The following is a 71,826-nucleotide window of genomic DNA, read 5'->3' as shown; positions in this document are numbered from 1 at the left end:
AGCAGCCGCTTGTGCTGCGCTCGTGGGTGCCAGGTCAGCGCCTGCCCCTCCACCTGGAGCACACAGCCAGACCCTTCTCCTTGTGTCCCCCACTCTCTGGTCACTCCCTGTGTGCTCCAAGGAAGCTGTGGAGGAGGAAGCTCTGCAATTCCAGAGCATGATCTGGGCACACTCATGCTCCATCCTTTGAGGCACAGCTGCACAAAGACTGGGCAAAGCTTTTTTCTGCACCACTGCTGAAAACACTTGCTAGAGAAAGTGTTGGTGCTTTTTATCCAAGGCTCATGTGGCTCCACCCCAAGCAGGTGGTTGCTTCCTGAAGAGCAGTGTTTTCTCCAGTAGACTGGTACAGGTAAAAAAATCCATTTTAAATTTATTTTTCCTCACACCAAATGATCCTCCTCACATAGTCTCATGAGCATATTTTGATCTTTTCCCTCTACATCCCTTTGCCCTCTACAGTTCTTGACCTCACTCTAATAAATAATCATTTAGTGTAAAATATTGATGACTGAAGAGAGGTTCATTATCAACCCAAGGTCTGAGCTGTCTTCTGTCAGCATGTACCCTGGCAGAGAGCCCAGAGTCAATGTGAATTTTGTGCAATTACATCCAAAAGAGGCTAAATCTGAACACGTGGTGCCTTCTCAGCTTTTCTGGGGAGAGGAAGAGACAGCGAGAGGAGTTAAATTTCAAGTCCCAAAATTGGAGGATAAACAAAGCAGGAGTCCTCATCACTGTTCCATTTCTGGGGTCTTTCAGCAGCAGATGTAATTCAGTGTCCTCTGAAATCATCAGTGGAAAATGGCCTGCCCTGCCATCCACACTCCTGCTTCTGTAATTCCATTTCTTTTGAGATCAGTAACCACCACCAGGAATTTAGAATAAAACTATACCTAGAAGAAAGAAGAAAGAAAAATTACTTACCAAGTCTTGACTGTTCCTTGGAAACTTTTGCACATGTAACCAGAGAGAATATGAAATTATCGTGGGGAGTTTTACAGATTTCAAAAGTGAAGAAAGCACTTGAGTCACCACCAAGAAAAGGAAAACAGCCCAAGAGGAAAAGACCACCTAGAACTGATGAGGGGCCAGACACCTGCCTTTAATTGAGTGCCTAAAGAAAACAGTATCTGGCCACCCTTTAATGTGTAAAGAGTTCTGACTGGCTTTGACACGCGCTGTGTGAAGTGCCATGTGTGCTCTTGGTTGATGCTTGGAAGGAAATTCTTATGCTGGAGCATGGTGTGTATCTTGCAGACCTGAAGTAAGAAAATGTGAAAACATGAAAATTAATAAAATCCTGCCTAGCTGAACTTTAAAAAAAGTGAAAATGTGCAGTGCAGGATACACTGGACAGGTACAATAATCCTATTGATTCAAGGGCAACACCAAAAGTACTTTTGCCACAAAGCTGCTCATTCTGCCTTTCTCTCCCTTTCTGAGGTTAATGAGGGAGAACATGGTGATTTTGTGATCTAATATGGACAAACAGATTCCTGACAGTTACTCCTGAGGATCTTATCCTGGATATGTCATGGCCAAGGTTCTATCCCACTTTCATGTTCCTACCTCTTCATCACTGTTAGAAATATTACTGCCCTCCCATCATACTGGATTAGAAAAAAATCTGACTTGTTTCTCCATCACCCCATAGATCCAACTCTGCTTTCAGACTATTTCCAAGACCTTGTTCCACTGGCTAAACAGCTTTTCTCTCTCTTCCCTCATCTCTCCCCATCGCAGCTCTCCCTCCTCTTGAATGCCTGAGTGCACAAGCACTTTTTGCCAAAATCATCTCTCTGCCTGGCAAACCTGGCTGCTCAAGCCCTTCCCTTCCTCTCCCTTCACTCCCTGATCTGTTGAAGCTCTCACAGAATGCCAGGAAGCTCTCTCAGCTGTTCCTTCCTCTCCTGCTCCCACAGATTCTCCCCTTGCCAGCCATGGAGCAGCCCTTTCAGCTGCCTCTTGCCCTGGCTCTCCTGCTGCCATTGAATTCCTGTGCTCCTACATAAGGAATAATGATTTTGTACTGCTGTACACAAAAAACCCTCCATGTTCTTCTCCTCCTCTAAAGGGACTAAATAGCAGCTCAATGGTACTACCAGTATCTGCACTTTTAATCAAATAACTTGCTACTCTTTGAAGAACCAAAATTTAAGAACACACCAATTTTTTAAAGTCAGTCCCATCACAAAGTTCAGACAATTACCCTACTAATTCACATCAACATCACTCCTTTGCTCATGGACCTTCTCCTGTCCTCTTTTCTGCTGTTGCTGCACAGCACAGTTGACACCTCAATCTTCAGAATGTTTTCCTTTCACTCTGCTGCGATATTGTTGTGCAGTTTCCACGATACAGAAGAGACATGCAATACCTGAGGGAGAAAACCATGTCACTGTAGGGAAAATCAGTCAGAAAGCAAATTTTCCATAGAATCACAGAAAGATTTGGGTTGGAAGGGCCCTTAGACATCCATTTTGCAATCCCTCTGCCAAAGGACACCTTTCACTAGACCAGGATGCTCAGAGCCTCATTCAACCTGCCCTGGAACACTTCAGGAATTATTTCCTTTCTGGTTTATTTTGTAAATCCAAAATTCCTGAAAGACTCCAAGCTTTGACTTGCTACAAGGATTTTAAAATCAGCAATGTTACTTTATCATAATTTATGCTCAGAGCCTTGTGTTAAATTGCTTTGGACTTACTTCAAGGAGCAACGAATGTCAGCTGTTCATTGTGCATTGTGCCTTGGCTCAGAGCCACCATGACATTTCTGCTCTAAAAGTGCTCTTCCTTCAGATCAGAACCCATCAGATCACAGCAGGATGGGATCAGGATGAGAAGGAAAAGGAGCCTTAGTTGGGTGTAATTTTAGGGCTCTGACAGTGATGATTCATGTGCATGTTGAAGTTGAGGTAACAAATGAAGCCTTGAACCTTCCAATTATATTGTTTGGGAAGATCCCTAGGATTGAACAAAGCTGCACTGGAGCTGGAGTAGTTATTCCTGGTGTATATTTAGGTGTAAATCAAAGCAGAGTTCGTTTAAGGCTAAGGTTGGACTGCATTTTCATACAAATTGAGAAATATGAGCCCGGGTTTTTGGAGGGCTTTGTGTTTGCAAGCTGCTCTCATCAAGGTAATTAGTTTGCAAGAGATCTCCAGAGTGCCTGATATGGGAGACACAAACGGGCCTTTCATCCTGCTCATTATTCAGGAGCAATCTTTCTATCAAGTACCCACTGATAAATGTTAATACCTGTGATAAAACTCGGGATAATGAGAAGAGTCTTCCAACAAACTACAGCAGGGCATGCAAAGCAATTCACCTAAAACCTACTCCAAATCCTTTCCTTGCCCTTTTACAGAGCAACATCTCTGCAAGTTGGATTTTGCAGTAAATGTACAGTGCAGGAGGCCCTGAGGAGGAGGAAAATTGGGCTTTTCAGAACGTCCCAGCCATGGGCAGAGGGATCATTTTACAGTGACTGTCGTAGGAGAACAAATGCAGAGGCTCTCACATAGACCTCTGTGTAGCAGACACTATTTTCTTCTCATCTTACAGCATAAAAAGATGATGTAAAACAAGATGTCAATGATCTTGAATTTTCTGAGCTTGCTGGAAGGTAATTTTCTTTAAAGAGGAAGCATTACTTTACAAACAAAGGGTATATTCTTAAGAGATATGTGCAAGTTTACTCTAACTAAAAGAGAGGGAAAATATTTTCAGGCTATGTCTGGTTTGATTCTTTGTTTGACTCTTTTTTAATAAAACATCCTTTTCTTCTGCTGCTGCTTTAGCATCTGGAGAAGGGTCTTCAATAATTTCTTCTAAGAGTAAATTAGAATAGGAAAGTTTGTAGGTTTGGGAGGACGAATAGAATTATAAATGAGACACCTTGTAGGAAAAAATTTAAAATTGCAATGTTTTCCCAGTTTTGTTTCCATGAGAAAGTCATGAAAAAGGAAAGTACTCTTAAAAAACAGCACAATTTTCATACTCCAAAAAAATAGCAAAAGGAACTTGGGGCAGATGGGTTTCAATGATTCAAAGTCCAGTGAACTCACCTGAGACACTGCTGCTGCAATGTTATGTTATCATTTGCTATAGATTAATTTTACTTGTTAGTATTTAATTTATTTTTTCAACTGCAATGTACATTTTGACTCTAAATAGACACAGTAAATCCTCTTGCCTCATTCCCAGCTCCCTGGAAATTTCCAGCAGGGCAGGAGCAGAGCATTCCAGGGGCTCTGTGAGGGGACATAGCAGGTCAGGATTCCCACCCAAATCAAATCCCACAGACCCCCAAGAGGCAGGAGGATAAAGAATCTCAAAGGATCAGAATCATTAAGGTTGGAAAAGGCCTCTAACATCAAGTTCAATCAAAAATGTCACAGTGCCAAGTCCACCACTAAGGTTGTGTCCTTTAATGACTAATAAAATGTGTTTCCTTCCAATGCACCTGCCAGAAAGTCACGAAATATTTAAAAAAACAAACAAACACCAAAACTATATATTCTCATAATGAACAGTCATCATTTGCAGGTGCTCAGGGATGAATTAATTTGTCCCACAGGATTTTGCTTCCTCTGAAGATGCCAGCACTGTTCCTGACCAAGGAGCTGGGTATGAAAATTCTTTTTGTCCCATGAAAAGCTGGGAAGGAAGCAGGACCTTCCCCAGGAAAGTGATGCATTCCCCCTGGAGCTGTGCCCCAGATGTTCTGCACGCTGAGGAGCTGCCTCACTGGTCACCAGGGGCTCTGCTGGGCACCTGAACCTCAATTTGGCATGAAAGCAGCTATTAAAAAAAAAAAAAAAATTATACTTGCCAGGGAAAGAAGGAAATTGAGACAACTAAATCACGCTCCCAGGCTTTTCCAGGTTTTCCACTTTAACCAAGCTGCCATCCTCCCAGATTTCTGCTTTGAACACATGCCTGAGTCAGAGCTAGACAGTTTTTGTTACTTGTGGAAAGCCTAAGGCTTCAGCTTTTGAGAAACAGATGAATTTGGTACCTGATAGAAACAAAATACCTCTGCTGAGCACAGCTCAAGGAAAATCAGGGAAAAGCCATACATCAGTGCTGAGGCTGCTCCCAGCCAGCAGAAAATCCCTGTTTTCACAATTATGTGGGAACAGAGTTGAGCATGTCTGCTACTGCCAATTTGTGTATAATATTTTTCTTCTTAAAAGTGTTTTACATCAAGTGTGTGTCAAATAACTGAGGGAGGCAGTAGCAAGGTGGCAAAAATGTGAGTAAGAGAGCTTTAAAATAACTTGCTTTAATAATTTTTTTAGATGTTGCAGCCATACTCCTAAGGCTCTGCCTATGCTGAAGTCAAGTGAAAAACATATGAAGAATAAGGCCATATAGATATGATTTAACTATTTTGATGATTCAGTGGTTGCAAGAGCTACTCCTTTCCCAGCCCACCATGTTCCCCAGCAATTCATGGAAAGCAGCACAGTCCAAATTTAAAGTAATAATAGATTTTTTTTTTTGTGCCTACTTAATTTTCTTGCTGAAAGGGTGTTGGGTTTTTTTTAATAATTCTCATCTTCTCTGCAAATGAGAACACTCTCAGAGATTAGATTACCATCAAATGCCCCTCCTTTGTCAGGGCCACCTGTCTGATAAAAAGATTTCTTGATACAAGCCCTGGCAGCAAGGCAGGAGTTATAAAGTGAGGGGGTTTTCAGGGCCTCCTTGGCAGTTTCCACACAGCCTGTTTTTAATTTTGATTCATTGAAAAAAAAATTCTTTCAGCTTCTTAAAATGCTCTTAAAAGTTTATGTTGTTCTGACTTTCCAGTTTCATAAGTGTCCTCCATACATCTGCTACAGAGGTAGAAAATACAAATCAAAAGTGGATGCTACCAACCCAAAACTGTTCTGCTCCTTCTTGAAATAATCAGAAGTGATTATTTACTAGACCCACTTTCACTCCAACCAACAGTCATTTAATTGCATTTTACTTATATGTAATAAAACCTGGGATAAAGTTTTAACAAAACCTCTGTAAACAAATGCAAGTTTTCCTGAAAATCATGTTCTAACACATCCAGTTCTCCTAAGTCTTGAGCTGTACAAAGTCAGATTTAATCAGGACAGCTCCAGGGTTGCAAAGATTTGTGGGGTTTTTTTGAATGTTTCATATTGGAAATTTTGCAATTTTTATTTTTTATACTTGTATCTCCTAAAAGCATGCATGTCCTGGAACACCAACAGTAAACAAAGAAGAGTTTCCGAGCATTTAGAATTTTAGAAAAGCTGGAAAACACAGCAAAAAATGGAAAAACCCCAAGAAATTAGAACAATATTGTGAGTTGATTTTTATAAAGTATAATTATTTCAAAGAAGAAGTGAGGTTGCTTTATATGTTTAGAAATCTAGTGAGTTGGGTTTTTTTCACTTTTCAGAGTATTTCTTTGCAGCCTGAAGTTGAAAATCTGGTCCTTATCTCCTGAGCTCTATCAGCAGTGGCATCAGTGTCAGTGTAATCAGGAGCAGACCTGGAATGGGAGTGCTGCCCTTCAGGTGCCAAAACACAGGTGCTGAGGGACAGCTGAGGTGCCCTGGGGATCCCACCTGGCCTCTCTCTGCTGATCCAAAAGGACACAAAATTCCCAGGGGAGCTTTGCTGGTGCTGCCAACCCTGCAGAGGCGTCCCAGCTACCGCAAAGCTTTTGCAGTGGCACAGAGGTGCAGTCACTCATTCGTTCTGAATGTCATTAATTGGTGTTTGAATTAAACCAGTGATGGACTGTAGCTCCAGATGTTTTACTGTCCAGCATTATGTGGTTTTTTGGGGATCCACTGCTATGGGAGAAGGAGTGTGACCTTATTTCCCCGGGACAGTGGTCAATGTTGGGTCACTCTATCATTATATTGTTAATTCATTGGTAACCGCAAAGAAATCCAGAGGAGAAAAAGAAGGAATGCTCCTTTGGAGCTGGAAGGGGAGGTGAGAGGAAAGACTTGCAAAGGTAGGGAGGTAAAGGAAGAGAAATTACTCAAATCTCAGGCTCCTCTGGAGGGCACACAGCAGAGCAAAGGCTCCCCTCACTCATGGGGTACCTGGTGCAACACAACTGCCTTGAGAAAATGTGGAGGTGAAATGAAGGCAGTGGAAGGAAACATATAAAACTCAGGAAAATGTACCCCTTGACAAGGATTTTAGTTATGAAAGTGCTTTATAGGGTAATAAGTGCTCAGTAGCAAGCTTCAAATAAAAAATGGAAAGGCTTTAATAACAGTGATCGTGACATTGTTATTAAAAGGTTTAAACTGAAAGGTTGAACTCCCCAGCAGAGAAGAAATTCTTTGGCAAATTCTGCAAATACATTTTAATGGTTTTTAAAAAAACATTTTTAATGCTTTCTGGCTACTTTACATTAGTTTGGCTCTAAAGGAAGAGGGTTTCTCAGTCCCTACATGTATGTCATGGGTGATAGAGATTTTATTTGAATAAACTATGCTGGGTTTCTGGGGGGGAAAAAAAATAATAAAAAAAAATAAAAGGGAGATGGAGATGCTGGCAGTCATAAAGAAAACAGACAGTTTAAATCTGTGGAAACCATGCAAAACTGAGTTCTCAGCTGAAAGCATTTGGGGTTTTTAAGAACTTTTTTGTTGTTGGCATTTTTTTAGAAGGCAAGCACATGTTCACAGGGTTTGGGTGTTTTCTGTGAAAACTCACAACTTTTTGAGGGGATGGAGGTGTGGGAAAAAAACAAAGAGATGCACTGGTAAATCCTGAGACATTTCTCAGTGACCTATGTAAATGTTATCTTATACAGTGTGGTGTCTAAATCAGATGATCTTGAGACACATTTTTCTCCCCAAAAAAGCTTAGGGAGGTAATTTCCAAGTCAGATTAAATTTCAGGACTTGCTCTTTGGTCTTGAACAATCTCTTGTAAAGGCATCAGATTTGTTTTAAAGCCACTGCAGTGACTGGAAATTTGAAGGGTAAGGCCAAGCAAGATAAACACCATGTCTGCTTCTATTTATCTTTAAAGATTTATTTTTTCTGTGCTTTTATTACCTCTATTTAGTATTTCTAGGCTTGTTCCTGCCCAGTGCTGCGACGCTGAGAGGTTCTCCTGTCTGCAGATGTCAGGAGTTACTTGAAATATTGGGATATTTGTGATGTTCATCTGCAAGGGGCTGGATTCCAGTACCTCAAGCAGAGTCATGGCTTTGCAGGTAGTGCTGCTTCAGCAGATGTCAGGAAGTCATGTGCTTGGCAGGGGCCACATGGAGAATCCCAAAAGGAGCTGAGCACTCCACTTTATTGCCTGCTGGGAGTTTCGGGTCACTGAGGACCAGGCAAAACTGAACCCATTACCAGATTTAATAATGATTTTTTTTATTTTTCTTTTTAAATTATTGAGTCAAAAGAAGTAGCAACACATGTGCTGGCTCCAGCATTTCCATTCCAATCCAGCTGAGCTTCTGAGGATGTTGAGAGCGTGGCCTCTTTTGGACCTTGGAATTAAAGAGTATCCGAATAAAGCTTCCTTTTATTAGAGAAGAGAAGCATTCTTTTGAAACGGTCTCAAATATCATCCTTGGCTGCTAGCACATTTTGGGAAAGACAGGTGAGAAGTGAAACACATTCCTTCCATTATGCCTTTTGCCACAGTGTCCAGCTTTATCATCTGGGCAATTACAAGTCTTTGAAAAAAGAGCTCGAATGCCATTACACTTCTGAGTTAAACCAAGAGAGAGAAAAGAAAGGTATTTTAAGCTGCACTTTGGTAGGACCAGAATAGTATTAAAGGAAAGCAGCAGATATTTTATCACTATTCGTGGCCTGAGTTTTTCTTAGATGATTCCTAACACACCACAATTTCAGTACAAGAGGGTGAGAGAGGGGAGGAATTCCTGGGGGCTGTTTCAAGTATTAATAGTTACTTTCAACTGAGTTTTGCACATCCAGGATGTGCAGTTATTTCCTCTAATTATTAAAAGTATGAGATGGGTACAAGTGAAAAAACATGGAACATGCTTTGGGAGGAGTCCTAGGGACACATGAAATTCCATTACAGTGCTGAGGACAGAGGGAACCTGTCAGAGCATTAGGATCACTCCTACTATTCTAATCCACATTTTTCATTGGGTTTTTTTTCACATTTGCAAGGCTTCAGTGTCCCACTTGGGTATTTTCACAGCCCAGTGCATGTTTCAGTGATTTCTTTGTGGTTCTTGTGCTGTTCCTGGTGCTCAGTGCCCCTGCAGACATTAACAGGCTCTTCAGGAGGGAGTTCCTGTAAGGGGAGAAGACCTAGGACTGTTCCATGTAGAATGAACAATGCTTACACTGCATGCCAGCTGTTTCTCAGGCTTTGCAAGGAGCTTAGACCCATCTTAAACCCCACTTAAGCCCTACTTTGATTTTTTTGCCTGCATCTCCAGCTGATGAAAACCGTCTTTGTGCAGTAGCTGTGAGGAGCTGGCCACTTGATCTGAGAAGTGCTAATACCTGTGTAAGGAGCTGCTTTTTTAAAGGTTTGTGGTAGAAATGTAATAACCTCAGGACACTGAAAATGCTCTCCTTCACTCTTACTTCCACCAGTACTCCCTCCACTTAATTTTGCTGCTCTCCTGCTTATGTTACATAGATAATAAGTTCCCGTCTGCATTCTTCCTAATTACCACCTCACAGCACCACAAGTCTTGTCTCTTGTGGGGAGAGTTTCTTCTTAGATGAAAAATGAGTCTGTGCTCATGGAGTCTCTGCTGCTTTTATGGCCCTGCCCTTGAGAGTTGTCCCTGCATTCCTCACAAAACCAAAGCCTTGAACTGGAGAACCTCCTGACAGTGAAGCCAACAGAAGAAAAGCAGGATGGGTGATTACAGTTTTCCTAGCAAAATCCAGCTACTGAATGGCAGTAGCCTGTACTTTCCATTTTCAGGACAAGTATCAAGAGTTTTTAAAGCTGTGGCTGTGCCAAGCCCGTGCTGTCTCTTCACAATCTCTGCTCTCTCATCCCCAAGAGCTGTAGGTGAAACCAAAGGAGATAAGAGGCTTAGGGCAGGTTGGGGCTATTTGATTGTTTTCATTTTAGTAGATTGAAGTTTTATATACATTTACACTTATTCAGAATAGCAATTACATTTAAGGGTGTTTGTCAAATCAGAGTTTTAAAAATATCCTTTCAGCCTTTAAATAGCTGTGTCTCCTTTAACCAAACTTGACCAAATATTCTGTGAAGTTTCTGTGAATCATTTTTGAGGTGCAGACCTTGGGTCTGTGTGATTTCTCCTGATTGTTGACAGATATTCCTGGTACAGTGTAACAATATCTGCAAGAATTTTCAATCCTCCACCTCCTTGTGTCTGTCAACAAACAGCTTGTGCACCAAAGCCCTTTGGCACATGCAGGCTCGTAGCGAGGCAGGGAGCTTGGATGCCTGACTCTCAGTCATGCCTGCATCTGCAGCTGTGTTCATTCCATCCATAAACAACACAGGGGAAACCTGGAAAAAAAATGCCATAAAAGGGGAAAAATTTTCCCTGACAGATGCAATTTAAGTTGAGAAGGAATAAGGACAAATGGCAGGTCTCTGTCTGTTGTCCAGGAATTATTCTTGCCATTGGAATAAAGAGTGACAAAAAGATAGGGGATAGATAAGAGCGACTGCTGGGTGCTTGGACAAGCTTGATGTTGATATTTCTCACTAATTCATTGTTTGAATTTCTGTCATGGAATCCCAGAATGGTTTGGGCTGGAAGGGACCTTAGAGATCCTGCAGTTCCAAGCCTGTGCCATGGGCAGGGACAACTTCCACCATCCCAGGTTGCTCAGAGCTCTATGCAAGCTGGTTTAAATTCCAGGGACAGGGAATCCAAGAACTCTGGGCAGCCTCTGCCAGGGGCTCCCCACCCTCACAGGGAGGAATTTCTTCCCAAATCCCATCTAAACCCACTCTCTTTTCAGTTTGCAGCCATTCCCCCTCATCCTGTCACTCCTTTCCTTGTAAATTGTCTCTCTCCATCCTTCTTGTAGCTCCTTCAGGCACTGGAAGGCCACAATTAAATCACTCCAGAGCTTCTCTTCTCCAGGCTGGACAGTCCCAGAATGAAGCACACAGGTGTGTATACCTTGGATATATAATGCCTTGTGAGATGTGGCTATAAAAAGAAAACCAGCATGACATTTTCTGAAGGACATTCCCAGTTAACATTCCTTTAATTTTTATGGGTTTTTTGTAGTCATATGGTTTAGTTTTAGGCAGCCCTGTGAGGAGTGAGGAGCTGGACTCTGTGATGGGTCCCTTCCAACTTGAGATATTCTATGAATTTATGGTTCCATGCCAGGCTGGATACAAAGAGAAAGGGTTTTTTCAGCAAAGCACAGCACAGCCACAGAGCTGGCTGGTGGGCAGATAACAGAGCAAGAGGGGAAGTGCAGGCTCCACCAACTTCCCAATTACTGCTTGTACAATTAACTGGAAGGAGAAAATTCTCTGTGCATACCTAAAGGCTCGGCTTGACACAGGCAGCCCCAAAAGAGAATGCTGAGAGGAGTTTATGTGAGCTCCCAGTTGAGCTGAAAGCTGTTCCACCTGCTCCCTGGCAGAAAGGCAATGTGCATAATTAAAAGCAGACATTTCAAAGGCTATGAATACCCAGCAGGGTTTTGAATGCTGAGAGTAGTGAGGGGTTCTACCTCATCTGCACACTGTTTCCACCCTTTAAGGACTCTGGAGAAATTAACTGGCCATGTTTGGTTATTATTAATCCTTTTTACAATGGAAAGAGCATCTCAAGGAATGTCTGGTGCCAAGAATCTTTGTTGTTTCAAGCAGCTTCAGACACTGCAAGCCCTCCCCAGTTAAAGTTTCAAGGGTTTAATTTATTCCAGAGTCTAGATCAGCACTGGTAGGAAGGTGAAAATCCTGTGTTTCAGTATTCACTTCAGTAGAAGTGAGAGTCTGTTTTTCTTTCCAGGCTCAGAAGAGAAGCTGATTGCCACAGAATTAGCTCTTCCTAGGGAAAAGAGTTTTATTGGTGTCAGAGACAAATTTGTGCTTAACATTACTAATTCCAAATTACTTTTTCTTCCACAAAGCCATGTTATTAGATACTACAGATTTATGGTTATTTCATCCCAAATGTAATCTGTGCTGGCTCATAAATTATCTGCTTAGAAGAGCTGATAACATTGCTGTGTGAGGGAGTCTAACTTTTTCATTAAAAAAAGGAGAAGCAATGAAACATAAATGAAAATACAATTGCCCACCCACTCTAAGTTTTCTGTACCAAGATAACCAGTCAACAGGAATTATCCTTGGTTCAGAAATGGAAAAATATTTTTTAAAAAGATATTTAAAGAAATCAAGTGCTGATGACATCCTTTAGCAAACAGCTTGTGACAGAGCTGTGCTTTTCTCCTAAAAATGTGTGAACTAATGACCAGCTAGTAAAAGTGTATTTTATGTTAATTTAATTAATTAACACCAGACAAAGTTTTTCTCTCATTGTTTCTCCTCACAAGCCAGTTCTCAACAGAGACATGGACCAGATGATGACTTCACACCTCTCCAAGGCTGTTTTATGCCTCCAAATTCAAGTGAACATTTTTTTGAGGTTTCTCCTCTCCATTTAGAAAAATTATATAAAAAAGGAGGGAAATTAATATCAAATCTCCCATTTGAGCATAAGGAACACTTTTCTGTCTGCAAAGAATGCCATCTTTTCCTCAGAAGGACTGATTCTGAAATGTGTATGCCATGTAGTAAATTATATTTATTTAAAGCAGTTATTAATGAGAATATCTGTATTTCCATGTGAATGGAGGGTTGTAGGATCAGGCCAGAACCATGCAAGTCACCACGGAAGGATGGATTATAGGATTGGAGAGGGATAACTGCATGAACTTGTAAACCCCATTGTATTCTTGATTGCATTTTGAATCTCCTTTTGTATTAAAGGTTTACAAGTTAGAGACACCCTATGAGAATTGCCAGACAATGCTTTAATAAACAGATATCCTGCTTGAGCAGCCCTTCTACACAGACATAAACCCAACTCATTTCCTCTAGGATGTGATTTCAGCTGAAGTTGGAATCTATCAGGACAAGGAACAAGACAACCAGGACAGGAGCAATGGAACAGAGCTGAGCTACTCATGAATAAATAGATTACCAGGCAATAATAATGGATTAAGTGGGTGGCATTCCAGCATGGGGCTTCCCTACTTGCTCCTTTTTCTCTCCACCATCCTGTGTCACTCCCTGCTAAAGCCATGCTTGTCTCCTTAGTGCCAATTTGAAAATCACACTCCTGAATTCTGCCCAAAGAGCAGCACAGCTTTAACACCTGCAGCAATGCACAGACTCACAGAACACTCCAGGTCATCCAGCCCAACTCCCCTGCTAAAGCAGCTTCACCCAGGGCAGGTTACACAGGATCCAGCAGGTTTGGAATATCTCCAAGGGAGCAGACTCCAGTCTCTCTGGGCAGCCTGTTCCAAGTGCTCTGCCAGCCTCACAGTAAGGAGGATTTTCCTCATATTCACATGAAGCTTTCAGTGTTTCAGTTTGTGCCTCCTGCCCCTTGTCCTGAGCACCACTGGACCTCTTGATTAAGAGTCTGATCTTTTAAACGTCTCCTGAACAGCGCCAGCTCCCACAGCCTTTCCCTGTAAAGGAGATGCTCCAGCCCCCTCAGCATCTCCAGAAACCTCAGTTGGCCCTGCTCCAGTAATTCCTTCTCCTTCTTGAACTGTGGAGACAGAGCTGGACACATCACTGCCCAGAGAAGAGGGGAGGATGATCTCTCCTCAGTGTGCTGGCCACAATCTTCCTCCTGCAGCCCTGGATCCCAGTGGCACACTGCTCATTTCCCACTCAGATATCAGGGAGCTAGACTGGTCACAGAGCTCCCTGAATCAGGATGAATTCTCCTCTCTCCATCACCATGGCTCACTCTATCTAGCTCCAAGGAGAGAGGAGTTTTCTGTGGGGAGACCACTGATGGTTCTTTCATGGAGTGCTCTAAATGCTGAGACTTACTGCAAGAGTGCTCTTTGGCTTTGGATACGTGAATAGCAGGGTTCATTTTTTTGTAAATAGCAGGCAAAAATAGGTGGCTGGCTAAGAGGAGTGTTCCTGAGTTTTATGGGATCAATAAAAGTTGTTGTTGTACAGAGCACTTGGCTTTCTCCAGTGGTCTCTTACAACAGCTTTAATCAGGTTCCTCCCTGCACCAGGATGCACTGTGAGTTTGCTTGGCAGCTGTTCCACAAAATCCAGTCAAAATCCAGGCTTCCCACTGGGGTGAACAGAGCTTATGGATGCACTTGAGTGCTTTGCTGAAGCAGGGCCAGCCTGGGTGAAAACATCTCACCCAGGAGCCAATCTCACCTTCTCTGGAGATATTTTCAAGGTGTGAGATTTTTATTTTCCTTTCAAATGTTTTGGGGTTGGTTTTTATTTTGAGGTGTCTTTGGGTTTCTATTTTTTTGAGATTCTCTTGGTTTGCATTGGTTTTTGGGGTCTGGGGTTTTTTTTGGTTGGGTTTTTTTCAGTCAGGAATAATCTCTCCAGAATGAAGATGTATGATATCCTCTTGCATACGAAAAACTGCATAAATAAGAACAGATGCTTCCAGTGCAGAGGCCTGAGAAAGGCATTTCTTTTGAAAACAGCAGTCAGAGGCTCTTCCTAACTCTCCCCTTTTTGGCTGATGATATGGTTGAGCACTCAGACCTGGGCTGGGAAGCCTCACTAACCAGTTCCTTCCTCTATAAAACAGACACTGAAGAGGAATTTGATCCAGATCTCTCCTGCACATTCCACCACACACCTTGGGTCTGAGCTCCAAACCACTGAGGGCAGCTGGATGACTCCACTGCAGTTCAGGGAATATCCTACCTGGGGTAAGCTTGGAAAATGTCACAGCAGCATTCCTGGCTTTGCTAAGGATGTGGGCTGCTCCCATTAATCAAGGCTTTAGAAACAGACAGTCAAGGGCTGTACTTAAACTAAAAATGTAGAGGAAAAATAGAAAGGAAGATGAGGGTAAATAATGGGCCCATGTGGATTCAGATCCCATTCTTCACATCACCAAAATATAAAGCAGAGCCTAGAAGGAAGCAAGATTTAATGCTGGCTTCCTTCTAACAAAGCTAGGAGAAATGGCATTATACCTTTTTTATCCTATTTCTTTAAATCAAAACTGAAATTAGGGAATAGGAGGAAAGAATCCTTTCAAAAAGAGGTCCCTTGTGCTCGTGACCTCTCAGGCAGCCTCCAGTTCCCTGGCTGCTCCTGCTGCATCCTTTCACTGGGGGGATTGCATTTTTCCACTACTTGGGAACCTGGGTACAACTCCACACCTCCAGCAAAACAAACAAAACCCTCACAGTGCTCATTTTGCAGCCTAGATAAAACACCCTTTGCAGACATTTTACTCATCCTTTCCCTCTGAAAAGCAGCAGAGTGAGGTTGTGGGCAGGCTGATCATACTCCAATGCCATTTTAATTGCTGGGAGTTGATGGGTAGCAACATTTACTGCAGTATAAAATAAAGCCTGGCTCAAGACTGATTGTAGCAAATTACCCCACCCCCCCCAAAAAAAGTAAAACTTTTTTTTTGTTGTATGTGAGAATTCTTTTTAATTGTAAATGACCATTTAAATTACCTCATTCAGCTGGGTAAAAACTGTTGGAGTAAAAAACCCCAGCTTAGGTGAGTCAGTAAATATTTGTACAACTACCAGCAGTAAAGGAAAAATCAGGCAAGTTTGCTTTTGTTTAGACAAACAGAATGATAAAAATAAAACTGTGTCATGTAGGATTAATGGTTAGTGAAATCTTAGTTCTTCAAGCACTGTTATTAGGTGAGGCTGCAGATCTGTCAGCACTGTCCTAATATCAAATGCATGAAAGAGAACCTTTTCAGTGTCATAGCAATAATATTAATAGGTTCAAGATGCTTCCAGACATGTCATTTGATCTGTAAGAAAACTGTTCTTGAATGGCTTGGGCACCAAAGTGTTCTTTTGTTCCAAGATTTGGAACAAATTGAGGCAGAGATGCTGGAGAAGATAAAATGTGATAGCTGAGATCTTCCAGGACAACAAAAAAGACTCTCCTTTTCACAGGTTTTCCACAGTTGTCTCTCATTTGTAATGATGAATCCACATTGCTGGGATTTTCCAAAGCTTGCAGGTTTCAAGGGATTACTAAACCTGTTCCAAAATTATTTAGGGGTTTTACAGAACTCCAGCCATTTGTCAGTGACTTTCAACGGATATTTAGGATTTCCAGGATGGCCTCAGGCTCTTCTCTGGAATGCAAGTGTGGGAACCTGTGGGGATGGTTTTGCAGCCATTTCACAAAACCTGAAGGTCATTTGTAGGTGCTCCAACTCCAGCTCCCTGAAAGTTTGGATGCTTCTGGCATTTGCATAAGGATCTGCCATATCCAAGTCATCCCGAATAAGCCCAACAATTTTTTCTGTACATACAAGAGGCACTGGGCATTTCAAGAACACTTTGCTTGGAGATTTGGTTGGTTTCCAGAAAATCTCTCATCAAGACTTTCACTCTTTTATCTAAGCTGTAGTGAACCTTTTCATGTACCAAATCTGTATTTATTTTTAAGTGACGAACTTTTATTGTTGTCATGCTAAAAAGCAAGAAAAGGTTTCAGCCTTTAAAAAAAAAACCAACAAACCAATAAACAAAAAATCCCAGAAATCAGGACAGCAGGCTTTAAGCTGAAGACAACTTATTTATTTTGTGACATTACTGTTCAGCAATTGCTCTCCTGCTTTCCAACAATCAGCAGGTTCCATCTCTCTCTTGCTCCTGGAGGTAGAAGAGCTGGAAAGGACAGAGCATACAAAACTCACTTAACATCACAAAGATCTCCCTGCTCTTTAGCAAAAATTTTGCAAAACTACTTCCCTGCTGTTCAGGAGCTTTTTTTCATTGAAGGGAGACAGAGACAAAACAGAAAGCAAAGCAAATACAGGTTGAACACTGACAGTCACTAAATACTGTTCACAACCATTGAGCATTGCTGCCTGAGTCAGGAAAACACCAGTTTTCTCAGATTAGAACTCTGCCCAACAGCCTTTTGGAGAACATTTTTTACAGAATAGAGATTTCATTCTTTCTGGTTTCATTTTTGGGTGTTTTTTTCAAAGGTACAGACAGTATCAACATGATGAGAAACACGCAGTCAGCCATGGGTCTGACTTTTCAGGAAAAAACCAAGCAGAGAGGTTCTCCTGCACAGGGATTTAAATCCAACATTTTCATAACTATTCAGCAAACCTCCCATGGAAAAACTTCCCACTATCACCTTCCTCCTACTCCCATCAAAGTGTTGTGAAAAAAGTTGGTAAATGATGACTTTAAATCATATTTCAGCAAAGAAAGTAGGCTGCCAACAACAAGGAGCTTTACATAAAGTTATCTTTCTGAGTCTCAAACAAAACAAAGCCTATCTTATCTCCACATCAATTTACATGCTGTAATCTGGAGTGGCTTCACATTTCACTTTGTTTGAAGAAGTGGGGAGGGGGGAAAAAAAAAACGTTTTGCAGGAATTTCCCTTCTTTTAAAATGACCTGATTAGTCCCCAGGTTTGCATAGATTCCAGCCCAAAACTCAGGTGCAGAGAGGGCCGCTCTTTGCTTTGTTTGCCCATCTGTTTCTGAGCACTTGGAGCACAGGGGAGTCGTGGCAGAACTGTTTAATGCAAATGGTGCTGAGAATATGGAACAAGTTACCCGAGCCGGGAGCCAGTGCAGAGCATACATGTGTTCAAATTACCGGAGATTTGTTTCTCTGCTCGGGAGGATTGAGGGATGAAAATGCAAAACCATGGGATTCAGCTAAACTAAACAAAGGAATCCATGCTGCATTTTGGGCCAGATGCCTTTTTCCTGAAAAGATTTTGCTTCCAAATGGTTCAGGTGCAAACTTGTTGTCTGCTGGGACTGAGAGCCAAGAACCCTTGATTTTGCTTGGGGTGTGACACGTGACTGCAGGCAGGGGGTTTCTGCCTGGTTTTCTTCTGATCCAAGTTTTTTTTTTTTTTATCTGCAAAGTATGTACACTAGGAAAGGAGTCCTAGGCTGTGGCTGAGGGCTGGATTTTGGCCAGGCCTGAGTGGGTGCAAAGCAAGGCAGAGAAAGCTGGTAGAGGTTGTTAAAAACCTGCTTGATGTTCAGCAGGGTCCAGAGAGGTTCCCTGAAACCAGCTGTAGCCTCTGTAGAAAAATCTGCTGTGGCAAATCAATGGTTATGGCATAGCAGAAAGCAGAAAAACACCTCCCCTGAGTGCTTTTATTCTGAGGTGGAATTCCTCTGACATCCACGGAGGCAAGAAAACTCCAGATCACCTGAGGACTGAGCTTTACCTACGAGGCATCATCTCAAGGCAGAAGATTGCAAGGGCTTTGATATTACCTCCAACAGAACTGAGCTAACATGTCTGCAGGACTCCTGAATTAGAGCTGGCTCATGTCCAGGCAGCTCCCAGCAGGAGCAGAGGAGCCTCAGGTCTGTCTGAAATGTCCTCTAGATGCATTCTCAGATAGGATGCTCTGAAGTGTTGCCTCTGTGGTTGCAGTTGCCGTGTGGGTGGCTGAGCTCTCTGAAACACATCTTGTACAAACAGCACCTTGACAGTCCCATTAACAATGTAGAGAGTTCTGGGTTCAGGATGAAAACCCTTCTCTTCAGAGTTCCTCAGATCTGAGGGATGGAAGAATCTGATTCAGAACTTGAAAGGAATTTGTCTTTGCCGCAACATTTACTACTGGGAAACATTACTAACTTTTACTCTAAGAGGTATTGACCAATAACTCTCCCAGTGTCTTGATGATAGCTCAGCAAGTAAAGAGGCTGGAGAAATAGAAACTTTGCTTTCCAGCATGAAAGAATAAAATAATATCCCCCCTTACATGCACAGAGTGTGCCCTCAAATCTGCAGAAAGAGCCTGAAACCCAAACTAAGGGCAGAGCTTGCTAAAATCCATCAGGCCATGTGAACACAGGGCACTCACACCACAAAATAATGAAAACCATCAGAGCTCCAACTTCATGTGGCTTTCAGGGACCCACAGCATCTGCTGGCTTTGTTTTGGAATTGTGCCTCTGCCCCATGCAAGTCACTGAGTCAAGAAGAGGATGTGAGTGAGGTCTCTGGGGCTGCAGAGCAGGAGCAGCAGGAGCATCACAGCTGAGCCATTCCAGGTGCTTGTTAAAACAGGGTTAGCAAATGAGGGAGGACAGAGGGCCACAGGGGTGACCCTGCAGACAGCAGACAGCCTGATGGGCCTTGCATTTTGTGCATGCATTTCCATATGTGCATGCATGCTGCATTCTTGCAGCATTCCTTGACTCCTTAGAATGGGGACTATTCCCTGTCACTGTAAATGAGCACACAGATCAAAAAACCACCAAAACCAGAACAACACCAATAAAATATTGCACCTCATCCAGCATTTGCTTCCAAGGACAAGTACAGCCTGTGCACAGTGATGTGCAGTGAGGTTTTTTGTCAAGGACTTGCAGATTTGCCTCACCCACTAAGTGTTTTCTCCCTGTGCTGGTTTCAGCTGGGATAGAGGTCATTTTTTCCCCAGTGGCTGGTGTGGGGCTGTGTTTTGGCGTGGTGCTGAGCACAGGTTTGATAACACAGAGATAGTTTTGTTGTTGCTGAGCAGAGCTCACACAGAGCCAAGGCCTTTCCTGCTTTTTGTCCTGTCAGGCTGGGGAGGAGACACAGCCAGGACAGGTGACCCCAGCTGACCTAAGGGATATCCCAGTGACATCCTGCTCAGGATATGAAGTGTAGGGAAGAAGGAGGAAGGGAGGAAATTTGGAATGATGGGGTTTGTCTTCCCAAGTCACTGTTAGGTGTGATGGGGATCCTTGCTCTCCTGGGGATGCTGAGCACCTGACCATGGGAAAAAGTGAATTAATTCCTTGTTTTGCTTTGCTTGTGTGCAGCTTTTGCTTTCACCATTGAACTGTCCTAATCTCAACCCATGAGATTTCCAGCATTTACCCTTCCAATTTTCTCCCTGATCCCACTGATGGTGGAGTGAGAATGTGAGACTGCTATAATGCTCTTCACTACAAAATTGCTCTGACCTCATCTACACAAAACTGCAGACAGACTGTTCTAAGTAAGACAAAAAAAAAACCCTACAATTAGAATTTACCAAAATGAGCTCTTCAGAAGATGCAAACAGGAAAGGACAGGGGGGGTTTATGTCTCTGTGAAATGCAGGAGGGAGGTGCTACCTAAGCCCTATAAGTAGAAATGTGTCCAAAACAGGGCTGGAGTGAGGTCATGTCTTTGTCAGTGGCACTCAGGAAAGCCTGACTTCACTCTGAGGGACCCCTACAACCCTGGCCTGGAAGGCAAATGCTGCAGCTCACAGGGGATGAGGAGGAAGTGACTGTACAACCCAGAACTATTATTCACCCTCATTATGCTGCGGTTGCTCAGTGTTGTTCATGTGGATTTGCTGAGGAGGAGAAAATATGCAGCAAATGTTGACTGGGTTGGGAAGGGAGGGACCTCAACGTGTGACTGTAAAGGGACAGCATCAAGCAAGGCTTTCCTTCTCTATAGCAAAATACACAATTCTTAGCACAACACAGTTTAATAATTATATCAGAGGCCTGCAAATAGAGAGAGAATCATGGAGTCATGCAATGGTCTTGCTTGGAAGGGACCTTAAAGATCATCTAGTTCCAACCCCACTGTTATGGATAGAGACATCTTTCACTATCCCAGGCTCTTCTGAGTTTCATCCAAGCTGGTCTTGGATACTTCCAGGGGCAGCCACAGCTCCTCTGGGAACCCTATGCCAGGGCCTCCCCACCCTCACAGGGAACAATTCTTCCTTTTATCTAATCTATCCCAATACAGAAGTATAAAATCAGAGTCACATAAAGCATTAAATCAGCTTTGGAGGCAGTCTAAGCTTTAAAATGGGCTGGACACTGGCGTGAAGAATTTAGGATCCTGATGATGAAGCATGGAGCTGAGCAGTGTCTCTGGAAAAAAAGGCTTTAAACCATGACCTCAGAGGAGGGACATTCTCTCCAGAGAAGCAGGGGCTGTGCAAAAGCAAAGGGAGGAGCTGCTGCTGTTCCTCAGGTAATGAGTTCGTGGTGTGGTCTCTGCCCAACAGGGTTATTGGAGCCAAGCTGCAGCATAGCTTTGTCCAGCAGCAATATCCACAGCTTAGAGATATTTCTGATTAGCTGAAGGAGGCCAAAACACAGACTGAAATACTGAAAAATTGTTCTTTGCATAAGCACAAAGTCCTTACTGTGCTTAAGCCTTGCAAGGGAAGTGTCAGAGTGATGAGCTATTATCTATAATTTGACTAACTAGGAAAAAGAAGTAGCAGAGTCTTCAGACTGGCAGGAAAATGTTTAATAAGGTGTGATGTCTGGGCACTGCAGCTAAAAGGATTTCAGATTAGGAGCTGGATGCCATTTTTTACCAGTTAAGGTTAATAAGCATTGGGACACCTTTCCAAAAGCTCTCATTTCTTCCCTGAAAATACCAAGTTTTAATAAGTCATGTGGGTCAATCTGTGTGTTTTGGGTGTGAACACGTGGCACAAACATAGTGGCAACACTCATCTTCCTCACACAGCAGCAGCTGGCACCTTGTGGGACACCAGGTGCCTGCACTGGATGGAGTTCCAGCATGGAAAGGGGAGGTTTTTGTTAGGAAAGGTCATGGGTGGGACATTGCTTGGTTATGTTTTCTCTTAAAACACGTCACCATATGGTTTCCATGTTTGGAAGGGGTGAACTCCTGCTCTGAGCAGAGGAGAATGGTTCTGCTACACTGGGGATGGGTGAGTTTTTATGAACCATGGAAAGTCGTGCTGTTCACTGGCAAGGGCTTGAGTACACACATTTGTCAGTTCATATTGGAGCACATAAACCCCAGTAAACATCAGGAAGGAAATAAGGTTGCCTGGTGTGGTTATGATCTAGACCATGACATGAACATTGCAAAATGTTCCTCTGGGAGAAAAAAAAATCTGAAAATATTGCAGGCAAGAGAGCAGAGAAGCAGAAGGGTTCTGAGACAGAAGAGGTGATTTGGGAAACAGCCTTGAGGCTATGACGAAATCCCTACAACTCAGATTACGTAGGAGAGCAAAAGTTTGGTTTGGTTGGGAAGTTTCTTGCCCTGTTTGAATGCCCTGACAGATGGGCTGGGTGTTCTTATACTCCTTTGTAAATCCATTTCAGACCAGAAGAGATTTTGTAGCATGATGTAGAGTGGAAAAGTGTTTTTGTCTAGTGGACCTCAGGTTTCTCTCCTGCTGAAGGTCAGGAGAGATGGATTTTGATTTGGATTTTTGATGGAGTTGTTCACATCAACTCAAGATCAAGCTGTTCTGTGCTCTGCCCACGCATTATATCTGTTAAACACTGCATTTATTTATTTCTTTACAGATTTCTTTGCATCATGGCTGCTGAAGATTTCCAAGACTCATATTTGGTGATATTCTGGGCGTCCAGTAAGGAGGGATAAATAATTTCCTCTTGCAGGAATACTTCCACTGCAGCATCAGGTAATAGAGCTCCCCCATCCCTTTCAAACACACACCCTCCCGGAACAATGGTGAAAAAGGAGTTGTGATATTCATCAATTTCCACCATTTAACTTCCTGAAATGGAAACCCTAATGACAGCCCATGCAGGCTGTATGGTCAGGAAAACCAGACAAAGTCTCCCATTGTACCGGTCTGGTTGTTACAGGAGAGGATCTGCCTGCTTTGGTGTAACAGGATGTACTGCATATTTTGTGTTTTTGCCCAGTGCTCCAATCCCTGTGGGCTAAACCTTTTCAACAGCAGCAATAAAAGAAGAAAAAGACTGAGGCCCTTCTCTTATACCACTTTTATTTTCGGGGGATATTAAATACAAAGAGTTTCACTCTCAGTGGAAGTTGTCCAACTGACTCCAGGATACTGTGTAATCATTAGGAACTGGAAAAACTCAAACTGCCTGTCTGTAGTGGCTTGGATAAGACCTGCTGGGTGCCTTCCAGAAATGAATATTGCAGCTGTGATGAGACTTGTGTTTGGGCTTTTCTTTCGGGGTGAATCGCGCCCTTACGCCCAAGGCCAGCCTGAGCCTAATGCATCATTTGAGACCCATTTAAGCCCTTAAAATAAGACTAAAATAGCATTTAAATGTCACACGGACCTCCCAGCCCTTCTGAGGGAAGTGAGTGCACTGCAAGATACGTGCTAAACATTAAAATGTATGTGCTGATCATTAACATGTCTGTGCTAATCATTAAAGGGATGCTTTCCACTGCTAGAGACAGGAAAATATATCCCAAAAGCTGCATCCCTGCCTTACAGATGGAACATCTCAGCCTGCACAGTGTCTAAAACCTTTGAAAAGGAACGCTGTGCAGGGCTCAGCTGACACTGCAGCCTGGTGTTCCTCCAAAGGAGCAGGACTGGCTGCTCTAGGAAGGAGTGCAGCTGGATGGGAGATCTGGATGTGGAACACTTGACTCAGGACATGGCACCCACTCAGCACCCCTTCAGGAGGGTTTCTTTGGTCTAGCTCTCTCTATTCCTGTGCCCTGTGTGCCCGTGGGATCATGTTTCTGGTTGAGTTTCCACCCCAAAGGAATCCTCCATGAGCCCTCCCTGGTGCAAACCAAAGCACGGCCAGTGGAGGCAACAGGAGAATCCCTCCAAAAGCAGGATCCTGATCCTACCCCAGGAACACCCTGGGAGCACCTACAATCCCTCTTATACAGCAAGAACTCTCAAAATGGTCCTGCTTGGGGATTCACGTTGGCAGAGGCAGCTCTGGGTGCTCCACCTTCCCCTCTCATGGCAAAGATTTCTCTTTGGAGTGAGGAAAAGCCAGATGTAGCTCTGGGCCAGGCAGTGGTGCCACCTGAGAGCATTCCCTCCTTCCTCACAGGAGCTGCAAAGCCCTTCCTTCCCCCAGCTTCAGGGCAACCAGGACTGAGATGGAAAAATCCGCGCACACGGCAACCAGAACTTGATCTCTGAAGTGGTGGAGTGTGTGTATTGATGCCAGGTGAGATCTGGCAAGAGAATGTTTGTTTTAAATTTCTCTTTAATCACTCTTACAGTTTTGACTTTGAAGTCTAGGGAAGTACATTTTCTGGTTTATGCCTCAGATGACATGGAAAAAGATATTCCACCTCCAGAACTGGAATATCATTTATAGATGTGTAAATTCATAAAGCTATGCCTCTAACAATTTGCCCACGTGGAACCATCCCAATTTGCAGCAACTGAGAACTTAACTGAAAAAGAAAATAATTTTAAAACAATAATGTTTCAGGTTTTTTAAAATTATTATATTTGCCCCAGAATTTCAGATCTGGCTATTTCAGAATATAGGATCAACATCCAGGCTATGTGCAAAAGAAGGACTAGGAGGACAGGGAGAAGCTGAACATATACATCTTTGGAAAAATATTTAAAGAAATAATGACAAAAAGTGGTAAGGGTTGGAGGGGTACAAGAGAATGCAGATTTATTTGAGCTCTGTTTTTCTACTACAGATGTTCTGCTAACTAGAGCAGAGATGTTCAGAGACCACATATTGGCTGTAAAATTCTAGGTCTGAGATTAATTAAATGTCTGCTGCTCCTCATATAAACTACACTCGAGAGTTTTTCAGACCTTCTACTCCTCTGAAGGAACAGCTGCAGAATACATCACATGCATATCTTGCACCCTTAAAATATATTTTTATAACAAGTGTCATTTTTTTTTACAAGGAAAGTTTAACATTTTACCCTTCCTCTGATTATCTTGCTGCTGTTCAGAAAATGAAAAAGGAGAAGGGTCTGATGCTTACTCTACTAACATGTGATACTTCCTGCAGAGCAGTGCCTCCACCCAACATGTGTTTTTCAACAAAATTCATGGTAGGTTCAATGGTCACAATTATTCACTTTGTGTTATGGCTTATGTGAGCCCATTTCTTGCAGAAGTTTTTGGAAGGTGAGGATCCCATCCCAGTCCATTCTACAGGTTAATGCCTGAAAATACAATTTGTCATTTGCATCTCCTTCTCCTCCTGACTGGACAGCCCCATTGCTTCTTTTGATCCATCAGCTCATCCCTCTCCTGGATACCTGTAAGACATGTACTGTTATTACATTATATATTTTTGTTTATGTTTAATCTTGCAGAAGTATTTTTTCTTCCTCCATGATACCTCAACAATTTGATTTCTAGCCAGGCCTCAGAAAGTTTCCTATTTTAATATGATACAGTACCCACAAATTCACAATATTCTTGTGTTGTTACAGTAAAACAATACAGTATTTTAAAAGTGCCCAACCCACTTTAACTCCACACCCCTTGTGGCTGCCTCCTCAGCCCTGACAGAAAAACAAAGCTGATGTTAAATGTAAAAATTTCAGCCTTCTGGAACTGTTATACCCTTGATCCACTGCTTGCACATGCCACTTATAAAACACAACCCCCAAGCAAAGGCGTCTCCTTTGTTCCCTTGAAGATGTCATTGGCCATAGAGAAGTAAAACAATTTGCCTTAAAGCCACAGTTGTTCACACCAAAAATACTTACATTCCTGGCCAAATATGACTGCTTTAAGTTCATTATTTTGTTGAAACTGGAGATTCTGGCCAGTTACAAATGCAGGGGTGGCTTGTGAGGGGCACAAAGGTACAACCTGGATAATGCCATCCAAGAAACTGAGGAGCAGCCTGTGTCTTCCTTGTGAAAATACTTTCTGATTGTTTTTCTGAGGTAAATGTCACCTGACCTTCAAATAAATAATTGAAGGCCTGTAGAAGCTTTGTCCTGGACTCCCTGGAAATGCCAGCTGTGTGTGTGGAGGGAATGCCAGCTGTGGAAATGGGAGGGGGCACAGCCCCCAGGGCACTGCCTTTGCCACAAGCAAGAGGAGAAGGATGCAGAAATTACTTCAGCCTCCAGGAGCACTCAGCTCCCAACACATCTGGTGAGACTGGCACAAAGGATGCACCAAGAACAGTGGTGTTGTCTTGTTTATCACCCAAAAATACATTTCAATATCAACAAGCAAGATAAAGTCACTCAAAACAGCTGCCTGGAGGTTTCCACAGCATCCAAGCCACAGAAAGACACATGGTCCAAAAAAGGGACACTATTCCCTTTGTTGCTATCCTAGCTGGAATATCTAGTCCTTTCCAAAACACTAGCCTAAAATATTAATATTTTAAAATTCTTTGCAAAATTACTTAATAATGAGTATTTTATTACTAATGAGCCCCTTAGATATAGATTTCTTCAGTGGTTTTAATGCATCACTGAAGGGAGGCTTTAAGATGAGCTGACTTGAGCACTGTAATCATTATGTTTGCACTGCTAAAACTTCTGACAAGAGCAACAAACCATGGCCCTGGACACTTCCAAGGTTGAGGCACCCACAGTTTCTCTGGGCAACCTGCTCAAGTGCCCCACCACTCTCAGAATACACATTTTTTCCTAATATCTAATCTAAACATGCTCACTTTTGATTTGAAGCCATTCCCCCTTGTCCTGTCATCACAGGCTCTTAAAAATAATCTTGCTCCATCTTTCCTCTAAGTTCCCTTCAGCAACTGCAAGGCTGCATTAGGTCATCCCAAAGTCTTTTCTCTCCAGGCTGAACAATTCCAGTTTTCTCAGCCTTTCCTTATTAGCAGAGCTGCTCCATCCCTCTGATCACCATCATATTAAAATTTCCTACAAATTAACGGAAGAGAGGCTTTAGGGACAGAGCTGTCCTATGTTAAGAATTGTGTTCCTACAGGTAGATTTTTGAGTAGTATCTTACCCAATCTCAATCACAAGTCTATCAAATGCTGGTTTTTTTTTTTTTTTGTATTTAAAACATGTTGTGCAGGCAAGTTTCTTGGGTTTGATTCAGCCTTCCTATAATTTTACGGAACAAAGGTTACTTCTCACAGTAATTGCCATCTTCCCTGTGCAATGGCATAAAAATGCCAGACAGTCCTAACACCAGAATAATGAACAGAATTACTTTAATTTCCAAGAAGGAAGAGTTCAATTAATGATGAAAGGCAGGTGCTGCTGGGCAGGACATCCCTGCTCAGCCTTGACTGCTTGTCAGGAGGCTGTAGGCAGACGCAGGACCTTGGATTGATGGTTTTCTATCCCCTTCCAATGTGCCTGAGCATTGAAAAACAGGTGATGTAAAACAGGACCTTTTTATAAAAAATTGGAAGGACACCTGGATAAAATCTTTAACAACTTTTCCAGTATCTCCACATCTCTCAAGCTACTCCTTCATGTGAGTGTTTGTAATGCTTAGAACAAAGTTTTTTATGTGACTAAGGCACTATAGGATCAGGAATCCCCTGCTACCCAGGCTGTTATTTGCAGGATCCCAAAGAGTTTCATGGACAAACCCAGGGGGTGGAACACAACTTTAATGACAGCAGCCTGTAGCTCCCATTGACTCCAGAGGATTGTGTCTTCTTTCATCAGGATTGAATCCGATCCAGAGTGTACAAGACTTGTGTTGTGCCTCAAAGCTAATCGAGGATTTGTGGCTCTCTATCTCTCAGTTGGGAAAGGTCAGCCTTGAAATTTCCAGGTCAGAGCTGTTTGACAAGGATTTAGTGTCATCCACAACTTGGGACATGCTAACAGGCTTTCTTGTTTAAAGGCAGTGCTCTATCTGTAAAAAGAGGCTAAGAGGGCAGAAATGTGAGGAAAGAGATGATTCATTCCAGTGATTTATCCTTACACTTCCGGCTCTCAGACTAAAAGACATTCCCTGTCATTGCACGAGGTATCTTTCCATTATTGCACTGCTGTGCTGAGTTATTGCAGTTTTGCAATGCAAACAGGACAGATTTCCTAATCTGTGGGATGGTTTGCACAAAATAATTTGTACCTTCCTGGAAATCCTGGATCCTTGCTTGGTGTAACAGGGTAGCCCAGCCAACTTCTTCTGTCATTTGGGAAATCAAAGACAACTCAGAGATGAGCAGGGGGACACACCATTTAATTATCACCAGCCTTTCTAAGCATTCCTGTTTTTCCAAGGTTATATGGCCGGACAGTTGGAATTAGGCTGCAGCATGGGAGAACATTACACTGGCCTCTTGTGCACCATATGCCTTTTCATTGACAAACTAACACTTCTTTAATGAGATGTGCTGAGGTTGTTATCCAAAATACATTCCTTATCCCAGATCTCATCTCTAGTGCCTCTCCCAGGGGTATCTGGGAGTTTGGACCCAGACACATTTGCAAATCCAGGGCTCAATCAGGTCCCAGTGAAGTCAATAAAAATATTGTTGGTACTGAACAGACATGCATTGGGCTCATAGGAAAAGTAAAACCCATCCAAGAAAATTACAGGTTCTTTTTTTCAATCAAAATATGTCTTCTCTCTCTCTTTAAATTTTTTTTCTGCTGTTATAACTTTATTACAAGCTTAAGTAACTGAGAAAATGTTTAAATTTTTAAATGTTGAAAAGTCCTGGCCCAATACCCAAAAAAAAGTTAATGTGACCTTCCTAATACATAGCTCTTATTAATTTTGAAGCTTACTGACTCTAGTCAAGAATTTCTGGGGATGACAGAACACTGAAATGTAGAAAAGGAAATAGCAGGAGGTTCAGAAGTGAACTTTGGTTCACAGGTATCACAGGTATTTCCAGAAAATGGAAAAAGAAGATTGAACACTTGTAAAACTTTAGTGAGTAAACATTTCATAAACACAACCTCAAGGTTTTGTTAATGCAATCATTTACATGGGAATATTAATTTTTGAAGATTAGTGGTTCTAGTTAAGCTGTTCCTTAAAGAAATGGTGGACTTGCTAAGCAGCCCCTGGAAGCTGCAGGGGCAGGTCTGTGCATCCCACCACCCATCCTTGCCCTGCCAGGCATTACAGGTGTGCACATCATTCTTTTCCAGAGTGGTCGGGAGCGAGATGCTGCTTGCAGGTGAGGCTGAGGTTGGAGCCCTGCATCCCAGAACACCTGTTCCTGGCACTGTCCTGGGATGTGGAGAGGAAACACGGCAGAAACGAGCACTTTCGTTTGTCGGTGCGGGGTCCGGACCTCAGCAGGGGAACTCAGCGGAATGCCCAGGGGTGCCTCGCTGTCTCTGTGAGCTGGGCAGGGAAGGAGCTGCTCGCCGTCCCCGCGGACCCTCCGGCAGCGCTGCGGGGCCTGCAGTCACCTGTGTCCCTGCTGGGGGCCGGGCTCGGCGGGGTGTGTGACAGCGGGGGATGATCCAAGGCTCCGAAGCCATCCCGGAGGTCAGGGATCCTCCCCGCCCACCCCGCTCCGGGCTCGGGGCAGCCAGCCCGCCCGGGAGGATGACAGCTCGCCGGCACTAATGACAGGCTGGGCGCACGGAGGCTGCCCAGACAAAGACGGGAAGTTGTGCGCTGCCCGGGCAGGGCCGGGGCCGAGCGGGGACACGGCGGGACCCGGGGGCTCCCCCAGCCCGGCAGAGAGCCCCGAAGCCGGGCACAGACCTCTCCTCCTGCTCCTCCTCCTCGCCGTGCCCGAGCCCTGCGAGCGCAGCCCGGCAGGACGCGAGGTAAGCGGGGACATCCCGAGCTCTGCGGCGATCCGGGGCAAACCTCGCCTTTTCCACACACACCCCCGACACCTTCCTCCTCCTGCCCGTCCCTGCCCGGCTCTGCTCTCCTGCTTCCCTCTCTCCGCTCACTCTCGCTGCTTTTCTCCTCCCCCCGAAGCCGCCCCCCCTCCCCCTTTCCGCCTCCCCTCAAGTTTCTCCTTCTGTCTGATTAAATGAGAAGGAAGTGTGGGAGTGGTGGTTTTGAAGCTCTCCCTTTAAGAGGCAGCCTGCAGTGACGAATTGTTGAAATTGCCATTGCAGGATGGCATTCCGCTATAAATTCATTGTTCCACCTCCTCTCATCTTCACATTTCTCTCCCTTCTCCTCTTGTTCACATCGACAGACTGGGGATAACAACAACAACAACAGGAAAGATACAGGGAGGGGGCTTTTACAGAAATCCAGGACGTTTTCCGCTTCTTGGGCTTTTTTTTTTTTCTTTTTTTTTTTCCTTTTTAACCATCTCACCGGAGGCGATCGACGCGGTTTTGGGTGCCTGAATTTCTTCTCTCCCCTTCTCCTCCTTCTCTTCAAAACAAAAGAGGGCAGAAGAAGGAAAGGAGCCCACCGGAGCCCGACAAAGTGCCGAGTCGCAGCAGACCTGCCCCTGCTGCTGCTGCTGCTGGTGATGATCCGGTGACTACAGCAGAGGAGTGCAAGAGGAGTGGGAAGTGCTCAAACTTCTCTACTTGCCGGCTCCGAGCCGTCTCTCCTCCTTTTCCTCTCTCCTCACTTTGCCTCCCCGGCAGCAGGGACTTGGGATTTTTTTTTTTTTTTAATTTTTTTTTTTTTTTTTTTGCCTCTCTCTCTCTCTTTCCATGTGTTCCCGGCTCTTCCCTGCAGAGAAACACAAAGTTCACACGCGAGCGGCTTTTGTTGACGTTTTTATCTCTCCCGCTCACACTTGACTTCGGGAGGGAGAACTTTTTTTTCCTAATTTTTATTTTTTCTTGTCGTTGCTGCTCCTTTTTATTTCTTTTTTTTTCCCCCTTTCCCCGCATCTCTCCTTTTCCTCCCATCCCTCAACTCCGCCGGCCGCCTCCTCCCCAAGGCCGTCTCCCCTTATTACCACCAGCATTATCAGCACCACAATCACTCTCCCCGCCGCCCCGCTGCCCCGCGCCCCGGCGAGGATGCTGCCGGCGCTGCTGTGGCTGCTGCTGGCCGCCCGTGCCGGCCGCGCCGCGCCGCCCGCACCTGCCGAGCCCGGCGCGCCGCCCGCCCGGCCCCCCGCCCCCGGGCCGCCCCGCGGGGCCGTGCGGCGCCTCGACCCGACCTACGCGGGGGGCGGCAGGGCGGGCTACGTGCTCTACGCCGGGGGACAGCGCTTCCTGCTCGACCTGGAGCGCGACGGGCCGCGCTGCCACTACCGCGGCACGGTGGACGGCAGCCCGCGCTCGCTCGCCGTGTTCAACCTCTGCGGCGGCCTCGACGGCTTCTTCGCCGTGGGCCGCTCCCGCTACACCGTGCGCCCGGCGCGCCGCGCCGCGCGGGGAGAGGCCGGAGCGCGGATCTACGGCGAGGGCCCGGCCCGCGCCCCTCACGTCTTCCGCAGGGAGCGCTTCAGCTTCGAGACGGTGCCGGCCCGCACCAGCTGCGAGACCCGGGACCCCGCCAGGCCGGCGGGCGGGGACGGGCGGCGGCGGCGGCGGCGGCGCTCCGTGTCCCGGGCCCGGCAGGTGGAGCTGCTGCTGGTGGCCGACGCCTCCATGGTGCGCAAGTACGGGAAGGGGCTGCAGCACTACCTGCTCACCCTGGCCTCCATCGCCTCCCGGCTCTACGCGCACGCCAGCCTGGAGAACCACGTGCGGCTGGCCGTGGTGAAGGTGGTGGCGCTGGGCGACAAGGAGAAGGGGCTGGAGGTCAACAGGAACGCCGCCACCACGCTCAAGAACTTCTGCAAGTGGCAGCACCAGCACAACCAACTCGACGATGACCACGAGGAGCACTACGATGCCGCCATCCTCTTCACCCGTGAGGTAGGCATGGCCCTGGCCATCGGCGTGGCCGTGACAGCCTCCAGGTGTCCCTCGAGCTGGGTGGCCAGGCCGCTGCTCTCCCGGCCTCCCTGCTCCGCTTCGCCTCCCCCTCACGGATCCGGCTCGTCCATCGGGCAGCGCAGCATCGCAGGGATGGCAGAGGGTGGAGATCTGTGCGTGTCCCCTGCCCTGGGTGTGCTGTCACCCCCGCTGTGGGTACACCAGCGCAGTGCTGGCACCCCAGCGCGGTGGAGAGGTGAGAACTGTGGTCGTGGGACTCAACCTAACATCATCCCTCTGCTTGAGGCATGACTTTGTCCTGCCTGTCCCTGCGAGATGGTGTTTAACTCCCGGCTGCTCTCGCTCTGCAGAGCTGGTCCAGTCGGGAAGGGCTGATAGCACTTCTAGCCTAAATTAGTCCCCAGACAAACCTGCTGGTGAAAGTGGTGGAGAGCCCCTTAAGAGTACAGACATCTTGCTTGTGGAGCACCTTGGGACTCTGTTCCTAGCAGGAATAGTTCCACCGAAGTGGAAGCCAGCAGCACTTGTGGTTCAGGTGTAGGACGTAAATGCAGACCGCAGGTAAACAGGGCTGCACAGGCTGAGTGAGCTGGGCTGGTGGCAAGGGGCTGCAGTCCCTGTCCCGACCCCCGAGTGGGTGCCCTGACCAGCTGTGGGCTGGATCTGCTGGTGTTGCCCATGCGGAGCCGTGCCTTGTTGCTCCACGCTGGGCTGTTGATTAATTACATTGCCAGAGGTCGTTAAGGGACATTGCTCTGGTAGACATGTGGCCGAGTTTATGCAATGAAGTTCTGTAAGAATATCCCTTCAGCGGTTTGGGTTTGGTGTTTTCTTTTTTTCCCTTTCCCCAAGTACGAAAAAAATAACTGCATGACTTTCCGTTCGTTTGAGTTCTCCGGCTTTGCTACATCGGAGGAGCCTGCCAAAAAGGATGCTTTGGATGGTTTGTGGAAGGAGTTGCTCCAGAAGGGGGGAAAAAAAGCGCCTGGCTTGCTTTTATAGCTGTAAATAGTTGAAACTTGAAGTTCTGTGTCAGGCATCACTTGTACAACAGGAGCCCTTTTTAGCACTTTAAAGCCCATAAGTGCAATTTGCAGGCTTTCATTTTTTTATCACTATAACCTGAATGAAAGCAGTCTGCCTAGAGTGGGTCAGAATGTTTTTGGGTTTGCTGTAAACATCTTTTCTAATGGCTTACTAAGCCTGGGCCAGAATCCATCACTTCTCTCTGAAGAGTTTCTCTCTGCCAGTATCCCCACTTATTTCCCTGGCTATATGACAATTCAGGAATGCTTAGGGTGGTGACCATGAACCTTTGCACCAATTATTAAGTTAATTTGGATGGAGATAGGATGTGACTTTAAAGTGCAGTTGCTTTACAGATGCTCAGCTGTAATTCTTTGCATGGACACCCTCCTGCCTGAATAAGAGAGTGCTGCTAATCAGTAATCCACAGTTTCAAAGACTCATGAGCTATGCATAGAATTACCTCTCTGGGATGTAAGTGGTGCATAGAATAAACAAATCACCGCAGTGCCTGTGGTCTCCTTCCCCTCTTAAGATGCAAATGTTGCTTGCAGTGCTACTCAGGGCTCCTTCATGAGGAAAAAAGCACAGACTTGTGTTTTCTTGGTTTACATTTTAACAGCTTTAACTCTGGGATTAGCTGCTCGATGCAGTTCAGGACAACTTAATCTGCTTTAATGCTTTGCTGTGTGCACACGGACATTGTTTGGCAGTGTTTGACTGAATTAAGAACCAGACTGGAGTTTCTTGCTACATGTGTTCATGATGTTCTTTGCAGAGAGTGTGTGTGAGCCCACACGATTTTTATACGCTTACCCTTGAAATGTCAACATGAATCTATTTGCTCCCTGTGGAATGTAAACACGCAAAGGGTTAAAGGATGAAAAAGCAGTGGAGATGTTTCCTGGAGAAAACAGCCCCACTTTGAACTAAAGGAGAGATTTTTTCCAGTTTAGCTTTTCAATGAGAGTGGCAGCAGTTGGCAGGAGAACACCACTTTTACAACTCTGTTTTGGATGGATGAAGTTGGTTGCTAAGCTACAAGACGCCAAGCCGTGGCTGCGTGTTTTGATGGGCTCTGAATATCGTCATGCTGATTTTTGAACATCCAGATGTCTCTTTCTAAGTGCCTGGGGTTTCAGGCGTTGGGCAAACGCGTGAGGTACATTTTCCATCGTTGTTTACTAACTTAGGCCACCTTGAGCTTCGTGTCTCTCCGTCAACAGAATAATATTTGCAGATGGTTTGTCAGCTGAATGCATGGCATCAGCTGTATGGAATTGGTTTTGTGTAGATAGAATCTGCATTGTGCATGGCTGGTGCCATACAAATCCCTAATATAATAATTATCTTTGTTCCAGAGTGACATTTGATTGGATGCTATTTTTTTACACCAAAAGAGGGCTTTATTTGAGTTCCTTATAAAGGAAGAATCCCGACAGAATTCAGCAGTGTTGCTTCATCCTCTTTGGTTGTCTTTACTTCTTTAAAGATAAATTAGTAACCATGGATCGAGTGAGAGTGCATTGGCAGCTCTTCTTTATTATTAATTTGGTAGTGGTTCATATTATATAAGTTCAAATTATGGTTGTCATCATCATCATTCATACTAGGAAGTATTTCCCATGTAAAAAGTATTAGAAGGAAATTCACTGACTCTGAGTTAAAACAGGCACTTAGGTCTGGTCATGATCTGTATTTAATTGGATAAGGGCTTTAAAGCAATTATCCTGCAGATCACAGTAAATCAGTATGATCATGGATTCAGTTTGGGGTGATACAGGCAACATCTTAAAGCTGTGTTTAGGCTTTGTGTTCATTATCAGTGATGGCAAGGGTCCATTAGCTGCAGTGGGTCCTGTGTTTACTCTGTAAATGCAAGAGCCCTAGAGTTGCATGTCTGGCCATGTGAAAACCTTCAATGGACGCAGAAATTGTCTGTCACTAAATACTGGAGAAATTCAGCCGGGTTCCATGGTGATTATTTAATGTATTTAATGAGAAGTGTCTTTTCCCAGTGGTCCCAATCTCTCATTTTTACCTATGAGGAGCAGGATGAAGGATGACAGAGGTCTGACTTGACAGTAAGAAGGCATGATAATTATCTGATATTTCTAAATTTCCTCAAGGCAGCTTGACCATAACAGCCTTAGAGAGTACATGGGTCTCCTGCTGTTGGACTACTTTGTGGTTGAATCTTGGCAGCAGCTGTAAATCTTTGGGCCACATGAATCCTAGAGCATCCTCCATGGAATATGGTGGTGTACAGATGCACTTCTGGTGGCCAGGTGAGTCCTCCACCCCATAGAGAAGTGGCTGTATGGTGGGGAGGAGCAAGAGCTTGCAAAGCCCTCTTTCCCTGGAGATTGGATCACTTGTCCATGGCAGTGAAGTCAACAGCAAATTGAGAGTTTATTCTGTGTCGGCCTTTTTTATAGTGAACAGTTTGCAGAAGCTGGAAGCAGATTATCTTCAGATTTTTATGGGTGCAACAAAACACTTGCCAGATTATTTGTCACAGCAAAACAGATTATATGGGACTTGCAAACTGCAGTTGAACTCACACTGTTCATTTTCTGAGGTCCGGCCTGCTCTGCAATTATCCTCTAGAATTCATCCAATCTATTTCATTAGTGGCCCTTAGTTAAATTTCAAGTGAACTGTTGAATGCATTTGGACAAAATCCAGCTCTCTTTCTTTCCCCCCAGTTCTGAATCATCTATAGATTAAAATAGATGTTTCTCACAGTAGATACAGACATTAGGAGCAAGAAAAATATCCTTTCCTAAGTGCTTGTTAGCATCATCTGTGATAGTGCCATCGTGCCTGGCTTGAGCACAGGGTTCATGCTGGAGCCAAAGGCCACTGTCCTGCCTTTTTCTACACAGTAATTATATAGGGCTGGTGGGTTTGATTTAGTTTAACTGTCCATCTGGCAGTGCTGTTGAAATTTAACAGCAAGCTTTGTATTATCTCAGCTCTGTAGATGATAATTTCATTGCATGGAGCACATGCTTTCTTTGGCTCTACTTCTTTCTTCTTTCTTTTTTTTTCCTTTTGTCTGTTATCATCTTCCAACCATTATTATCCCCTAGTAATAAAACAAGTCGCTGTGCTAGTGGTCAGTAGAATAGATTTCACTGTTAATTATTATTACTGTGAAGGAATTGTATTGTGATGTGGATACCAGTTTCATACCAACTTTGTTGCACATCTAGTACATTTAAGTAATATCCCTAGGGAAAACAAAGTGGGACATAACTGACAGGAGAAGTTTGATTCACCCTGATCTGGAGGGATGCTGTGGAGTTTCCCCACAAAGGAATTGTGGTTTGGCAGGTTAAATCACACATTTTTACCTGCTCATCAGTCATCAGTTTCATAGCTGAAACTTCTCCTCCCCATGCAGATTCTAAATGCTTTATATGCATTTTGTCAATATTTTAAATAACCTGTAGTTTGCTTTGGGTTTTTTTTAAGCTGATCTCCTGAGGAAATACATTAGGAGTATTTTTGTTAGATGTGGCAGGTATCACCACTGTGGTTTTCCTCAGAAGGTGACCAGGCTTTGGCCACCCTCTCACAATGTGGCCAGGGGAGGACAGAGCAGTAACCCAGTGAGTCTTCCCTCAGCCAGAATCCGTTCTGCTCGTGTGGAAATTACTTTTTTAAACCACGTGTGCCGCTCCACCTTGCTGTAACATCAGTGGAAGTTCACCCACTTTGCAGAGAAGCTCTGGAAGGGTGGATGTGTGTGTTCCTGACAGCAGCTCACCCACCCTCCCTGCCCAGCCCTGTGGTGGGAACGCTGCTGCAGGAAGTCGGAAAGTCGTACTTAATTCCTTCCTCTGCTTGAGGGATTTTGGGTCTGTATGCCCACCTCCCAGGAGAGGTTCTTAAGCAGGAGGTTGTAAGCTGTTCCAGGTGTTAAGGAAACTTTCCACCCCTCTGACCAAAGGTCTGTCACTGTTTAGTGAGTAATTCATATGGTGAGAACGAGAGGAATCGTGACCTGAAGCCGCTGAGTGGAGCGCAGCGCTTGGAGCGAGGTGGTCTGGGTTCCTCAGGAGAGGAGGCTGTTTCTGTGATTTATCGCAGGCTGTTCAGTGGGAAAGAAGAAGGATGAGCAATAGGGACCAAAAATTGGGTCCCTTCACTTGCCTGCACTTCAGCTGCAGCCTGGGCTAGAGAAACCTTGGGCTTGGGGCTGCTCCAGGAGGAGCCACAGCTGTGCATGGCAGGAGCCTGGTATAGACGATACAGTCCTAAAAATATGCTTCTAGTTGGCAGGAATCTGTAGCTGGATCATGTTCTCACTGGGAAGAGGCTCTAGCTGATGAGCTGTTGCAAAGGGAGCAGAAGAACAAGTGAACAGAACTTTAAAAGTTTTAGCTGTGCTTCTCTGTAGGCTCGGCTTTCCTTACGGGCAAAGGTGGAGGAACATCAGACCTGTGAACTCCACTATGCAAAGTGCCCAGCTGTTCCAGGCTGTGAGACTGTGGCACTTTGGGGCCCACAAGATCCCAAACTGCAAGCCCTGTGAGGGACAGATAACTCAAGAGACCTGAGGGCATGTTCTTCTGCCCTTAAATCCCACCTAACTCCACTCTGGTGCTCACATCATGTTTTGGATCTGGTCAGTGGGCTCTGAACTAATAACAGGTTTCACTGAACAGTTTATTCTTGTTTTGAGACCTATTGTAGAACATATTTCAGGTGAAATAAACTGCGTGCTCCAGCCAGAACATGGTGACAGTTATCTCCCTTCACAACAAGGCCATGTATACATGGCAGCCAGCCAGCTGCTCCTGGTGGATTTAGAATGCCAAGAAAACTTGGCCTCTAATGAGCTGTCTAATTAACTACTAGGCTTGTGATGTACAGCTTAGTTTTACTAAGCCATTCCTTTGCCAAAGCTTAAGTCTTAACATCTCTTGCCTCCTGCATAACAAATGCATTTCCTTGTCATTCTTCTGTTTTGAAACTGCTATGAAGCAGCTCAAGGACCAGGTTGCTTTCCTCCTTCAGAAATAGCAAAAACCTTCTTTAAAACTTCTGACACTGTTTCAAGCAATTGAGCATCCAGATCTGAGTAGCTGATTAACTTTCTAATAGAAGCAAAAAATACCCAAGAGTGAAATAATCATTGGAAAGTGATTTTATGTATCATGAGTCCACTCCTGCCTCGTGCTTTAGCTGGAGTATGAAAAGTTGAGGCTACCCACACAGATTTTTTAAGATTGCATCATTGCATCGAAGCCTGTTTTTAAGAAAAAAATTAAAATATTTTCCAGGGAAATAAAACCTTCAACTGTACTCCCAGAAAGTTTACCTCATGAAAGTCGTAGACTGCTTTCCAGGACTGCCCAGGAAAGCAAAAAACCAAATGCAACTATTGATTCTGGTAATGAATAATCCATAGCCAGTGTTTGATGGTTAAGCAGGCATGATTTTCAGTAACAACAATTGCAGTCAAGCTGTTTGGAAGCTGGTATGGGTGAATTGGCCCAAAAGCAAACTTTTAACATTATTTGTCTCAGAGATGCCACTTGATAGGCTGCAGTTCTGTTTTTAGTATATACTATGCATAGAAACAGATTCCAGTTCAAATCATGCAGAGGCAGGAGAAGAAGTAAATGAGACAATGACAACCTAGAGGAACCCTCAGTAATCTGCCTAAATAATTATTGATAATGTCAGCCTTAGCTGCATATGAGCATCCTCAGGCAGTCACTGAGGGCTGGAATTGGCAGGGAACACCAGGGTGCTCGATCCATGCTCTGCTGGAAGCACAGCCATGGCATGCCCTGCTCCAGCAGCAGATGGGCAACCCACAGACGTCCCCATAACAGCTTTTTACAAAGGAACTGATACCACAAAATATTTCCTATCCTTGTTTCTTGTTTCCAGAATCCTGTACAAGCCTCTCTGCTGCTTCCCAGCTGGGATTTGGTGGCGGCTGCAGGATTCCTGGGGGGGCCACAGGGAGGTGGCCACGGGGCTACTGAGGGACCAGGGCTTTGCTGTAGCACTGCTCACCACTTTCTGACTCCAGGGTGGGCACTCTTCTCCTTTCTGGGGATGGCTGGTCCCACAACATCTGAGGACACCGACTTGTCCATGGGGAATTGGAGGAGCTAGGTGATTTTACATGTGAGCAGTTTGCAGATTCATGTCTTTCCTGTTGTGGGATTTTCTAGGACCAGCCTCTGGTACAGCCCTGATACCTAGGGAAGACATTGTACTGTAATCCTGTGCATAGCCCTTGAGATGCTGAGGTGAGATGATGGTTCCATGCTCCACACAGCACATCAGAATTAGCTCTACAGAAGTTTACAAGATAGCCTGCGTAGAAAAATCCTACTTTTTTTAGTTACATTTGTGTCATCAAGCCTGGTGAATCACTGTGAAGTCTGGCTGTGCCTGCTGGTGTAAATTCCAAGTATATCTGCTTCTTTTGTGCAAATGGGAGTAAATCCTGACTGGCATGAGGCATCTGGGTGCTGGTATCATTGTGCCCACGCTGGGAGCAGCACTGATGTCAGTGCCTATGTAATAATGACACCCAAATACAGGCAAGACTGAGTGACATAGAATCTGCACACAGAGACAAAGCCTGAATTAATGCAGTTTATGCTATTTTGGCACTGTCAACCTGTCTAGCCCTCCTCCAGTAAGCTGCTTTCTGTTTATGTGCTTTGTGTAAGAATTTCAGTTCAGCTACTTGTGTGGATTCAGGTCACACTGCTCTATCACAGAATCTCAGGGTCGGTTGTGTTGGCAGTGACCTCTGAGATCACTGAGTCCAGCCTGTGAGTGACCACCACCTTGTGCTAGGCTGTGTTACTGAGGGCCACACCCAGTCTTCCCTTAAACCCCTCCAGGGACAGTGACTCCACCTTCCAATACCTAATCACCCTCTCTGTGAAGAAATTCTTCCTAATATCCAACCTAACCATTGAGCTTAAGACTATGTCTCCTTGTCCCATTCATAGTTTGCTGGAAGCCAGAACTGAACCTGAAATTTCTCCTCCATATATGTAACACTGCTTTGTGCTTTTAGGTTGAAAAATGTCTTTGTTGGGGGAAAAAAGCCTTTTTTCTTTTATTTTTCTGTATTTTTACAGTGATGCTTTGTCATAGTATCTGTGCGCTCAGTGTAGTTTTCTTTGACTTCAGTGGGATTTCAGTCCTGTGCGTTTCCAAGTTTGCCTAACCTGTCATAATCAGTGAACACTGCTGCTCTGAAGCCTCCTACAAAGTGTCTCTTATTCAGATGGATTAATTATGAAAGGCTTCAGAAAAGGAACTCCTTGTAGAAAAAGATCTGAAGGGAAGAAAAGAATCCTGAAAATGAAGGGGGAAAAAGTGCTCTTTGATCATTTTGATAATAACATTTGTCATGCCTTGAAAATGACAGTGTCATTCAAGCACAATGAAATGTTGAAGTGTTCCAAATAGCATGGCCCCTACTTTTCCTTCTCATCCAAAATATGTGTATATATGCACATTCACACTAATATTCTTCCCTCTGCTTCAACAGAAGCGTGGAGAAATTACTGCTGGTGATAAAACACAAAGTCTGACCAAAGTTGAAAGACAAAACCTGATGCTACCTGCATGGTTTTCAGAGACACCCCATATCTACACATGGGAGAAGTGGTTCAGTTGTTGGGATTTTGCACTCTCTCATATCACTGACTCTCACCAATCTCTGAGAATTGCTAAATACTTGGTCTGTTATTGGGTAACACGTTATTAATTGTTCTGCCTGACAGATGTGGAATGAGGTTGCACATGTAACAATCTCATTTCTGTTCAGTGAGAGTGTAGATTGGCTTCAGAAAAGAAAGATGATCTCTGGTTCAAGGACTGATCAGGAAACTGAGGCTTTCTCTGTGCCTTGGTTTGCCTTCTGTAAATAAAGAGAATTTTCTGGGTTTATTGTCAGTGAGGAAATGCTTCCACAGTATATTTTCAGTACCTACCTCAATGCAAGCATGAGCATTGCAGAAATACAAATTTAACGAACAACAATTAGCTGCAGAACATATCCAAAACCTCTTAAAGTCCATTAAAATACACCCACTGACCTTACCAGAGATTGGCTCCCTGTGCTTTTGCCATCTTTAGCTGGAACTTCACACGGATGTTTTCATCCAGTCCTGCCATTGGCAAAGGCGACTTTAACTGGTTGTTACTGCTGGGTGTAAAAATTCATTGTAACGATTCTTCTTCTTTTCTTTCTGCTTTTTCTTTTCCCCTTGCCGGGCAGGATTTATGTGGGCATCATTCCTGTGATACCCTGGGAATGGCAGACGTTGGGACCATCTGCTCCCCCGAGCGCAGCTGCGCGGTGATTGAAGACGACGGCCTCCACGCCGCTTTTACGGTGGCTCACGAAATTGGTATGCAGTGCCTTTTCTGTTCCCCTGCCAAGCCAAACACTCCCAACAGCTGCATTAGGAACCAAAATACCCCGCAATTAATTCCAGATTTCCCCCGGCCCCGAGCCCCGCCTGGGGATTAGGGCTGTGTACATATGCACTTCAGGGTTAACTAATAAGGGATCAGAAGGCAGGGGAAGGCGCACAGTAGGTGTTTCCTCCCTGACAGTGGCCTTTCTAAGCAGCAGTTGAAGTGAAAATTCAAAAGGCTGCTGCTACTGCCCAGAGATGTCAGTGCATGGCCCTCCTGAGAGAGCTTTTGACCCATCTGTTGTAATTTGCATGCGTTTATTTATTGGAAAATAAGTCACATTTTTCAACTTGTTGCATGCGCTGCTGTTAGGAAGATTTTTGCCTTGTGTTACCTGCAGAGAAAAGCCTTTGTGGCAAAAACCCTGTGTAACTCTAGTATCCTTGTAAGGGTAAGGACATTTATGAATCCTGTAGTAAGTGAAATAGTATAAAGGTTTGGTCACAAAACCTGTTTAACTTTGTTTCAGTTTCCACCTCGGTGGACAGCAATTAAATTAGGAGCCTTGCATGTACCCCTCAGAAGGGTTTAAGATAGAATTAGAGACAGCCGAAAGTTTCTGTTCTGGGATATTACTTCTGTCTGATACATCCCTTCAAGAGATACTGCTGCCATCTTGATCATGTTTAATTTACTGATGTCTTGTGAACTGTGTTCACTGGAAATACATTTGCTATAAGGGATGTTCGCTTTGGGGAGTGAACAGCAATTTGAAAGTGGAGAATGTTCTTTTTTTAAAAAAATATTCTTGGAAGGAAATAACAAGGGAAGGAGAACTTTCACAGAGAGCCAGCTGCTGAATTGCCTTGTACCTTGTGCCAAACCAAAGTAAAGTTTGCTTTGGGAGTATCATTGCAGCAGTTCCATTTTCAAGGAGCTTGCAGGTAGAGCCTGAGAGCTGAGTGCCTTATACATATGGCTGAGGAAACAGAGGTCATCAAGGATGGAAAATGACCTGACTCTTCAGCAACAAGTGATCCTAACCCTGCTCCTCTTACAGCTCTGCAAAGGAATTCCATCAGTAGTGGCTGGAGAAGGGATCAGGCATTGCATGAAAACATGAAATATTGTGACAAAATGAGTCCCCAAAGCAGAAATTTTATTTCAGTAAGCAATAATGTCACAACAAAATAAAAAGTCCTCTGGAATCACTAATTCAGTGCATTTAGAGAGAGCTATGGCAGTGTAGGAAGACAGATTCACATGGGATGTGGATGCTGTGGATGAGCCATCACAAACCTGGGATGGGTTAAATGGCAAACTCAGCCTGTCAACCAAAGCCAGAGTGCTGAGGACACTGCTTGTGTCCCTTGCACACAGAAATGATGTCTCTGCTGTGGGTCAGAGGGTAAAGTTGGGTGAAGAACCCTCTTGTTGATGGATCTGGTGCGTGAAGAGGAGAGCAATGTCTTTCCTGCCATTTTATCAGCAACAAATACATTTTTAGGTAGATTAAAAGGGAAAGAACACAGATCAGTAAAGATAGGGATGAGCAGCAAACGATCACATTGTTACCTGAATTCCACCCAGAGAAAATATAAGCAAAAGTGAATTATTTTTAGTGATCTAGAAGTACATTTTGGAGAAAGGCCATTTTCATACCTAGGCATTTACAGAAATCTCTAAAAACTATAATTTTCAATGTAAAAAAGGCATGAATTGAAATGAATAAATAAGAACCCTAATGGATATAAAACCTCTAGTTTGAGGCTGTTTAAAATAACATCCTCTTTTTTTTTTTCCTCCTCACCAGAAGTTTTTAAGAAAGGAGGGGTGTCAAATCACAGAATGATCTTTGTGTGTGTGGCCTGAAGTGGGAGAAGCTGAGAAGAAAACAGCTAAAATTGCTTGAGTACTTAAATTAAATCAAAGGTCAAAAAAGGATGAAAAATAAAAGTGTGGCATAGATACCCTTTAGTTAAGCGCTTTGGGGAAAACCTTGCTTTATTTATTTTGGAGACCAGATTCCTTCCTACAATCCAGAAATCTCCAAGTTCCCCTGTCCTGTGGGCAGGGTGTAGCTTTAATTTTACAGTGGCTCAGTTCCTCAGGCAGAGGGGATACTGTGAGCCCAGGATGTTCTTTTCTGTCAGCTGGAGGGTCAGGGTGACCCACTGAGTGAAGCAGAGACACTCTGTCCCTTTTTGTGCATGGGGAGCAGATGCTACATCTTTAACATGGACTTGATCCTCAGAGTGTCCTCACTCTGACTTTCAGGGGATCTGAACACTCTTGCTTCCCCCCTGAAGGATCCAAGAGCATTTTCCAGGCTCAGATTCTTTATCTGGAAGGCAACCAAAGTAAATTGAACTGCAGCTCAACCCGACAGGAGATGCACAGCCCATAGGCTCAGGTTGGATTGGTGCACAGGAAGCCAAAAAGCAGCTTTGCTGCAGAACAAACCTGCTGCTTCTGTTGCCAGGGGTTTTTGCCACATCATGTGTGAGATGTTTGTTTTATTTCTTTCAGAAAAAATAGATGGATTTTGACCAGTGGTTTTTGAGGGGCAGAGAGTGAATGAGCAGCAGCAGGCAAAACCTCCACAGGCCTGTAAAGGAGAGCACAGGAAGGAATAGATGCAGCCACATTCTTGGTACAACTAATTAGCTGGCAATAAGAGGTGGAGCTCTTTATATAAAGTTTGATAAGGTAGGACCTGAATCTTGTCCTACTTGTATGCAGGAAAATCAGTAATAGCTTGTCTCCTATGTCAAATGGGAAAAAAAAAAGAGGATAGTGCAGCAAAAAGCCAGAAACCTTATAACTTGGAATGTGATCATCCAGTTTCTCCTCAGCGTACAGGGGAGCAGAGCTAATACTATAAACATTATTCTGAAATCACAGCTTGCCAAGACATCCAGCCACCAACAGTAAATCCATATCTGGTTATTTTCTAGCAGAGGACAGACACACTGCTGTCAGTTGGGACAGCAGTAGCTTCATTTTCACAAAAATGACCCCCTGGATTCTTGCCTGAAATCATCAGTTCCTCACCATCTTGTGGCGTATGGATGCCTTTTTAACTTCTAGCAGCTCCTTCAGCTACACCTCCACAGCTCTGCAGAGCTGTCTGAGCTTAGGCACAGCATGTAGGCATTCTCCAAGCCCTTCTTATCAGCAGCCTGTTGTCTGCAAAAAAATGATGTTTACTTGCTTCATGCATGTCCCTGCCTCTTGGGGACATGTGGAGGAGAGCATTAAAGAATGTGAGATTGCTCATAATCTCAACAGTTATTTAAAGTTTTTCATAGGGTAGCACTACATTGCTTTCCATGTATCCCTTAATAAAATAACCATCAGGAAGCAAAAACAATGAGATTTGCACTCTAACGCTCTGGCCTTTTGGATCACAGATTTGTTGCTTTGACAGTGCTGAATTATAAACAAGTGGAGATCAGCATGATCCAGCATCAGCAACAGGCACAATCAGTCAGTTGGAATTACATTTGACATATTTTGTGATGGGATATATCCATGTTTTGCAGCCTGGTGCTGTGTTTTGAGGTACAGTCATGGGCAGAAGTTTGTGCTGGAGTCCCACTGTGATTTGGCACAGCCATACCACCACCCTAAATAGTTTGCCATCTGCAAAAGCAAAATGAGAAGAGTTCAAGGAGATCTGAGTGGAGCTACTGCTTGTTTTATCAATAGGAAGTTCCCCAAATCACAAAAGGAATCCCAGGGAAAGCCAAGAATTAAACTTGAGTTTCGATCTAGAGTCTCCTGGGTTTTGATCTAGCCCTTAAATGCAAAAGCATCCTTCCTGCAACCTCCAAGCAGGCTCCAGTTCAGCTCAGTGGGAGTTACATGGGTCTAGCAGCTTAAATTATATCTATCTTTGTTCTTTCCATCAATCTTGTGAAACTTAGTTTTTTAAAAAGAGGCAATACAGCCTTTTTTCTCAGTGATAATGTTCATTTGACCTTTTGCAATGTTCCTACTCCTCTTGACACAAACACTCTGGCATGCAGTTACTCCTTCTGTCCTCCTGAGTAATATGGTTTACTGATGTTCTTTCCAAGGATTTTATTTTTAGGCTATAGCTTTAGCATTGCTACGTGGAACTAATTAAACCTTTGTTCATTAGTTTCCTTTTATCTTTCACATGTGACTTTGGGGGAGGGAAGGCCAAAGTGTGGGATAAAAGCAGCCTTCAAATATGTTTAAAAAATTGCTGCAAAAATTTGCATAATAAATCATTCCCCATGTCCACCTGGGACAGCACAAGGGGTAATGGCCTGAAATCGCAGCAGGGGAGATTTGCTTTAAGCATTAGCCAAAATCATCTAAGCAGGACAGTTGAGGGCAGGACTGATGTGCTTGGGGAGGTTTGGAGGTTCACAGGAGCCAGCTGGCTGAAGCAGCTGTGGCTCAGGGGATGCTGATGCTACCTCAGGGCAGAGGGATGCACAGGATGCCTTTTCTAGGTCTCTGCTCAGCATCATTTTCTGTGGTTATGAGGAGTTATCACAACATCCTCCACAGCTGGGCTGAGTAATGCCTGAAACCAAGGGACTGCACAGAAACTAAAACTAGAAAATTGTGAATGGTTTGGGCTGGAAGGGGCCTTAAAAATGATACAGTTCCACTCCCTGCCATGGGCAGGCACACCTTCCACAATTGCAGCTTGCTTCAAACTGGCCTTGGGCACTTCCAGGGATGGAGCAGCCACCACTTTTCTGTGCTGGGACCTCACCACCCTCACAGACAAGAATTTTTTTCATGTATTAAATAATGAGTTTGGTACAAAATTTTTTCCAGCATGGCATCATTCTGTGGCCTCTGTCACTACTGAGGACAAAAGTGTCATGAGCACCATCAGGAAAATCTATTAGGGAGCATCATTTTCTTTAGAAAAGCCATTTTAGAAGTGAGGTATTGCTCCTGGCATCTCTGCTCGTGTTGTTCACTGAAATACATCAGAATACCATGAACTCTGAGAGGCCATGTCTAACTTACAGCAAACTCTGATTCTGACTTCTTCAGTAACAAATGAAACTGAGAACAACGTGTGTGATATTTAAAGGAGTCTTTTGATGTCCCTAGAAGAGTCAAAAAATCCTCCCACTCCTTGTTTTCCCACATGTGCTCATTTTGTGTACACTCAAAATGCAGCAGTCTTTTCTTTGCCATGTTCTGCTGAACATGCAGCCCTTTGATTTCAAGGCTGTCAAGATAAAGCAGATAAAGACAAGCTTCAGACCTGACAGCTACAAATCTCCTGGAGCCTTTCATTTCAAGGGGGATACATTGCCAAGGGCACAGAGTCTCACAGCCACATGAGAAAAACAGTGGAGGTTGTGAGTCTCATATTATGTTTCCTTCATGACTGATGAAGTTTAGGCAAATATCCAGGTAATCATAATTAGGCAGATTTGCTTTCTTAAAGCATCACAAAAACCAGAGAGTACACTCATCCAAGTCTTCTCTGCTGAAAATTGCTTGATTCCCCCTCTTTGAACCTTTTTTCAAAGTTCTATATTGACTTCTGTTTGCAAAGCTCTCAAATTAAGCTTTCATGAACATAACCCTTTTGATTAAGAGAAAAGGTGGGCAGACAAAGCTAAGCCTTCACAAGAGCTGAAGGTGGGGCAGCAAATTAAGCTCCTGCCTCAAAAAGCAAAACATCAGCTGTCTAAAAGGTTGCTGGTTAAAATTTTGAGTAAAAATTCTTGGCTTGCCCAGCAATATTTTTATTAACTTGTAAAGTTATATAAAATATATCATCGTTCCACCTGCAGCAGACACGGTGCTTAAAGCAAACTGTAAAACTCTGTGTTTTGCCTAATATTTCACAGCAGTCATTATCAGAAAATATGTTATGGACATGGTTTAGTGGTGGATTTGGCAGTGTTAGGTTTATGGTTGTGCTCAATGGTCTTTTCCAACCAATCTAAGTGATCTCTGATTTTATGATCCTGAAAGAAGTTCCGTGTTCAGCCTGGGCCTCCAGCTTTCCAGACTGCAGGATAAAGTAGGAATTGCTTTCCTCCTTGGCAGGTAGATAATACCAGTACAATAATGTAGATTTTTGTGGGGGGAGATATCTGGTGCAGCAGACAATACCTGCTGTGAATTATGTCCTTTCCAAGTTCCTCTGAGTTCAACAGGTGTGAAATGGGTGTCACCATCTCCTGCTTCTTCATTAAAATGAATATTTCTCTTCTACATGCCCCATTAATTAATGCAGTGTGGACCTCCAAGGCAGCATCTTTTTAATGATTATTTATAAAGTCTGTGTGCACACAGTGGTCTCTGATTGCCTGGCCCACATTGCCTGTCTGACAGGGGTGATGTGTCTGTGATCTCCCTCAAGTCTGTTACAACAAGCCAGCTCAGCACAGGTTTGTTTTGTGTAAAGTCTGCAGCACTGGTGGGTGAATGTCTGATTGAGGCTTTTTTTTTAATGTCTGCTCCTGAGAAGAATCTGTACTCCAGACTATTGTTTCATTGAGTCTGAAGTACTCCTTTAAGCCAGAAATATTAAAAACTGTCTCTGGGCTGGAGATTTAAAAGACAGAGTGATTTTTTTTTTAATCCTTTTTCTTTCATAAGAGACTGATAGCAGTCAAAGAAAAGAAAACTGGAAGGAAATTTCACTAATTAAAAAAAAAAAAGAATGGCCAGTTTTATATTCTGTGCAATTTTTTTGTAAGCTTGTGTAATTCAAATCACATCTGTTTATTAAAAAAAACACTGGCTTTATTAATTGTGATTGCTTAGGTCCATCATGACTTCAGGAGGATTCCTGAGTGATGCCAGCATGAAGTTCTCAAGGAGTCAGATACTCACAGGAGTTACAAAAACAGCCCATGCCAGCAGAAATGGTTTTGTTTTGACAGAGTTCCCACGTGCAATCTTAGTTTAGCCAAGGGGAGAGCAGGAGCCTAATGCAGAAGGTCTGGGCTGGTGATTAGTCCAAGGAATGTTGAGCCAGGAGCTTCCTGAGCCCTGATCCCGTGAGAGCCACTGACTCACGGGGTAGCCTGGGGCAAATCTCCTGACCTTCTTTTGCTCCCCAGTTTCCCAACTGGAAATCAGGTGAAAGGCGTGACCTCACTGGCAAAGACGTGCTTCATCCGAGCTGAGCTTCTCTGAGAAAACAAATTACAGTGCCTGCAGCATTGTTAGCCTGCTGTGTCACCTTGCATGTCTCCTGTGGTCAGATGGAGTGCAAGAGCTGCTCTTTAACATGCTGTCCAAATTCTTGTCCATAAGCAGGGATTGGTGGCTTTTTTCCAGGAGACCCACCTTGGCTTGCTGTATGTTGAGGATATTTTCTGTTTTCTTGTTTCTAGTGCTTGAAACACCAGTGAGAAATGTATGACAGCAGAGTAATTTTCCGTGCTGTTCACTCAGATAACCTCTGCAGATAGTGTAGAACTGTTTTTTTAAGAAAAATCAGAAATATCCAGACTTCAAGAAGTGTTTGGACAATGCTCTCAGGCACAGGATGGGATTCTTGGGGCTGGCCTGTGCCAGGCCAGGAGCTGGACTTGGATGATCCTTGTGGGTTCCTTCCAGCTCAGGATATCTCATGATTCTGGTTTGCTTCCCAGTGTTCCTGGGAATAAGAGCTGCTTCACCACACATCCAGCACAACTCTGCTGCACTGCTGCTTTCCCTGCAGGGCTCTGACCCGTAGAGAGGATGAAAGTTTTCACTGACTTGCCATAATTTCTCTGAAGTATTCCCACCGTGGATTAGGGATATACCCCCATTCCTGCAAGGTGTAGGGATCATTTTTTAACCCATTACAGGTATTTTTTCCTGTTGGGCTGCAGCAGATGCTGACCTTCAGCAGGGAAAGCTGTGAGGAGAGGATGTCACTCCATTTGGGTCGTTGGTCTCTTTGGAGTTTGAGATGAATTTGCAAGCATCCTTGGCTACAAGAGGGCAAACCTTGCCTCCCCTCCATCTGTTTCCTTCACCATTTCTGCATTCCTACAGCATAACTTAACTAAACACCATCCTGCTGGTAAAATTATATTATGTCATTTTCACTCAGTGGGAACTGTCAGCAGCAGTAAGATGCTTCATTAAGTAGAAAACAGCAGATGATCTACAATCCCATTCTCAATCAGTCATCATTTTACACAGCTGCTGGGAGCCTTTTCTTCTTCTTCAATAGCCTTGTTTGACGTTTGTACTCGTACAAAAGGGGGTGGGGCTAAAATTGGCATTGTTTTTAAAAGCCTTCTTTGTAAGATTTGTGTTCCTCGAGTCTTTGCTTCTGTCCAGAGCTTTCTCCAGAGCTCTGCTTCTGTGCAGGGTCACTTGGAAGATCAACCTTTGCAATTTGGAAGGGAAGCACCCCACCAGAAAATGCCAGAAACCACCCCAGTGTCATGTCATAACATCAGCAGGGTTCTACATGTGAGAGTGGTGGGGAGAAACTTCCCAAATTAAGAAAGGAAGTTTCCCTTCTTGCATTTATGGATGCAAAAGGATGAAGGGTACAGGTGTTAAAGGACTTTGCTGTTCTCACTTCTGTGCTAAAAAGAGCAAAACTTAGCCAGGCAGTATTTAGAGATTACACAGCCCTGTGATAGTTGGGATTTTGATTCTTTTTAATGAAATGCAAACTCGGATTTCAGCATCATTGGGAGTTTATCATATGCTTTAATCACTTCTAAGTCTGGTCAGAGTGCCTTAAAAGGCAAAGTTAGGACAGGGAGAAATTTAGGTTGTGGTAAGAATTAGCAATTTTAGCTCCATAAAATCCTTCAAGAGTTGCATTCAGTGTTTGTAAGTGAATGTAAGTGTTTGTCACCCCAGGACGTGTGCATACAAATTCAACTGGCAAAATCCATATATTTAATGCTATTATCCCCACTAACATCACTGGTAGCTAATTTAGAAGCCCAAATACTGACAAGTAGAATTATGTGTTTTGGAAATTATTCACTACTTACTGCTTCTTTCCTTGTCATGATGGCTTTTAAAAATAATTCTTGAAAATTTTAAGCATAACAAGGGAGATTCACAAATACTTTGAGAAGCTTCTCCTAAGGGCTGAAGTCTGCCAAGTAAGTGACTTAGTTCTTGTCATGCACTGGAACAATGGCCTGATTTAATATGACAAAGTAGACGCTGCTAATGAGGTGTGTCCTCAGCTCACCCCATTTATCACTGTAAAGCAGAGAAGTTACGTTGCTCTCTAATTAAAGGTGAATTCAGTGGCCTGACACTTTCCAGGAGATGACCCTGTTTCAGATTCTTCTGCTTTTGCCAAAGTGTTTGGGATGAAATGTTCTGTGCTGAACAGTGGCCTGAGAAACATTTAATTTTATTTATTTACCCTGAAATCCTCCACAGAGGCTCTCCAGCCTTTGTCTGAGGAGGGAGGCTAAATTGCAGCAGTGTTATGAAGAAATCCTCAATCTCTGCTCAAAGGGAAGAGCTTGAAATTTACCTGCAAGCTCCCTCATATCCAAAGAATGTTTTATTACTTGTCTCTATGAAGGAAGAAAAAGAAAGGTGTCCTCGGTAACACAGAAACTCAAAAGCAGCCCAAGCTGCAGAAGCATTATCAGGCCTGTGAATATGTGCACTGTATTGTTTAATTATGGGATGTCCTTAGCAGAAAATGAACAGTTCTGAAGAGTGAAATAGTTATGCAATCAAGGATTTGTCTAGACAACAAAACTGCGTCTTATGTGTGTGAGGAGCTGCAGAGTGGTACCAGAGGCTGTGGCAAACTGGAATTCTGCCCTACAGCACTGAAAGCTTTGTGTCACAGAGGTCTGGGCAGTTCTGAATAGTGCTATAAAATGCTGAGCACTCTGAAAAATTACATCCTTGAGTTGCTGCTGTGCACCCAGCTATCATTCATATCCCACACTGAACCAGTGCTGATGGGATGTTAATCTGCCAAACTCTTTGCATCAATGCTCCAGCTTTTTTTCTTCACCCAGGGCTGTTTAGCAGCAAGGCAAAGACTAAGAAATGAAACTCCCTTTCCACTTGGAGACCCTCATTGCCTAACTTCACAAACATTCTGCAGTGAGGTAATTTCTACAACTGTGAGCAGTCTTGGATCAGTAAATACAGTGTAAATTCAATGTATTAAATGCTCAGCCCTCTTGCAGAGAATTTGCTCTGTAGGTTAGAAGTGGTGCACTGATTATTTGGTTACTCTTGTCAGAGGAATCTGTCAGTTTGAAATAGTAATCTTTGCAGTGAATTGTTTTGCTCAACACCAGCATTTGTCTGAAATGAAACAAAGCTGCTGTCATCTCTTCAGAGCAAGTCTTTATGTGTAGTGCTGTATCAGATTGAAACTTGACATGTACCTCCTGATATTCAGTGTCTCAGTGCAGCATAAAACCAGCATTATCTGGCCTTATAGAGGAAGTATGGCAAAACAAAAATGGTTTTACTTACCTGAAAAAAGAAAGGGTCAAATCCTGCAGAATGTGTCCCTTTCAGGGCATCAGGCTTTTTTCCTGAAGTGGCTTTGATGGCTGGTCTTGTCCTTATTGTTAAAGCACTGTTGGTTTAGCCCTGCATATCTTATTAATCAGCTTCTGGCTTAGGTTGAACATTTGAGCACTAAGTTCAGGCTTCACCTCTCTGCAGCTTTATTCCCATTCATTCTTCTACCCTTTGTTTAGTTGCATCATAAATACTTTTATTTTTAGCTGTTTAAAAAGGTGTAGCACGTTTCTCGACAGTTGCAGGGTATTTTCACAATTTTTTTTTGCTGAAGGTGGTTTGGAAAAACAGTAAGAAGTCAATTGTTGATAAATATAAAGAGTACAGTTTCCTTCCCTCTCACATGACTGTGAACTCCAGCTGGTAAACTCTGGATAGTCATATAATTTTATTTATTTGGTTCATTCCCACAGGGCACTTGCTTGGCCTCTCCCATGACGACTCCAAGTTCTGTGAGGAGAACTTTGGCTCCATGGAAGACAAGCGCCTGATGTCCTCCATCCTGACCAGCATTGATGCTTCCAAACCCTGGTCCAAGTGCACTTCAGCAACTATCACAGAGTTCTTTGATGATGGCCACGGTATGTGTTCTCACTCCCTGTGTCAGCTACATGGCACTTTTTGCTGTCATTCTGTATTTTTTAATAAGAACATTTTGTGGCAGCTTGTTTGCTAAATATGACATTTAACCCTTGGGGAATAAGGACAACAATTCCATTTTCCAAAAGTAGAAATAAAAAAGCATAGTCTTCAACTTCACTCTTTAATGAATTTTAAAGTCTTCACTGTGCTCCCAAAGCAACTGAAGTTATTAAACAAACCACTCAAATTCCAAAATGCTGAGATAAAAATGACATAATTGAGTGAATGGATGAAGTTGTTATGGTAACCAGAATGCTTATGGATAAAAAGTATGGTGTGTCTGCTGAATGTAAAGGTTTGCTTTTAAATATTTTGTCGGCTCATTTCAGTGCTCTCTGAAATAGTTTTCTCTGAATTACTTAATTTTTTCTTTCAATTTTATTAGATCTATTAATCTGTAGTATCCTGTTTTATAGTCCATATTGCTCTGGCATTGACTTAATATTACCAAATTAGTTTCCACAAATGAAAAGAACTTTCCCTTTTGAGTTACTGAGGTAACTCTCCCACCACCCATGAATGAGCTCTCAGAGGGTGTAAGGAACTGTTTTCTCCTCACTTCATGAGTAGCTATCATTTAGGTGTGTGATCTTCAAGAGTTATTGATTTCATTAAATTATTAAAAGAAAATTTGAATTTCTTGTCAGGTAGGTTCATAGTCCTCTGGGAATTAATTTTATTACTGATGCTATTGGTGTGATTCCAAATACGTAATATTTAAGGAATCTCTAATCTCTCTTCCTGATGGATCAGCCCTTCAGAGACCTTTTCTAAGTGAATCTTCTTTCCTGTAGAAGTTTATAATTTCCCAGTTACTTATTTTAAATCAAAGATCCATCCTAACAGAACACAAACGCCATCCTTGAAGTAGAAATGGAAGTCAATGATTTGACTTCACATGATTTGAAAACTTGATTTGACGGTCAGTGGCCTCAGCAGCACTGGTACATGAGTGGTGCTGAATGACACTATAAACTCATTTTCCTGAGCAGTGAAACACCTGACAGCTGAGTGCACTGCAGACACCAGCATTACATGAAGTCAGCTGAATAAATCCCAACAGAAAAGTCTCATCCAAGGTCAGCCAGGGGGCTGGGGGAGGATCAAGGTGCTGATTCCCTGTCTCCTGGGGCCTGCTCTGAGAACAATAAACAGCTCTGTCATGATACCACCATTTGTTTTACACTCACCAGATGACCCCAGACAACAGTTTGACATTTAGGAAGAAAAGACTGGGTTTGTGTCCAGAGGAGAGTGACATTTATATCCATCTGCTTTTAGCAAAGCCTTTCCAAAGGTACTAATTGCCTTTATTGTCATGCCAACCACCAGGCTGTGGGATGGTTGCTTGGGACTTAGTGTGTTCAGTCCCAGTGATCTGTGCAACCTGGAACAAGGACTGTTTGTATTTTAATTAATTTATATCCTGCTTATCTGCTTCCTGCACAGATCCTGTTCCGCCTTTTTTTCCCCTAAGATATATTACATATAGCATTGAGAGAGATAATGAGATGGCTTGATTAGCACTGTCATCAGCCAACAATGTTGCTCTATTCCAGGGCACAAAGATGTTCTTTGGTGCCCAGGACATAAAAAATGGGAATAGCAGTATGTATATGCTCTGGATGTTGAAATTAATGCAGAATTGAAGCCCTCTCTGCCCTCCCACCAGGGGCCCACTCTGTCCTTTCTAACCATGATAAGCAGGAGGTTGGACCAGCTGGTGATAAAAACACCTGCAATTCACTGCAACCTGTCCAAACACAGACACTGCTACAGTCTACAAAGATGGTTTCTTTTCCTGTGGGAAATCCTTAGGGGCCTTCCTTATCTTCACTTTTGAATTTATCGTGTGAGATCAGCTGGAGCACCTGGCTTTGTAGAAATTACACAACTTTCTCAGTTAAGGAGAAGTTTGGATCTCATTCCCCTGTGTTCTGTAGGGGAAAATGCTATCTTTGCTGTGTGAGCTTGTGAAACCTGTTTGTTACTGACATATAATGGGTTTTAACTGAAATGATTGACAGATGAGTATATGCAAGGATGAGACTTTTCTCTATTTTTTCTCTAAATTTGCGTTTTCTGGTTGAAATGAGCTGTTACGGTGTTTTAAAATATTGAAAAACTGCTCTACTTGTGAGTTTGATAAACTTCAGCACAAGAGCAGTGTATAATGCTGAATATTGACATGCTGCAGCCTTCCCATCACTGCGCTCACATTCCAGCAGCTTCCTCCCTCCTCACAAGGTGTATGAAGGAGGATTTCCACTGTTACTTACTTTTGCAAATTATTTCGAGAAACTCCAGAAAAAAATACAGGTGCTTCCTTCCTCCTCATCATGTCTCTAATATTTTACACAGGGTATTTTTGATTATCTCATGACAGCTAGCATTGGCACATTAAAAATTCAGCATAATCCAGATTAAGTATAAAGCTAGGGTAAATCAGGGTCAGCAAATGGAACAGGTTTAAAGACAGAGTTTTTGGTTGCAAGTCATCATGCAGAAAGAATTTTTGGCTAATTTGGCTAATTGGCATTAGTCTTTAGAAGGGCAGAACAGTTGCAGTAAGTGTGTGTTTTGGAAGGGAAACTCAAGCTGTTGAGAAATGGGGTATTTGGTTTGCTTAAACTCCTTGCCATGGCTTGAAATTCTATTCCATTTTGTGTAAATAGTGAGGGTTTTATAGATAGGCTTTTTTCAGCCATGATGCAAGTGGAGAACACTGGTGTGGATTCCAGAGTGAGGTAAATTGCGGTGAGTTATTTTGGCTGAGGATGAGTGAAGCTTGCCCAGACCACATATCCCTTTCATGAAGTGTAAAAGAGGTTACACTGAATAAATAGTTCTGCATGTCAACAAGTGAAGTTTTCAATAGTAAAAAGCCCAGCTATCAGAAGATACCTAGAACACAAATGTGAATTCTCATTTTTAGTGTGTGCCAGACAAATCTTGACTACTGCAGACCTTAAAATACATATACAAATCTTTACATTAATGCAATTTTTTCTTCCTGTTATTGATGGGGTTTTGTATAAAATGGATAACCCTTTTCAAACTAGTTCTATAAGCAACCAAATATCACTCCTTAGAAGAAAAATGCAGTCCAGCTTTAGTGCCAGCATTAGTTTTGATATGCAGGTTATATTTTTCCTTTGGCCTGGTAGAAATTTCTATTTTTTGATCTGTTTTGTTTGGATTTTTTGGCCTCATCAGCTACAAGTCTGTGCTTTTTGATTTTTCTGGCATCCCTTTAGAAGCTTTACTATTTCTGACATCCTGATTTAAAACTAATGACAACTGTGCTTGCTTTGAGTCTTACGTGAGTCTTGCTCGCTCCTTAAATCACAAACCGATAAATAGCACGGAATGTGTTCTGAGTCTTGCATAAAGGATTGGAAGCCCAAAAGGACCTGGGTAAAACTCATTTTCACCTCAGGCTAGGAACAGGCAGTTCAGCAGCAGGCTCAGAACACAGTGGCAGCAGCCTGACCTCAAAGTCATCAGGTTCGAAGGTGACAAGCGACCTTTCCTCCTGACCCCAACAACACTGCGGGGAAAACTGGGAAATAAATAATAACACATTAAGTAATGGAGTAAACAACAGCTTGGCTTGCTTGCAGGGAACTGCCTGCTGGACCAGCCCAGGAAGCACATCGTGGGCCCCGAGGAGCTGCCGGGGCAGACGTACGACGCCATCCGGCAGTGCAAGCTGGCGTTCGGCGCCGAGTACACCGTGTGCCCCGGCATGGACGTGTGCTCGCGCCTCTGGTGCGCCGTGGTGCGCCAGGGACAGATGGTCTGCCTCACCAAAAAGCTGCCTGCCGTGGAGGGAACCCCCTGTGGCAAAGGGAGGATCTGCCTCCAAGGGAAATGCGTGGACAAAACCAAGAAGAAATACTACTCGGTAAGTTGGGAGTTTGGAATGGTGATCCCTCGGAGGTGCTGATTTTCATGGCAGTGAAGAGGGCTGTGCTGAAGTCAGACTGAAAGCTGCCTTGTTTCTAAACAAAAAGCAGATGAAATTAATCCAGAATATAACTTCTGGATCAGAAAATTTTGTGCTTCCAGTGAAGAATCCCCAGGCTCATGAGAACTGTCAACTGCACATAATTGGGGTGTTGTTGGTGAGGGATGGAGGAAAAATGCTGCTGAGGTTTGGGAAGTGTATTTTCTTCATTAAGGAAAGCCTTCATTCCTGGAAAAGTGTGAACATCCTTTCAGAGGAGGTGGTTTGCCCATTCAGTAGATGACAGTTATCAGGTCACAGCTTTCTGACTTGGCATGGAAAGCAAGATAAATCACATCTCCACATTTAATTTACAGCTCTCATCCAGGGCTCGAATTCTCATGAAGAAAAAAAGCAGATTAAATTAATCCAGAATATAACTTCTGAATCAGAAAAGTTTCCAGTGACAGAGATCCCCTGTCTCCTTTATACATCTGAAGAATCCCCAGACTCATTAGAGCTGTCAAATGCACAGCATAGCTGCTACTTCTAAATTCTCTGGGTAGACAGCAGCCCCTTCTGTTATACCAACAGAGGAGATGTGTACTTGTAGAGCTTTGTGAAAATATTTCCAAAGTATGGGAGCCATTCAAATCAAGCTGCAGCCTTTGTAACACTTTTTAAATGGATTTCTACACTGGTTTTTATGGATTTCTGTACTTCTACATGATCTTACTATACTACATCCAATGTAGCAGAGCTGACAACTCCATCTCTTGCCCGTAATTCCAAGCAATACCTACACATCACAATAGTTGGATTCAATTAATCTCAGATTAGCAGTATGGATATATTCTGGGAGTTGAACCTCTTGGAGCCAGTTTAGGAGTATTTTTGGTAGGAATAGCAAAAATTAGTAGCCCATGTGGGTGTGTTCCAGGAAGAGGCTGAAGAGAGCTGTGTGGATCAAGGCCCAGCATTGGCTAAGTGCTTAAATGAGATGTCAGCAGTGTGCAAATAAAAGATAGAAATTAACTTTGCTGGGAGAAAGAAGGTTCTTAAGACTTGTTATCCCTGAATGGCCAATTGAAGGAATTGCCTTCAATTGAGGAAAACATTGGCAGTGACTTTGAGGTGACTTCATTCATACTTGGATGACAAACTGACCTCCTGCTGTTCCATGTGTTTTTCAGGCTTCAAGCCATGGCAACTGGGGATCCTGGGGACCCTGGGGACAGTGCTCCCGTACCTGTGGGGGTGGAGTTCAGTTTGCCTATCGCCACTGCAACAACCCAGCCCCCAGGAACAACGGGAGATACTGCACGGGCAAGCGAGCCATCTACCGCTCCTGCAACGTCACTCCCTGCCCTGCCAACGGTGAGTGCCCTCTGTCCTGCCCTCCCTGCACAGACACTGACCACTGATGGTCTGCCCTGAAACCACACTGCAGAGCCTCCCCACAATGAATTCATCAAGGCAAGACAGTCATCATTAGTACAGTATCTTCACCCACACCTCACCCTAGATGCTCGAGCGAAAAAAAGTCAGTCGTCTGAAATGAAACATCCCGCAAACTTTATGCCTTTAATGCTTGTTATGCCATGGGGAGATTTCCAATCTAAAGCAGCAGAGGGATTGGAAGTCCAGTTCTAAGTAAAGAAGTGGTGTGACATAACTTTAAAATGATGTAGGAAAGAAATTGGAATAATAGATGGACATAATGATATTTGCAGCATGGTGTGAAATAGCCACTAATGATGTGAATAATTCCACAGCTAAATCCTTTCGACAAGAGCAGTGTGAAGCAAGGAATGGCTATCAGTCTGATGCAAAGGGGGTCAAGACTTTTGTGGAATGGGTTCCCAAGTATGCTGGAGTACTGCCTGGAGATGTCTGCAAGCTCACCTGCCGAGCCAAAGGAACCGGTTATTATGTGGTATTTTCTCAGAAGGTAATGGCAGCTCCAGTCAGGATTTCATGCTCCAGTTTAGAAGTGTCCCATATTTTAGAAATCTTTCCCTACAGCCAGGGAAAAGAAGTTAATCATATGATTCAAATATTATTTAACTGTGTGATCAGATTTAATGGTTCAATCCAGTGATTCTACCTTAGGGCCAGAACTGGCCTCTAAAATGGGATAAGTTTTTCCACATCTCAATATGTGAATGCGTGAAAAATATGGCTTTCTCTAGACTAGTTTGTTTTCAGTAGTGGATAAAGGACTTTCTGCCTGGAGTTCTGTGTCATGGGGTTTTCTGGAGGAGGAGGAGTACTAGAAAAAAAGGAGTGAGTCTAGCCCTGAACTGTGTTTAAGGAGTCCAGAGTAACTACTAAAGAACCAATCAGCATAGGATAATTAGTGGTACAGATGTGACCTGTGGTCAGTTTGTTCTATCAAATGCAATCCCAGCTGAAAGTTTGCTGTCCTTGCCTTTGTCCTTTTGCTAAATTTCATCTGCTTTTTTATCGTCAATATTGGAGAAGCTTAGTCTGGTCTCTCAGGAGAGGCGACCTGCTGTGAGTTGGTGACATAAATAAGGAACTGGGTTTTGCCCAGTGGATCCAAAAGCACAGATTTCTGTGGCAGTCTGAACGAAGTTTTGTTTGCTTGCCCAGGTCACTGATGGCACGGAGTGTCGACCTTACAGCAACTCAGTGTGTGTCCGAGGGAAGTGCATCCGAACGGGCTGTGATGGCATCATTGGGTCCAAGCTGCAGTATGACAAGTGTGGGGTGTGTGGGGGAGACAATTCCAGCTGCACAAAAGTCATGGGAACCTTCACCAAAAAGAGGTACTGATCTCAACAGCAAGTACGTCTTGTGCAAATAGTTACTCTGCCGTGTGCTGCTTGCTTTCTGTCTCTAAACGCAATTTGCTTTCATTTTGGGGAAAAAACACACTGCCTGTAGCTTGTTACACTTTCCAGATGTGCACAGCTGGCTCCTAGCATCATCCTGAAATTGGCAAAGCATCAGCTGGCAAAACACTGTACCCAGCTCATTTCTGACACAAAGTGCCACTGAAGCTGGTGAGCAGTGACAGGAATAAGGTATAGCAACTCATGGACTTGCAAATCTTGCTGTGTCAGATGGATTGTGGTTCCTGGAGGACCCAGGAAAAGGAAGAGAGAAGTGAATCAGAAAGTTGTTGGGAACAGAATTATTTGCATCTCTCTGAAATTTTGTATTTCCCACTTGTTGCTGCATTGGCAAGTTTCACCCTGAGAATACTTTTTCATCTCCTCTATTTTAAATGGCATTGAGGACATCCCACCTGATTTTATGACACACATTCCTTGTATTAGAAGTGCAGGGAAGCAGACAGCTGAAAAACCTTCCTTAAAAGCTGAGAGAGATTATACCCAAAAATTCCCTTTTCCCCCTGCTGAGTATGTGTGGTGTTCAGGTAAATGTATGAGATATCAGAAGTATCATAGGCTTGACTCATTACTATATCCCTTCATATCCCTTTATATCCACTGGCATAATATCTGTCTCCAGATGGATTTTTTTAAAAGTCAAAATGTTTATTGCAGTTATTCACATTTTTCTGTCAGAGTTCACCTCCTACCTGTAATAAAACTTAATACAAGTAAAATAAAAGGAACTCCTGCCATGGTTTTCCCTCACCACACTGGGGGCAATACTGATAGACCAACCTCAAGTAAGTCCTTTCTGTCAACTAATTGTTTTCCCTCTTCAGTTCTTGAGATTCGTAGAAAAATTGGGATTTTTTAATCATCATTTATACAGATTCCAAGGTCTCAAAGGACTGAGCTATACATAAAAACTTTTAGTTGACAATTTCTGCTGAGAATCAGTGACTGCATTAAGCAGTTCTTTTATACATGAACTTGATTTTATATCTTCCAAATTCTTCCACACATGTTGAAAGCTACCAGAAGTTGAAATCTGACTCTTGGAATGATCTTTTATTTCTATACATTTCAACAGACTGATTAATAGCAGTCAAAAATGGCTTGGAGACTGAATTTATTCTGAAAATAAACATAACTAATCTTCCTGGTAAGCCAATGATTGCTCACCTAATGATGCCAAAACACTTCTGCCAAAAAGAATGGCTTTCCAACCAAATTAGTGATTATATAAACCAAATCTTTTCCAATTTATAAATATTGGGATGTCTGAGAATGTCTAAATCAATATGACAGGGGGAGATATAGTTCATGTGATTTGGTAATAATCAAACTCCAGGAAAGATGTTAGAGGGGCTCCATGAATTTCAGGGAGGCCAGATTTGTATCATAGATACACTTGGAAATGGAGAGATTTATTCTAATTATCCCAGTGAAGTTACCATTTTACTCCTCAAATCATGCCTTTAAGTATCATGAGTCTGGCCAGAGGGTAAAGTTATGCTCTAACATGATTTTGATTGGATTTGAGACTGCTGAGTTATTTTTACTGGTAAAGTTGTTTGAGGCAATTCTTCTCTGCAACTAATTGACGTTAAAATAAAGCCCCCATTAAAATAGTGAAATCTTAATTGTCTGTAAACTGTTTTTACAGTTTTGTTTGAAAGGGCAGTGGTGGTAGGAAAATTGTCTTTCCTCCATTGAAAAATGGCAACTCCCTTTTTGCTCTCCACTATGAACTTTAACAACCTGTACATTAAATGTACAGGGAATTTTAAATGAACAAGGTAAAACAAACATTTCCCATTGCAGACAATTGCTATAACAACATTTGTTTGTGCTTTTTTTTCTTTTAAAGCAGGCAAAACAAAATCTTCTGGGAAATTTGCTTCCTAAAATTTTTGTTTAAAAAGCTGTAAAGCCAAATCATCAGAAGTTGGGAAAGAGGGGAATTAATTTGTGCACATGGAGCATTACAGCTCTTTGTGCAGACAACTTGAATTCTCCAGGACTCCTTGTAGGTTTTGAACAAATGATTTTGTAACTTTAATGACATGTTTGAACTGAGTTATTCTGGCAACTCTTGTGTAAAAATATTTGTGCAGTGCTGTAGAGCAGAGTCCCCAGCCTGGGATTCACACCATATTCCTCCAGCTTTATGGAGGTGCTAAATCAATGGAGTCTTAAGTCATTGTCCCATACTGCTGGAAATAGCAGGGGATCAGCACAAATGTTTCATCTGTAATATGTGCAGTCTCTACTCGTGCAGGCAAAAGTTCTCAAAATTAGCAGTCTGTTCTTTAAACAATCCCACAGGAGATGCCATCACTTTTATGTATTTTTAATGTATTTTCTCATTAAACCTTTCAGATACGAAGTACTTTCAGGGTGGCTTTGTCATGGGTTTAGGAATGAAAACACATCTCCAAAGTCCAGCTGGTGGCTTACAGCTATGTAAAGCCTTTAAATTTTTTTCTATATATCAGTAAAGTTAAAATAACTTACTTGAGATAGTGACAAATTCCAGTACACTTGCAGGTTTTGAATGCTTGTCACTTTTGGTAAAAGAGTTTAATCTCTTTTTCTAAATCCCAGTTAAGGTAGTTCTTAAGTAGTAGAGAACTCCATGATGGTACAAATGAAACCTTTGGGTGCCCCGCTTATTAGACACTTGACGATTAATCTTTGGCTTTATAAATTTCAAAGTAAACAAATTTTTTCTCGGTGATCAAGACTATTTTTAAATGTTCCCAAGGTACCTCTACCCAGCTGTTCCTCTGCTCATGCTTTCCTTAATCATCATTATAGCAAAGACAGCAAGAAACAGCTGTAACCAATGCATATCTCATTATCTTTTCCTTGGCAGGCTGCGCGTGCATCGTATTTCATATCTCCCACCCTTTGCTGAAATCTATAAGCTATCTGTTGTTTTTCATTCCTCTGGTATCTGACCCACGTCAAACTGTCCCTAAAGCTAAAGATTAAGCAATCTGCAAGAAGTGCAGTAGAAACTTCTTGGAGAACATGAGGAACAGCACAGTAGGCCAAGAGTGGAACCTGGTTAAATTAATCTTAGGGAAAATCCAGGTGGCCTGAACTGAAATGAAGCTAGATGCTGTTGTCCACAGGTTGGACTCAAAGATCTGTTCAGCCTGGGTGATGCTGTGATTTTGCATCATGCCAGATGTCACTGGTGGGGTGGACATAATATACGAGGGATGCACTACATTTCAGAAGGCTAAATCCTATTTATTACAGCAGTATGCTGCTCTTTATACACCCCACAAAGTTTACACTTTATTCATCGGTTACAATAGAGCAACATAACATTCATTGGTACAAAGCAGTCTCCACTATTGTTTTTCACAAAACTTTTCTAAAAATACTTCTCCCAGTTGCAGATTTCTTCTTGCTTATCTTCTTATCCTTCTTTTCTCAGTCTCCGTACCAACCACCTTGGTAAAATTTCTTTCAGAGGTAAACCTTATCAGTTAATTCTCTCTGGCTCACAGACCAGCTGTAAGCCCCTTCCACAGCCACTGACTTTGTGAGGCATTGCAGTGAGACTTTCGTTTCTTTCCCTTCCTTCAGCAAGGGCTACACGGACGTGGTGAAGATCCCGGAAGGGGCGACCCACATCAAAGTGCGGCAGTTCAAGAGCAAGGACCAGAGCAGGTTCACGGCCTACCTGGCCCTGAAGAAGAAGAACGGGGAGTACCTGGTCAATGGGAAGTACATGATCTCCACCTCGGAAACCATCATCGACATCAACGGCACCGTCATGAACTACAGCGGCTGGAGCCACAAGGACGACTTCCTGCACGCCATGGGCCACTCGGCCACCAAGGAGATCCTGATCGTGCAGATCCTGGCCACCGACCCCACGCAGCCCGTGGACGTGCGCTACAGCTTCTTCGTGCCAAAGAAACAGGGGCAGCTGGCAAACTCGGTGCCCAGCAGCGGCGGCGGCAGCAAAGCGCCGGCGCCGGCCGCGCAGCCCCGCTGGGTCACGGGGCCCTGGCTCTCCTGCTCTCGAACGTGCGACACGGGCTGGCACACCAGGACTGTCCAGTGCAAGGACGGGCACGGCAAACTGGCCAAGGGATGTCTGCTCTCACAGAGACCCTCAGCGTTCAAACAGTGCTTGCTGAAAAAGTGCTAACCTGTGGTGGTGACCTTCTTTCCAAGAGGTTTGAGTAAGCCGTTGTTGGCGTGCCGGTGTCAGGTCTGCCCACACAGAGAGAAGCAAAGGCTTCAATGTACTCGTGTTCAGTCTCGAATTATGGGCAGAATCTGCCTATTTGGACCAAATGAAGATGTGCACTGCTTTAAATAATAGTAGGGTGGTCTTAATGTGTCAAAGAAAGTAAGCATTAAAGTTGTTATAAGCCCTCTGTGTCTGCAAAAACGTAAAATAAAATAATGCAAAAGAAGAAAAACTAGTGAATGGAGGATCCTGGGATATTTGAAGGTTACAGAATCATCTCCCCTTTTTCACCTACCTCTACTACAGTATGTCCTTAGGAAATGTCACATGTCCCCATGATCCCACAGTAGCTTATTTTATACTGTTTTGTAAATATCTTTCATTTGGTATATCACTTTATATCACTTCCTTCTATTAAAGAAATCAAAAGACAAACTACATAAGCAAAATGATTGACCAAAGTATATCTGCAGCCCTTGTGGACTCGGTCCATCCTTCAGAAAGGGCCACAGATGTTTTACTGGAAAACGAAGAGCTTGCTGCTGGTTTTAAAAAGTGATACCTTTTGGTTTTGACAAAAGGAAATACATTTTTGTGGTAGGAATTTCCTGACAGTATATCAATAATGTCTGACAAATCCTGTGTTTGCACCCCAAAATTCTCAGGAGGAGCCTCGCAGCAGCTTGCAGAGCAGGGAACCCCACCTTGCTCCAACAGCAGGAGCATCAGCAGCTCCTCCCTGTGCACGTGTCAGGCATGCACAGAAGGAGGAGGCTGCCAGGAGGAGTTTGTGTACACTGTGCTTGTAAACCTCCCTGGTTCCAGCTGTGTCACAGCCTGGGCTCCTTGTTGTCACTGAACAAGAGCTGCTCCAGCTGCTCCTCTCCACCAAACAAAGGCATACTGTACTTTGTAGAAAACTAGTTAGAGAACCAAAATTTACAGGTGAGGTAATAGAGTGTCTCCTGACTCAGATATTCTGAGGCTGTGTTCAGCTGCTTTCTCTGGTATTTTCTCTATGGCTTCTGCCTTGAATTTAACAATGTGTAATGTACCTACATCTTTTCAAGAGGCTCTCAAGGTCAAAAAAACACAGCAAGCAGTTAATATTTTATCACTGTTTTGTCCATTGTGTCTAACTCTGGTATTCATCTTACCAGCAAAAGTTTGTAACTGTTTGTCTTTTTTTTTTAAATTGTTTTGTGTGTGTTTTGGGGTTTTTTTAAAGCTATAGAAGGCATTCATGTTTTGTATATCTACCACATTTGGGAGGAAGAGGGGTCACTAGGAAGTCAAACCACATCAGGATGTGGAGGACTTGTCCAATATCAATAAGACTGTTTCCACAGCAAAGGCAGTAGCTGGTAACAGTTTTCCTTGGCAGCAATTCCTGAATCCTGTTATTGTCTTTGGGAAGTTCTGTGACTGAGGATGGGCATTTCACCCTGTGCAGGTGGAGGCCTGAGAGCAACCCTGGTAAAATTGTTCTCTTTATTATCAGCAGGCTTTGAATTGGACCCCAAGATAAATAAAGGGTAAAAAAACACTGATGAAAGTAGAACCCCATATTTTACTCCTTTGTTCATCCACAGAGGAGAGTAGCAGGAGGATTTTCAGACAAGCCTCAGCTGAAAGTCAGTGGTACTTGAGCACTGAAACACCTCAGGCTCTTCTGAAATTCCTAGGCATGAAATCAGCAGGGAAAACTTGCTGGAGTGTGGAGCAAGAAGGGCAGGTCTGACTCCAGGCTGACATAAACATGTTTTTGCAACTGTGGCATGTTTGTGTGAACTCTCAAAAATCATGTGATGATTTCAAAACAGCATAGAGTTGCTACATCTACAACTGTGAAATCTGGAGAAGGATCTGGTTTTTTACCCTGTTTTAAATAAACAGTACCAAGGGCAGGGCCTCCTCTGTTAAATGGATTGCCAACAAATGCTATTAATCAGCATTCAAAAATGGTGTGGCCTTCTGCTCAGGAGTATACCCTGTGCAAAACTGTTGATCTTGAGAAATACTCCCCATTTATTCTTGATCCCAATCTAAGAACTGAAATCAAGGCTCAGAAAACTTGCAGAGTGGTGGGAAATAAACATTTGTGCCTCCTCTGCCTGTTAAAGTAAGATCACTTTTAAATACCTTATTTTTCCTTCCAAGTAGTCTAATTTTTATGCTTATATATGTATTAAACATGTCCTAGAACCTCTCCAAAGTGTCTATAACAAATAGATACCATCATGAGAGGAAAAATCCAGAGATTTAATGTGTCTCAGCACAGAGATCATTTGTCTCAGCATACAGCTGCTGCTGTGATGGTGTTTATGTTCTGTCATAGGAGACAGAATGTGCAAGTATTTGTGTTTGCATCATGGTGATAATTTATTATTTATTCAGCAGGCTGAGTAAAGCTTTTGGATGCTGTCTAGGCATGCCATATGTGGATATAAATTCTGAGCTTCCTTAGATCACGAGTATCTTTTAAAAATGCAAGAGTTTAGTAAGAAATAAATACGAGAACAAACCACTGCAGTGATTCTCACCAGTGTAGCAATGAAGTGAATTAACACAAGCAAAGATGTGAGGAGGCAAAGGGGACAGGCCAAGGCAGGACCCTGAAAGTGAGATAAAGGGTAGGTCAGCACGTGCTTTTTCAGGTGTTCCTAAATCAGAGTCCAGTTCCAAACCTTGCCTGTGGCAGTCATGGCTGTCCCATGTACCTGATGGATGAAGAATGGGTGCAGGGTCTGTTCTCAGCTGAATTCCGTGTCACTCACACTGTGACATCATTGTTTACATTTCTACCCAGTGTTGCACAGCTGGATTCGATGGAAACCTGGAATTCTGCTCTTGGCACAGCCAGCAACAATCTCAGTGTTAAATTCACTCTGCCCTTAGGTGAGTTTGGACCCCTGAGCATCAGTGGGGTTTACAGCATCTGCTTTTCAAATAGGATATTCTCATTAGGAAAAAGCCTGGCATCTTTGCTTTGGCTGTGTACAAGAAATTAAGTTCAGCTGCCCTCCTGTGGAAACAGTTTTATCACAAGGGGAAGAGGGAATAATCTTGTGGATTAATAACAACTGTTTTAAAAAAAAAAAAAAAGCAACATAGCACTGAAAAAAATAAAATAATTTATTGTTTTTACAACTGGTATGTGAACGGATGTAATGAATTTATTTATTCTTATTTAACAAAATACCAATTGTGCAAAATCTATATTTAAAATGTTTTGCTATCGTCTCTGTCTCTCTTTCTGGCTCTCTTTTAATTTATGCTTTGGATTTGTGTTGGAAGTATGCCTTGTGAGTTTACATAATATATGGCACTGGTCATTTTTTGTATGATTTTATTTAGAAGACTTTCTGCATGGAACAGGACTATATGTGTATACACATGTATGGTTTTCTGCTACCACCTTTTCCTTAGAGAAATTGTAGCTTTTTAATTTGATGACACCTCGTGCTCCCAGCTCCTTGTTACACTTCAAAAAGCTCTCAACAAGCAAGTCCCAAAGGTCTATGGACCAAAAATTGCCCTGTAATGGCTCCTGAAGAAGTCAGAAAAATGATTGGTGTCTCAAAGGCACATGCAATTCGTGCTGGAGGCCTCAGTGATTGACCCCCAAAGCTGATCCTACCCCTTGCTTAAATTGTAGCAGAATTTCAGTAACTGGGAGTTCTCTCCATGGGAGTGAAGTTCCTCTTGAATTGCCAGCACTCTTCTCTCATGCAGCTACTTATGTTTAAGTGACAACACTAAAGAGAAAACTCCGAGGTCTCTCTTTATAAAATAGCTTGATAAACATATGATTTGGTTTATGAGGACTGAACCATTAAAAAAGCTATTTTTCCATGTTATCACTGTTTATATACATATATAAATATGTATATATGGCTATAAAAAGTCAAAAGCCACACTTGGAAGGCTTTGCAATGTTTTACTTCGTTGTATTTCAGCTCTTTGCACCACAGCAGGTAAAGTTAGATTTAAAAAAAAAAGACAGCAAAGCATGTTTCCATGAGAATAATGCCTGTTTGCTTCCACTTTTCTTCCAGTTCAACTAGTGCAGGCCTCAAGGGAACTAGAATTTGGTGCAGTGTGAGGGAAGAATTGTGGACAAGCCTCCAGCTTTCCTGCAGCCAGTTCACTCACCAATACAAATGGCTCTGTAAGTACTACAGGACTTACAGCAGTACTACACACTGCACATAAGTTCCAAGCTGTTAGAAGTCACCTTGCTCCCTGAGTTAAATTCCAGCTCAGCTTCTCTTCTGCCACCCAGTCACTGCCCAAGGCCAGAGTCAGCCATGAGGCTTTAGAGGGATTAGGGGTGGCCTGTGGGTGATGCTTCCTCTCTCAAGGCCCAATCCAAAATGCCAGGGAACACAAGCCTGGGCTTTGATGATCTTAAGGGCAAGCTTTGAACAGGGTTTCAGCATTAATTGTGGGTTTCCAGCAGTATGTTCAGGTGAATGTTTCTCCTCATGCCATGCTGTTGTCACTGAGGAAGTGGAGCCTATACCAAGAACCAAAATTAGATTCTCTGGTCATAGGCTGGAATTTTCAGAGAAAAAGAAAGTTACGTGGTTTCGAGGGTTTTTTCCTTTTTTTCATAAAGTGATTTGATTTTTATAGAGCTGCCAGAGTGCCTCTCTGCATTCATACTTGCCATGTGCAACATTTTCAAGGAGTTTTTCCCTGTGGGTGCCCTTATACAAACTTGTAAAGCTAGTTCAATTCTTGTTTCAAATAACATTGCAAATGCAGATACTTCTGGTTTATTACACGCACCAGCAATGTCTGTTAATGTAAGAGAGATTATTGGGTCCTCAGCTGGCGCCCCAAATGATGCTTTGGGGCTTAGAAGCACAGATTTTCAGTGGTAAAATTGGAAAAGCCTTGGATACAGGTGAGTGGTGTAAGAGCTGCTCCCCACACCACACCAAATGTTCCAACACCATCCTGCTGCTCTGCACTCTGAGTCACAGGACAAAACTCCCACCATCTTTTGCCTTGGAGGTTTTCTGAGTAGGCTCAGAGTCAGTGTAAGGACAGTAAAATCCTCTCCACAAACATCAGCCTGGTGCAGACCATGTTCAGACACTCGTGGCTGAGTGCTGGTGCATCATTTGTATGTGTGCTTGTGCATGTGACTGCTTGGGTCTCCAGAACTCCCACTCACAGGGAAAAAAAAGTTACATTGGGTTTAGTAATACCTACATAAATTTAGAGTTACTTCATGCCATTGTTTGGCTTTGCTGGAGGTGCTTCAGACTTACACCACTGTGACAGCATAGTTTTTTCTTTATTTATAGAAACTGGTTTACACAATTTACCATGTGAACTGTGAAATCTGAAAATAGATTAACTTATGAAACATTATGACAGGAATACATGCATTGTTAAAATTCCATCAGATACAGGAAATAATGTCCTGAATTAAGTAAGTTGGAGACAGGGTATAATTCTGTAGAGCAATGCATTTAACCTCTATTGCCAGGTCATCTGCTTAGCATGAGATAAGAGAAAATAAGCAAAGTATTGCAGGCAAGACTAAGGGGAAGGCACAAAGTTTGGGTTTGCTTAGTATACTTCACATCCCCTCTTTGTGCACTGTTGGTGTCAGCATATTGTGGGAAGTCACTTTGTCACCTGGCTGAAATACCAGTACCCTTTCAGAAACCAAGATGTGTCACAAAACTTATTTTTGGTCCTAGTCTGTGTCTAATCAGAGAGAGTTAATATTTTTAGAGCACCACTGTGTCAGCCAGTTTACATCATAAAAACATGTCATGCAAAATATGAATTCATTTGAACTGAACTGTGCAAGGTCTACACTGTACAATGACACACAGAAGGCCAATACTTTGTTTTGTAAACTATTACGTATGTATAATTTACCAGTTGTAATCTTAAAACACTTGACTCTGTGATTTCAGTAAAAGTAATAAATACAGACTGTATCATAGGTCCAAAATATTTGTTTATACGGTGTATTTGGGGGCCTCTGTTTGCTCTTTGTGCCCCACTGCAGGCAGATAAGCATAAAAATCTTGAACATAAATTTAAGACATAAATATTATTTCTATATGGGAACACTGTGTTTTAGGTGTGGTGGGGTGGAGTTCTGAAGTGTTTTGGGGAGTTGTGAAACAGCAGGAAAGTGCAGAAGGTGGTGTTTGTTATAAGATTCATAATTATCCATCTAGGCAAATCTCAGAGCAATAAAGACCTGCTAGAAGGGATGGTGTAGGTGCACTCTGTGTGCTGAGGTGGTGGCACAGAAAGGTGACAGGTTTTTTGGGGAGACAGAGCTGCAGATACTCCAGTTGAAGTGTGGCTCTTCAGAGGCACTATTACAAAGATTTACTTTTCTAGTAGAACCTTATAATTCATTTTTCATGCTGATTTCTCATGTATCCTTTCACATTCCACAACACTAGGTTGGAGTTTTTCTTGTTCCCAAAAATGGTGTTTTCCAAAAAGATACTCTTCCCAAAAGTAAAAGCAAACTCATCCTGTCTAAATCTTACCTATGTGTGTTTCTAATCTATTGATTGCTGGCATTTTTATGAATTAGGGATTTTGCCTTTTATTAACTTGTAGGTTTTGCTTTCTTGTGTTTTACAAATTGTGAATGAAATTGGTTTTCATTTACAGAAACAGTTTATATATGCCTAGGAACAGCTTTTCTTCCCCAAGCTCTTTACAAAAGTGTCATCACCACAGGGATACGCCAGTGCCTTCTCCACCGCTGTGCATAACAAGCTGCAGTGTCACTGTGATCATGGCAGGTCCTGTCTTTCCAAAATTCCATTTTCATTTCCCACTTTAGAGTTTGCAGTAGCTCAGAGAAAGGCATTACTGGCAAGGGAGATCCATTGGTGTACAAATCAAATGGAGCAGACACATTATTACAGACTTTCCCAAATGTCCAGCGCTGCCATAATCCCATTACTGTGCAGGGACTGTTCTGTATCAGGAAGATGAACTCATTCTCTCTTAATGCATTTTCCATCTCATCATACCGTGACATTTCACCTCTTCAGAAACTGTCTGTAATTACATGTGAGGAGGGAGATCTTTATTCCCAAGATTCTCAACTTGTAGACCCAAATCTCATTTTTAGGATTTGATCCAATTTCAGTATTCTAGCCAAACTGATCTTTTTTTTTAAAGAAAAAAAAAATTTGAAAACCTCCTAGTACATCCAGCAATGAAACTAAAAATGTACGAGTCTTTCCACATTGCTTATGCTGTTACCTCATTCTCCAGTACTCTGTGAAGTTTAAAGCAATAAATCCATCATACTTAGACCACTTGCCATTCGAAGCTGACCCAAGGACAGGGTTGAAGAATAAGTGCATGGGAAAAATAATTCAACAAAAGCCAAGGAAAAAATATTATTTTCCACGCTCTGAGGGCCAGGGCGGCAATCTCTTTGCTTTCCCTTGATTCTTCTGGGGAAAAAACCCACATCTAAGTGAAAAGTCACAGACGTTTTCTTAAGCAGCTGCTCAAGAAGGCTTTGTTGTAGCAATCTAAGGCTGAGCTTATTAAAACAGCCATTTTGGCCATCGCCACCGTAGTGACTGCTCCAAGTGTTGCTAAAGAAATACAGTGAGACAAGGAAGTTGGATGAAATTCTGGAACACGTAGGTGTGGGAGAAAGAAGGGTGAAGAACCCTTACTCCTTTTGAGCTTGAAGCTGCTGGGTGGCAGGTGCTGTGCCCTCTCCCAATGGAATGTATCCCATGCCCATGGAACATTTTGCTGATGATCAAAGGCCAGATGCCCTGGTGAGGTTTGCAGATGTGAATTCTGCCCTAGTAACCACATAAGGGCCATACACACATGTTAGTGTACATAAACTGCATTTTTCGGGGAAAAAATGTGCAAATTGCACCTGCAATGCAGAAGAGAGGCTTTTTGGAAAGCAGCCCTGTAAAGCCATGGAGCTGCCAGAGAGGAACATCAGTGTGAGCACCAGTGCTGCCTTGAGTTTCAGCTTTCATATTTTCCAGATTCTGCACTGCATTGGTGTGTGACTGAACTTCATACAAAGTGCTACCAAGTTCTCCTCACGGCTCAGTCACACAAAACAATCCTTTCCCAGTCCCAGAACCAAGGACACCATTACAGCTTCAGGCCCAAAAAGTGCAAACAACAGCAAATTGAGGAGAGCAGTCTGGGAGGATGGGATTTCAGCACCTGGAGCTGTAACTGGACAATTAACCCCAATATGTAAATGGACCAAAACTTAAAGAAGTGTGGAAACTTGTGACCCGGCATCGATCTTAGGCCCATCTTGGGTCCATCTTGGGTAGGGCCACAGCCTGGCTCTTCTACTGCCCAAGGTGAATCCTTTGAAGGCCTTTTGAATAAATATCTGCTTTATTCCTCTAACACTGCCTAGCTCTGTTCCAGGTAGCCTCTCCAGGCATCACCAGGACGGTCCTTTCGTGCCCCAGAGCATCGGGGAGTTCACATCTTGAAATAGTTGAGAGCTGGCAGCAGGCCACCCATGCAAGGGCTGAGATGGCAGCTGCCCAACAAA

At 43.3% G+C, this 71,826-nt stretch overlaps 1 protein-coding gene across 1 annotated transcript; it reads left to right on the top strand.

Moving 5' to 3' along the window:
* The first annotated feature begins 29,401 nt into the window (after positions 1 to 29,401).
* On the top strand, positions 29,402 to 64,788 carry ADAMTS5 (ADAM metallopeptidase with thrombospondin type 1 motif 5). The gene is made up of 9 exons (XM_033086070.1): positions 29,402 to 29,608; positions 30,851 to 31,630; positions 40,953 to 41,085; positions 52,006 to 52,173; positions 55,858 to 56,141; positions 57,377 to 57,560; positions 57,959 to 58,134; positions 58,800 to 58,975; positions 62,651 to 64,788. Exons 1-9 carry the CDS (start codon positions 29,402 to 29,404, stop codon positions 63,219 to 63,221), a joined length of 2,679 nt encoding a protein of 892 aa, XP_032941961.1. The 3' UTR covers positions 63,222 to 64,788.
* The last annotated feature ends 7,038 nt before the right edge of the window (positions 64,789 to 71,826 follow it).

This window comes from Catharus ustulatus, chromosome 2, assembly GCF_009819885.2.
Source record: "Catharus ustulatus isolate bCatUst1 chromosome 2, bCatUst1.pri.v2, whole genome shotgun sequence".
Lineage (NCBI taxonomy): Eukaryota > Metazoa > Chordata > Aves > Passeriformes > Turdidae > Catharus > Catharus ustulatus.
This window is presented reverse-complemented; position numbering and strand designations above follow the sequence as displayed.

Bases quoted from the DNA above. Each gene is read 5' to 3' on its own strand.
- ADAMTS5 (XM_033086070.1), top strand. From the start codon at position 29,402: ATGACAGGCTGGGCGCACGGAGGCTGCCCAGACAAAGACGGGAAGTTG. The intron at 41,086-52,005 runs GTATGCAGTGCC...TCATTCCCACAG, and splicing joins TACGGTGGCTCACGAAATTG to GGCACTTGCTTGGCCTCTCC. The intron at 57,561-57,958 runs GTGAGTGCCCTC...ATAATTCCACAG, and splicing joins CACTCCCTGCCCTGCCAACG to CTAAATCCTTTCGACAAGAG.